Source organism: Columba livia, chromosome 2 (assembly GCF_036013475.1).
Source record: "Columba livia isolate bColLiv1 breed racing homer chromosome 2, bColLiv1.pat.W.v2, whole genome shotgun sequence".
In the NCBI taxonomy this organism is placed as follows: domain Eukaryota; kingdom Metazoa; phylum Chordata; class Aves; order Columbiformes; family Columbidae; genus Columba; species Columba livia.
This window is the reverse complement of record NC_088603.1, coordinates 95954795-96026883: the sequence shown is the minus strand read 5'-3', so window position 1 is coordinate 96026883 and position 72089 is coordinate 95954795. Positions and strand designations below refer to the sequence as shown.

Sequence of the window (72089 nt, the reverse complement as noted above, 5' to 3'; positions counted from 1 at the left end):
AAGTAAACCTCCTCAAACCTTAAATCTTTTCATGCCAAATACTAAATCTCATAGCATAAGGATCCAGAGGCCAAAAGGGTGCCATGGGGCAAACTGCAGACAGAGTCTCTAATTCCATGTGTCCTTCAATTTTATTGCACAATTTCTGTCTCTTTCCAAAAGGGTGCAAAAAGGAAGCCGGGAGGAACATGCTGAGAGTATGACTATTATTATGTCTCTGTATCATGTAGAACCGCTATGCCAAGGAGCTCCGCAGTGGTTGGTAATAGCAGCATAACTTCTGCACATCATAGCTTAGCTTTGGGCTGCAGGGAAACAATTCCTCCCTCCACCCTCCCCTTCAACTTCACATTGTTTTTCTCCCTTGCTAAGTCCATTCAGTCAGACTTTCAGAAAGACGCAGGGGAGCTGGCAACTAATTCCACTCATCCATTACCACAGTGCTTAAGGACTTGTGCCTGAAAGCGATTCAACCTCCAAGGTGTCTTTAGGACCAGGACAAACTTACAGTAGGTTTCTTTAGGCAGGATGACCATGTATGCCGCCTTTGATATTTTATTTTGTTCTGCTTTTTGAGGGGTGACAGGTAGTTTTCCCTCTCTCCTCCTCTCAAGGCCTTTGCCCATTCTCAGTTGTGTGACAAAGCCTGGGAGACAGACACCTTGACCCTTGCACTACGCTTGTAAAAGGTCCACCTCCAGATACATGATCCTCCTGTTAATTATACTCCAGACAAGGAATTACCCCATATCCCAACCTTTTGTTTTTATTTAACAGACCATCCTGGTTTATATGTGTCTTTGCCTCTCCCAGACTCACCTTCGCTACACAGGTGCTGAGCACATATGAAAATTCTGGTGGTGAAGAAAAATCTCTACCCCAAGAGAAAAAACATTAAAAAAAACCCCACTGTTACTGTTTTATCCCATTTGACTCTCAAACAAAATCAAGCCTTTTAAAATGTTCCATCTAAACCTGTGGGGCTTTAAAGAGAGAGAAAGTGGGAGAGATTGTCAGTTTCATCTTTAAAAAACAAAAGGTTGATAGGAAAGGTGTTCCATGCAGATTTCACCCATGTAAGACCCATATGAATGCTCCTGCATGGCAGGACATGGAGCAGGGACTGGCTTCTCCCCTGGTGTGAAGGATCATCCTTAGTGCTGCTATTTCAGAGACATCTCGCTGCCTTGTTTAGGCTTCATAAAGGAGGGGCAGGTGAAAGTCAACAGTCAGCTGTAGATCTGTACTGTACCAAACCATTTACTGTAAGCCCTTCTAGAGAAATTACAGCTACTGCATTTGTTTACAAAAAAAAAAAAAAAAAAAAGCTGCCTGTCTTTTCATGTGCTAAACATGGAATAGAAGAGATTCTACTTAAATTTTTTTTTAAAAAAAAAAAAGAGTATTTTACGTTATAGTCATTACTTATACAAAATAAATGATCAAAACTAAGTAACAAACTCACATCTCTCTTTTGAGATTTCTATACACAAAGAAATTGGGTTATCTACAAACACATTATGGTTTTGAAATGTGTTACTGCATTCTAAATACTTGAATTAAAACAATTTGGTTTGAATTGTACTATTACAGCAGACTCAAAATCCTTTTATCAGAGGTTCTTTTTTTTTTCCTTTCTTTCTTTTTTTGGTATTATTAAAGGATTTCAAGCTTTGTTATTCGAATGAGATAAACACTATGGTAACTAAGAAAGCCAGCATATTTTAGAAGTCTGTGGTTTTGAGTGTTTTGCAAAGAGACAAGGTAGTATCTGTATCCTAATATTTTCTCAATGCATGAAATACAATAGAAGGCAGCTTTTTCAAGAAGATTCCTTAAAAACTATTAGGCATAAAAATCCTGACACAGTGGAGATATTGCTTGAGGCACACCCGCAGGATCAAGGTCAGTCCTTATGCCAAAGCACCACATTGTAGGGGAATCTTGTTTTTGCAGAATATAACATAGCATTTCTTAAGTAAATCCTAAATGCTAAGGAAAAATATTTCACTCTCGGGTATGTGGAAATTTTACTTGATTATGTCAATTTTTGGTGGACAGGTGGCTTAAATGGCAAAGTGAAAAGAATATCATATATCTTTGCTATTCAAGTGAGACATGAAGTCAATATTAAAAAGTTCCTGGTTGAAACTTACTAAGTAAAGATGGCCAAATTTCAAAAGCCTTAAAGTCTCAGTTTACAAGTTCAGATACTAGTCTGAAGTCTTCTAGGCTGTACAAATATTTTGGATGTGAAAAATGGATGGACATCTTGTAAAAATTGCCTATTTCATTTCTGAATCTGTGTCCTTCTGACTTTTCTTATTGCCTTTTTTGAATCAGAACCTTGCACATAAGGACACATGGCATCGTGCACTTGCTAATGGTCATAAATCCTTCAGAAAGTGTGTCATAAAGACAGTAAAAAAAGTCCTAAATATGTAAGAAATTAGAGTTTCTAATATATATTGACATCCCCACTGCATAATACTTTGATGCATACCAAAAAAAAGCTTTTATTTTAGACATTACTTTAAAATATATATATATTTTTTTTTTAATTTGGGGAAGTTATACATCACTGCATTTTTTTTTTGCTCATTTACTAATTAGGCACAGTCTGCAATGAGTACATCATGTTTTCACTTTCAAAAACTCACTACCACAGGACATAAAGGCCAATATCTTTACATTTATAGGATCTATATTTTTATAGGACGATAAATAGAAAAAAAAAATGAGGAATTTAATTTATAAAAACTATCCACTTAAAGTCATAGATCAGCTTCTAGTGATCTGGTGGTGGGAAGAAATTGTACAGAACAAAGCAAAATTTTATATATCTTCTTCTAAAACATCTCTACCACTTGCAGAGACAGACTGCTCAACTAAATGGGTGCCTGGGTTAATTTTTTGCAGTAGCGGAATTTGCTACATGAGGAGTTTTGTTTCACAAATACAGGTTGTGAGAGTTCAGACTTAGAGTGACAAATCCAAAGCTTTTTAACCTTACTCTTATCATCAATCTAGGCAGTTTTTTACAAGCTATCATGTATTTTCATTAAAGGAGGGGGCAAAAACACCTTTTAAGAAATGGTTCTCTTTTGCTAAATTGTTTTTTCTTATTTTTAAAAGTTCAGGGATCTCTTATGTGAATTTATGACAAGAGCTAGTGACTGTTCAGTTAACTGTAGTGCGTGTATAATGTACCTTAGATCCTAAGAAAAACAGATTGTTTAAAAAATTATGAAGGAGTTTGTAACTTAGCAGGACAGCTGCTTTTCACTGTCTTGTTTTGGTCATGTTCTTGATTTTACTTAAATAAATAAATAAGGGAAACTTGCAGCCAAAAATTTTACTCAATGCTTTTGAATGTAACAGTCAAATGAGGTGTTTTTGTTGAAAAGCTGTAGACTTATGCCCATAGAATTTTATGTGTACTAGGAATTTAATATATGCCGCATGTTGTTTTGTAGAAATGACAGATTCTGAGTCTTGATCTGCTGTTGGGTCTGCCAGAGTCTCTAGTTCTTGAACAAACTCCCTTGGTGGTCATGGTGAACAAAAGAGTGAAAAAATAAAGGAATCAGTTTCATGATTAGCAGAATACTTATTTAAATAAACACTTTCTCTTCACTTGTCTGGGGGTTTTTTGGACCACTGTGTGGAAAGGCATTGCTGAAAGATGATCACTTTGATAAGCTGGTAAAAGGTCTCTACATTAATTCTCCAAGTGCCATTACACGATCCAGACTTTTATCCAGTAAAATATATCCTGTTCATAAATCACACTTCATACTGCATGTGCCCACCTAGCAAAAACATTGCTGCTTTCATTTTCTCCTTTTACTGACAGCCAGTTTTGCAACAAGCCAGCAGTATGCAACTCGTAAGCTTTCAACAGCCTGACAGCAAACTCTCTACCTCTAGAGGCAGTAACTACTACCTCTAGTAAATTACTCAAGGTTTCTTTACCTCAGATTCTTTTCCATAATCTAAAATACTATTTGCTATGGACAGGACTCTTTCACCCATAAGCAGCAAAAAGGCTTCTCCAGAAGTGGCAAATAAACTAGTCTGAGTTTGCAAGTTGTTCAATGGGTCTTACAAGCATATGAAATTATTTACTCCATGTCACAGACTAAATATGAGTCAGTAAAAGAATGAGAGTCTACTATTCTGTGAGTCTTTGATCAGCATGTGTTTTAACATTTTTGTGACTTGTTTTATAAATAGTATTTAGGATGAAAAGTTTCCAAACATTTCACATTGGGACTTGATTTCAGTACATACGTAGCACAATGCATCACTTCTAATCTTCAGTTCTAATTTCTGTCTGCTCTTCTGAAGTAAGAGAGCTTAGGATGTCAAGTACAAACCTAAAAGATGAGGAAAAACACAATTAATGGCTACCATTGACACCACTAATTTAAGTGATCTTCCCAGGTTGTCTTTTGACAATGCAGCAATGCAAGGGTGTCTAAACCAAATGCATTTTGTATGATCTCCATCATCCTGTCCAGTTATCAGTTACTACTCCAGATATGTGTGGCTCTTCCACAGCTCTTGTATCATATCTGACATCCCTGTGTAGGACTTCCATATATTCTCTGGACTCTGTGTTTAGGCACTCGAGTCACTTCCAAGACTTCAAGAACAAAGACAGCGTATTCCAGGACAGGATTGAGCTGTCTTTTGTCCACTTGCAGTCTCCAGCTCTGATCACAGCATCATTTCCAGTGTTTGGGGTGATTTTCCCAACAGACAAGATGCTTCTTTGCTATGCTGCCTTGACTCATTCCAGAAGAAGGATTCCCCACCACCTTGCCTCCTTACCCATTTTATTTTTTATCTCTTAATGTTACTTTTCCTTAAATAGGCAAAATCCTGTTCACATGAGTCTTTCAGGAGATAGAAATATTAGCTTTCCTTCTTAGTACTTTGTCACTAGACATAAATGAAAAATGTGATGGCAGACAGTGCACCTGAAGGATTCTTTAAATTGAAGCATAGTCCCATTGTGTTATTAATTGATTGCCAATGAAACAGGATATTTGGAATATTATAGGGAAAAAAAAAAAAAAAAGAAATCCTGAAAAATTGAACTGTCAGAATTGCCAATAATTAATACAAGAAAGCAAAACTGTTCTGTGTTTGGAAGAAAACCAGATTATATAGGTATGCAATGCTATGATGATGAAACACTTTTCACTGGAAAATTTATTACCTGAATATTACACAGCATCTGTTAAAGCTAGTCATTTTTGAATCAGTAACTCTAGAAAATAAGCAGTTTTTTGAAAGAACTAACCAAAGAACTCTCTAGATTATTAAGGGTTTTTTTTCAGTAACTCTAGGAATTTTGGAATGTCCTTCAAAATGGAATAAAGTCATTATTGTGTCCATATTTTAGAAATATAAGCAGGAACATAATCTAGTAGAGGCCTTCTAGCCTGACACTGACCACATATTAATCAAGTACTCAGCATGGTATGTGATTAAAAAGGAATTAAGAAGAGTTATATGACTGATCCTACTGAACATGGACTTACAAAAACTTGCTTTATAGATCTTTCCATCATATATCTTTTACCAAAAAAACAAAAAAGTAAAGCAATATAAGGAGGTTGGGTTTTTTTGTAGTTGACCAGATACCACATATTCCAGTGGCATCAAACTAATCCTGAAGCCTAAGTAATAATCATTAAATGAACAAAAAATCTTTCTAATTGTTCAGTGAAAGTATGAATATTGAAATATTATTTATGTGTACTTGTCCCTTCTTAATGTTTCTATCAAAATAATTACTATTGGTAAAAATAGTGATTGATAAAAGGTAGGACAAGTGTAATCTATAATATAAAGAAGATGGGTCTGTGATTAATGGGCATGTGGATAAACATGAAATATTGGGGAAGAAACTTTTTTTTGAAGGTGGGTCATGCCTCACTAACCTATAGAACTTTTTGAAGGAGTCAGAGCCTATGTGGACAAAGATGTAGCTGATCTAGCCTTCTCAAATATCTGAAAGAAGTTCAGAAAAGTTCCTTTTCAAAGGCTTTTTGAGGGAACGTCAGTGTTTTAACAAATCTGAAGAGTAAATGGTCAATGTTCATAATAAAAAAAAAAGGAAATTACTTGACGAGTCTCACAGGGATCTGTGCTAACCAATCATCTGAGAAGGAATGAATATTTATGCAATAAGTTTGATGTGATGATACTAAGGTATTTAGAATAGTAAAGATAGCTATAGAAAACTACCAAAGGAAAAAATAGCACTGAGAGATTTGATGATAGAAAGGCAAACTCTAGATGCTAAATATGAGTTTGGGCTTAAAAACAAAACAAAACAAAACAAAACAAAACAAAACAAAACAAAACAAAACAAACAAAAGAAAAAAAAAAACTAGAAGACAATTTCATGGAAAAAAAAAAATCCACCAATAACAGTGAACTGTCAGGACATTAGTTCAGCTTGGGAAATTCCCATGTCATGTACTATTGGGAACTGGGAGAATATTCTCATAAAAATTACTGCTACCGGACCCTTTTATGTTCCCTTAAATCTGTATTATTTGCTACTGGGTTTGTTTCAGGCTTCTGTGCTAAGCCAGGGGAGTGCTCAAATGTGGTTCACCAATATCACAAAATATACAGCTGTTTGCTGCATCTGAGGAAATTGCAGGTACAAACACATCTGATGAGCTTTTCCCTGGGAAAATCACCTTCTGGTCACCATGTCATCCCTGCCAAGAAGCTAAGGACTGCTGTCAAAGAAGGGATATTTGGCTAAATGGCATGGTTGTATGCCTGTAACTGAGAAGGTAATATAACTTCCTTGGTAAACTGGTCATCAGCAAAACCTCATTTTCATGTGGTCAAGTAAGAAGTGTAAATGGTTATGTTAAAATGTAAATGCAGAGGAGCAAATAGATAAAACTTCCCTGATAGCAAAGTAGTAGCTTGGAAAAGACCAAGCACCACATAAGCAGCTGAATAAGACCCTCTGCAATGTTTTTGTAGCTGAAGAGAATAATTTCTACATTGCAGTCCTTTTTACCTAATGGTGAAGTACTTCTTAGGTTGTCCTAAATGACTTCCAGTCACCTGACATTTAGGGGAAAAATATTTATTACTGGAGAGGATACAAATTTTCACTGAAGAAAATTGGAACTTACTAAGACCGATCAACAAATGAACTGCACCCAGGTCATTTTATCACTTTGGTTAGATGGTCAGTACCAGAGAGATTATGAGAATGAGGATGTTACCTGTTCACACTGAGAAGAATCTCAAACTTTGCTAGTTTTCCCCAACTGTAGATGTAACTACAAATGCGTGTCCACAGAACTCTGAAAGATATAAGTGACAGCCCTTTAAAAATAGTGTGCATGGTTGGTAAAAGATTTCTGACTACCCTTAGCTTGGCAAAACCTAAAAGCTTATCTAGAACTAGACTCTGCATTACACTTCAGTGAAATATTTCCATATGAAGAAGCACTTTACAACCCCATATATTTCAAAAGCATATTTGTTGACCAAAAAATTGGATGAAAAGTAATTTTCTCTGATCTCTAAAACATATATATCTGAAGAGCTTTCCTCAAACTTTACACAATCTTGTGAAAAATCATATTCAGAATAGGTGCCATAAGCAAGAAATTTCAACTAGAACAGAATGCATAAATAACACTCAGATCATAAGACACATGAAAATGCTTTGTGCCACTGAGTCTGTCACATACTTTCAGTATTCAGTGTTTTTTCCACCAGTTCAAATGGAAGGGTTAAACATAGATTTACATCTTTTTTCTGGTAGAGCTGCCGTGGCAACAGCTAAGCCAGAATTCTGGAGACTTGTGGCGTCTAAATGTTGGTCTTGAACAACAGTTTCTCAGCTGGTCAAATTAGAGAATTCCTCTGAATATTCTGAGTACAGTATTAAGGCTGAAGTTAAATATCATTTAACAGATGTGTAAGGCAAAAAAAAATTCATTGTGGTGGCAACCCCAGTGCTGTTAGTCAAGGTCATATAATGAGAAAAATTATACTTTTCTGTGGCTGGATATTAAAATTCATCCAGACATACACCAGATTAAAACATATCTCAGTATGTTTTAGGAGTGCAAAATATCCTCAAAAACCGAGAGAGGATAATATGTTTTGATGTCAGTGGTTTCCAAATGACAGCAAATGTATTTCTGTACATTTTTTCTTTATTGTCCCCCCTTTACTTTCCTTTCCCTTTTTTCTTTCCATATCTCTAGAGAGAAAAAAAAAATTATTACTTTGTTATAAGGCTAATAGCAGAGTTTATTCAAGAAGATTATGTGATATAGATTTTATTTGGCTTACTCTTCATTTATAAATACTAGGGAGGGATGAAACCTGTTAAAATATGTAACATTATGTTTTGTGAATACAAACCCTTAAGAAGCTAGAATATTACTTGTACTAAGCTATTCCATTCTCATAAAATAGCCAGTGGTCATTTAGAGGCTTACTTTTGTGTACTAGCATTGCAAGAATGTTTACAAAGTAATTTAACTGTGAGCGTTAGGATAATTGGATGATAAAGCAATTCATGTATTAATATATAACTAAAAGGCTTTTCTTTGATTGGATTCTTTATTTAAAAATAATTGAACACATAATAAATATATACAAATTCCTTTTAGGGGTAAATTTATTCAGTATTTTTTCTGCAAGAGGGTATTTGAGCTATCCCCCACTTATGTTGAATAAAGCTGCACAGGAACACATCTAAAGAATTATTTCTTTTTTTTTTTTTTCAGAGAGCATAGTTCAGTGCGTTATTCAAATAGCTTGAGGCACTAACTGGACTTCATTAGGCTTTATCAAGCTTGGTATCCTTTGTTGTAATTGCTACCTAAAAAGATGTGACGATCTTTGTCATGGTACAGAAAGGTGGGTGAGGTACATAGTGAATGAGTGGAGGAAAAAAGTGTTGCAGTAAAGATGCAGGAGACTGCTGGTGTTAATCTTTGTAATTCTGTTTGTCTGTAACCTCTCTCTAGAGGTTATTCTAGTTGCTTTCCCTGAAATACCAATTACAGCAGCTTCTAATCCAAGAGATGTAGTTCATCCATGTTTTTCTGCCAGTAACATCTTCCATGTCCAAAAAAATATCATGGAGTCTTTTTACTCCCCTGTGTATTTCAAGTGAGGTATCCCTTCCTGCTAGCTCTTTCAGTCTTTTGCGGCTTTCTACCACTGCACAGTGTCAGGATGCCCCAAGATGGCATCTGTAGCTGGCCACAATATCTCTAGCAATTTACTCCTGCTGAAAAAGAACCAGAAAGACCAACTAAAGTACCCCTGCCTCTGCTCACCTGTTTGTTCAGGGAAAAGACTTGACCAGGGAACACTTCAACCTCCTTCTCTTGCTGCCAGGGCTCACGCTTGTTTCTCAGCCGTTTGTTTGAGCTGGGTGAGGTCTGGCCACAGCTCAACAAGAGAAGTTGGCTATGTGGGTTCCCTACTCTGCACCACAGGCTGAGAGATTCACTGTAATGAACACATTGTGGCAATGCTGCCCAATTTATTTAGCTGCAACACAATTCTCGTGCAATTTCTGTACTACAGTTTCTATGCAACTGCTTTATTCTCACCCCATTTGTCTCCAGTTCAGAGACAGGCCTCATGGTAAGGTTCTACTGACTCCTGCTTTTGCCATTATAAACCCTTCTGCCCTTACAGCGAGCAGGGCAAACACAGATTATAAAACCCTATTTCCTTTGTAATCGCTCTATTTCCAACAATTTCCTAGCAATTTATTATTTTGACCTTTGCACATATTTTTGTAGACAGAAGGTGGGAGGGGGCCAGCCTGAGACAGGTGTAAGGAGACTGAGTTATAAAGAGTTATGTGCAGAGAGGGAGCAGACTGGGAGACGTAACTGTTATTTCCCAGACATCTGAATTTTTTTAAAAAGTAGAGAAATAGGATTTTTTAAAAAACATGATGTTGACTTTTGGGTGGCAGCTGGATTCTACTTTTAAAGGAAGCTAGCAATCTGGCCCTTAATTCTCCGTTTTGCAAGGAGTTTTTCATATAAATGAATGTAGCTGGTACTATCACAAACCTCCAGACCTTATTTTGGTTAGACAATGAGGTTTTGTAGAAACGAGCATGGAATGAACAGAGGCCTGGTCATAAGGGGAGAAAGACAAAGGATGTGGTGCAGCCCAACTCTAGCACTGCAAGGGGCAGCAAGAATGAAGGAGGATGGGTTTAGTGCCCTCAGCCATCTCTACAAATTCCTTCTTGGAAGCTGTGGTCCAAGAACCGAAGACTGATAACTGAAGAATCAAGCCATGGCTTTGCTTGTACAAATTACATCCAGAGAACTGCTTATACACACATGAGTTTCATAACATGCCTATTAGCAGATCTAGATCTGTTCCAGGTTAAAAACACATGTTAATGTGTTATTCCTCAGAAGTGATTTCCTTAGCTGCCTTAGAGAAATGGGACCTGAAGGGCAGGGCAGAGGGGAGTTCCCCTGCTGGAAAATATGCCCCTTTCCAGGTATGCACATGAACTGGCGGAAGGACAACTTCAACTGATGAATACACTGTGCTTCTGGCATCTGCTGGGGTTACTAGCACTGATTCTTTCAGATCTCCTTCCAATACCCCAGGTAGTACTTAAAGAGTAAAGAGAATATTTCAGTCAGCTGCCACAGGCAGCCACAGACAGTAGTTTTTGCAGCCAAAAGAATTTCAAGACAGATAGTTTTGCCAGCTTAAATTAAAGAAGGTATGCCATCAGTAGAAAACAGCACTTTGTATTGATATGAGATTGATACGATATTATATGAGAATATAATAGAATCATAGAGTAATTTGGGTTGGAAGGGATCTTCAAGGGTCATGTAGTCCAGAACCCCTACCATGAGTAGGGAAATTATATGATATGATATGATTGATATGATATGATATGATATGATATGATATGATATGATATGATTGATATGGCATTATATTACGACATGAACTCCCCACAGCATGATATGGTCAGCTGTAAGCATGGCAAAGTAGGCAGTTCCTGGAGGCAGAAAATAGTCCTGGATCTACTGTCTACTTTTCCCTGCTCTGAGGAGCCTGTATTGCTGAGGACTGATGTTCCATGGGCAAGTAGGACATCCCCTTCCATAAGAGCAGTTTGCCAAAACAAGGAAACCTTTTTGGACTGGAGCAAAAAACCACGTTCAACTCTCCAAGGCTCTCCTCTCAGCTTTTTATTTAGTTCTGACCTTTCCCCCTCTGCCTCCCACTTTTGTTGTAAGAGTTCCCACCCTTGTCTTGGTCCTGGAATCCCATTATTGGGAAGAAAAGTCAGTTTTCTCTACAGGCATTGAGAATTTCTGAAACAGCTTTAGCCAAAGGAGAGTGTTCTATCTTACTGTCATGCTTCCTTTTAACTAAGTGTTACTAATTGAACATTAATGCACTCACTGTTTGGACTTGGAACATGGCGGTGCCATTTTGCCACCCTGCACCATGCCTCAGGGTTGATTTTGCTGTGTAGCCAGGAGTTGACTCTGCTGTCATCAAAGGCTTTAAAGGAATGGTACTGTGAGAAAGGCCAGGGTCCATGGAACATCACCTCCCCCTGTTAAGTTCTTCTGGAAGCAGAAGCTTTTGTGAATATATGCAAGGCTTGATACGAGGCTTGGAAATTACAAGATTGATGTTGTAACTGAAACAGATGTTTTATTACCTCTCTTTGAGCAGTTGTCCTTTATCCTGCACATGTCTGAACAAGGTAAAACACCTAGAACAAAAAGGTTTATAGGTAAATGAAATGGACCTTTCATTTGCCACATTTAGTATAGAAGAGGAATGACTGCACTGTTGGGCATTCACAAATCACATTCATGTGCATTCAATAATCAGGTGGCTTTTGGATATCACAGTCCAAATGGTCACACAGCCCAGCTTGGTCATCGTATTTCCTGGCAAAGACATTCTGGCTGTCACAAATTATGGTATGTTATTGTCTATGTATTGTCTATCTTTTCTGGGATGAAAATATTCCTCCCAGACAAGGCGTAACATATGATATGATAAACTGTGCAGTTATGGAAGTTTACAACCCCTTGCTATTAATAAGCGGGGTGGGCAGCATCTCTTATATCAGAACATCCGCCTTTGAAATACAAAGTAACCACAGCACATGATCTGTCAAAAACTATCATGATGATAAACACTGGGGTGAGCTCCAAAATAAATAAATAAACACTGCCAAAGAAATTATTTGCATATTTTTCTCTCTCCCCAACCAGCGCTTGAAAAATGTCCTCATTCAATGTGCTTGCTCATCCACGCAGCTGCCAGCTGTGCCTCCTTCCTCCAGCGGCAGTCACATGTTACATGGTTTGTAATACCAAGTCCATATTGATGCAGAAACCTAAGCTATGAAATACAACTCTCTCTGGCCTTTTAGAATTTGTATGGAATTGTGATTTCACTGCTGCAGCTAAAATTTGACATTCGGTTGAAGACTGTGGCATGCAGGAAACCAAGACAGACAGAGTACATGCAAAAATGTCCAGACACTGAGAGACATCTCCAGCAACCCTCATGTAATTAACATAAATCTGGGCTGCCAAAAGTACTAACAGCACTTGAAGCAGCTTTGAAATCCCAAATGCACGACTTCTAAATTTAGAGCTCTGTTCTTACTATATTCTGTTATGCACATGTTTAGATTTCTGTTGATTGTTTGCAGAAGAAAAGGAATGTAAAGGTTACTTGTTTAGAGCGAAACCATGGCCTACAACTGCAACTCAGTCTTGGGGGATGAAGAAAAACTACCCTGCCAATGCCGGAATTTAGAGTGGCATCGTGATTCACAACAAGCTCAGAACTGAGACAGCTGTTCTGCTCTGCTCTTAAAGAGGTTTGAGGCTGGTGACAGCGGTGTGTGCGAGCATATGTGGTCTGCCCTTTTCCCTGTGCCCTGCCTTTTGCAGATGCTAGAAGAAATGGTAGGTCCACAAAGCTGTTACACTCACTGAGCACGAGGTCCTGACCATAGCTGTCCCCTGCATGGATGACACAGACATGGGAGATAAAATTAAGAGTGTGGTGTAGAGGAACTGTGGAAGGTTGCAACGAGCACTGAATAAAAACGCAGACCTCAAATATGGAGGAAGAAGGTAAGGACCAACACAGATTTTTTTCTTATTCAGGAGCGTGCCATTCCAATTATGGTACTCAAGAGATACACTGGTCTTTTGCATCCAACTTAATATGTCACAGACAGCTAGATTTGGCTACAATTCAGTTGTTTAGCACCACCTAATTATCCATAAGGTCTGAATTTTTAATCTGTATGTTTGTTACAAGGCTTCTACTTCAGCAGTTCCCCTCGGACATTGCTCCCATGGGCTTTTAAGGCACGTCTGTACCATTACATTGCTGATAAAAGGAACATATCTCCTACTCCCGCTATTTTACCTTTTTCTTTTTTTTATTTCCTCTGTGGAAGGAGATCAATAAAAGATCATGCTTCGTATCTACTTTCTAAAATCTAAACCTTTCTTATTTCCTTTTTCTAGACTTATGTGCACCTTCATGAATCTGAAACTGCTTTAACGTGTGCTTTTACATATGCTTCTATAATGATGAGGCTGTTTTGCTTTGTGATTATACATGCTTTTATGCCATTATGAATCCTGAGATGAATTTTCTCCTTTTTTTTTTTTTCCTACTTAATTATTCCCTTGTAGTTCTGTTAACTTGGTAAAATGTATTTTGATGGAAAAATGCGATTGCAATTATTGGTCAATATCATTAAGTTTCTCCCTTTTCTCTCTTCCTTTGGGGCAATTCTGTAAGAACTGTGTCCTTTTCCCAGCAACCTGAAAATTATATTTCCTGAAGTTTAAGGTCTTTTTATACCAGTATCTCTTCCTTTCCCTTGTAAATAATTTTAGCAGTAGTCCAAAGGAGAAAGAGCATGTACTCAGTGGAGTACACAGATACTACGGAAAAAGGCAGATTGCATGATTCTAATGGAAACCATCACAGTAGCAGCGCAAATCTCTAGGTAAGGTGTTAGGTTGCGGTTAATGTAACCATGAAGGCAGAGGGTGGTAACAGGATAATTCTAGTAGATACACTCAAGTGTTTAAACTAGTTTTTGTTATCCTCAACACAATAAAGCAAAAAAGGTCAGATAAGGAACACAGTTTTAACCATCTTTATATATATATGTGTGTGTGTATCTAGTGAGAGCAGCCTAGATAATAAAAATAATAGCTGGAGATGCTTTTCCCTGAGAAGGAATATTCTGCATTTGCTAGTGGAAATATGATGAGATGGTTGTTATCACTAAAATAGCCTTTCATACTTCCAGCTTCTTCCATAAGGATAAATTGGGGTAAAAAGGCACAGACAGGGACTTCACATCAAAGACACTGTTAGTTGTTTCCGATGGCTCAAAATGGGAGACAAATGTTATGGATGAAACATCTATATAGAAAACCAAAAATCTACAGGCTTTTTGTAGAATCTGCAATAGAAAACCTACTCACAGTAGATTACAGCCAGTACAGTTCTTTAACATCTGCCCATAATGTGTAACAAAGCTAAAAATTTTAAAAGGAGTGACTTCATCCCGGAAGATGCTTGCTCATCATCTCATGCATCACAAAATTTTCCAGAATTTCTAAAAATAATAAATGGAAATATCTTTATGCAGAAACTTCTGAACTCGAAAAAGATAACTTCGTTTTTGATCTTATTTAAATGAACTAAGAATTAATTGCTACCATAAAGCAGATGATTTCCTAGATGTAGACATTATGATTTGATTACATTTATCTTTTGCAGACTATGTACATATAGATAGATAGATAGATAGATAGATAGATAGATAGATAGATAGATAGATATAAAAGTGAACTTCATGATGTCTAGCTTTTGGTATATTGTGAGATGAAACATTCATTGGATTATCGCTCTTTTAAAGTGGTATTGGCAAAATATGGGAAATATCAAAACTAAAATCCCTGATATCTGAAAGTATGATTCACAGGTAAAACAAATAATACTGAGCAAGAAGTTATCTTACTTAAAAGGAGATTGAAAACAAAACAGAATACACAATATTAATACAAAACCTGAGTAAATAACAAATTATTAGAAGCTATAACTTGAAAAATATTCAGCCTGAAGAAAGGGCTATATGTCCCAAAGCTCATCTGTTTTTTTCTAGTTGCTTGTGTTAATTTAGTAAAAATTTTAACTAGATATATCGTCACATAACCATGGCTACAACAATACATAATAACAAAAGGAATTTAAATGTAGAGTACCAAGAAAAGCCCTAGGTTGTGTATGCTTGTTCCAGATTGCAAACTGTAGCTAGCTGTGTACGTTCTATAGACATTTTGGGGTTGTCATTTTAACAAAACACTATACCATTCACATTCAACAAAGTGCCAGGGAATGAGAGTTTGTCACTGTCAAAGGGTGGCACATGAAGAAACATATGCTAAGATGATATAGTTTTAAACTGATATATCTTATGAAAATACTTTATATGCAAAAGCCTCATAGAAACTAATTACAGACTTTTGAACAACCACTGTTACATTTTAGTAAATATAGGAAAATGGGGAATTTTCAAGGTATTGAAAAATTTCCTGTACCAATAAAATTCTGATAGAAAGTTCACTTAACCTGATTTAAATTAAATAATTTAAACTTTGAGTTCTATTTAGAGGTAGGCTTTGATGAAAGAATGTTGCCAAATAACTGTATTTGTCAAGATTAAAGGTTTAATCAATGTGTGCTACTATAATAGCCCTGGATTTCTCCAGAATACAGGACACTTCAAAATTGACAGAAACTACACAGGTCAGGTTAAAACTAGCTCAGAAAAAGTTCTCCAACTAGGTAGTCCTGTTTCTAATTAAGTTTTTTAGAGATTTTTTAAATCAATATCATTTTACATATGCGCCAGGCATCTAAAAATGGTACAAAAATCTTAATAAGTTTTGCAGATAACACAAAGTTTAGTGAGGTAGATAATGAAGAGAATTATCAAGAATGATCCAAATAATCTGCTTTAAATGCCACACGCTAAAAAATGCCATTTAGCGAGATTAATATGTCACCAAGTAATATGTCTGGTAATAAAAAATGAAAGTGCCTACAAGCTGAGAGGTTCTGCTTTAGAAAACTGTGGCAAAAGGATCAGCTTAAAGATAGTGAGGGTTAACCACCTCAACTACCAGTGCAAGTCTGTGGAAAAAAAAAAAAAAAAAAAAGAAAAAAAAAAAAAAAGAAAAAAGAAGACTTGATGGGATCCACAAATATCTAAATCATGGATGTAGAGAGGTAGAGAGGTGGTGTTGTCCCCATAGACTGCCTTAAATGTCAAATCCCAGCTGAGGCTAGTTAAACAGGACTCTAAGCCGAAAACCCGGGCTGCCAGGTCCTTCCACACAGACCACAGGCAGAGGCGGGCTGCGCCAAGGATCACCCACCAGAAGAAGCTGAACTACACTGGTGTGGGTCATCCCACACAAGCCTCTGACCAGGCAGTGATTTAACAGAGTTTTGCCTTCCTCATAACAATAATGTGAGGAGCATTGGTGGACAAATCCCTTCCAGCCAGCAATGTCATGGTCTTCATTTCTCCAGTCAGCTGCAGGTTACTGTCCCTAAATCTGAGATGTTTGAATCTAAATAGTTTGTTTGGTGGAGGGAATTTATTAATGGCAGCAGAGCCACTCATGACAGTGACAGTTTGCGTACTGGAGTCAGCACAGCTCCAGCCAAGAGCTAGCATGCCTGGACTACGTTAGCTGCACCACTTTCAGCACTGCTCGCAGTCTAATGCAACTTTATTGCTTCCTGTAGCTGAGATAATTTGTTCAGAGGTAGCACGGGTATCTCTGTATGGTACTGCACCCTGTCATGTGCATATACCTTTTATGGCCTGTAATGCACGAGATGTCAGGCTAAGATGATCTAATAATCCTTTCTGGCCTTAAACCACATGAAACCATCATCAGTCAGTTCCATTAATCTTCCATGAAGGAAAATAAGACACCTGAACATAGCAACACAGTGAGATACAGCAGTAAAAATGCTGAAAATGTTTCTCAACTTCACTCTGCTCTCTCTCTAATTCTGCCATAAATTACTGTTCCAAGTCATGCACTGTCCATGGAGACACCGAGGCATTCTCAGACTTTATCGGGCTGCTGAAGAGGACTTAGGTTTGGGCTTGCTACCCAGGCAGTAGCAATTAGTATAATTTTGGGGAGGATAAGTAAGAGGCAGTTGCACACAAAGGAGCCCAGTATGGTTATCAAAGCCCCCTGTAAAGTAGCACAAGGATTTTTAGACAGCTCACAGACCCACCATGTTAGGTACTGTTGTCCATGCAGCCCTTGTTATTTTCATGAGCATGAGAGAGAAACAAACAATCTTGGATTTAGTCCCTCTGTTTTCATGTGTCTCGTGTAAAATGCACTGAGCAAGTTGCAATCTGGAAATGGGTAAAAGCTTTGGATCAAAAAATCTGATGGATCTTGGCCAGTTTGTGCAGAAGTTACCAGAACATGGTCTCATTGCTCCATACACAGAGAACAAACAGCTGGAGGGCCTAAGCGTCCACATGACGGGGGTTTGAGAGAACCAAGGCTGGGAGATGTGTTGATTTTCTCTTCTGACATGTGAATAGGTTTGTTTTGGACAGCATCTGTTTTATTTTTTTGTTCTCCGTTGTATGTCATGTTCCTTTAAAAAGAGAGTGACTAGGTCAGATGGACCTCCTGGAGGGAGCAGAGATTCCTTCTTTCCCTGGAGAGCAGATGAGCATGCTTGAGGAACGGGTGGGAGGAGGAGGAGGAGAGGAGGAGCTCCCTGGCTTTGGGGTGTAGCAGAGAGAGGAGAAGAGAATGGGAGCCCTAGCGAGAAGATGGGAGCCTGCTGTTCATGGAGAGGCTCATGAAAGGAGCAGGGAACATGTGCACAGCCAGGCTCCCTTGGTGACAGGAAGAAAACTTCCTAGGGATCAGAGAGGACTGCATGGAGCTTGCTGCAACCCAGAAAGTTACAGAGCTGACTGAAGCCAAACCTGGAAGCAAGTACCCACCTAACACCACACAGGGAGAGAGGGGTGAGAGGGGTGAAGCTGCTTACAATCTTTATTTTTTTTTTCCTGTCCTCACAGAGAGAGAAAATGTTGTGGTTTTTTATTATTATTATTTATTTATGAAGTTAAACATTCTCATTTCTATTCTATACAAATTGTCTTGTTTAAAAGACCCTTTGGTCTCTTCAGGGAGTTTGCAGTAAGGAAAAAGTCCAGGTTGTCATCAAAGACACGTCTGTCCTCTCATGAGCTGTAGAAACAGAAGTGACCTCCGATTTTACTCCACAACACTAGAGATATAGGAATGATAGAAATACTGTGAAGCAGTCAATTGAATTTCATCTGTAGCAGAAAACTGCCTCCAAAAATTGTATGAAGAACTGGGAAAAATATAATAGCTCATATCCCAATAATTCTTCATTTAGTTTCAGTAGGTCGATCAAGGCAAAAGATGGATTTTAGTTCATTGGTAGCTCAGGAAAAAAAAAAAAAAAAAAAGGAGGGGGTTGTTTTGGATCAAATTTAAAATTATTCTCTTTTTTATAGTTTCATGAAACATTGCAAAAGTGGTGCAACCCAACATATTTTATGTGGGTTCAAACCTTTTAAAACTGTTTTTCTCAAAAAACTGAAAGGAAATTTCAAAATGGAATGTCATTTCAAATGAAATAATTGAAATACTTCACTTACAAAAATGTCAAAAGGAAGCATTTGATTCTTTCACAAAAGTACAAGGTTCTTTTCAAAGTAAAACATTCAATAAAATTAACACTTTTTTACAAAATGCCTTTGTATATCTCTGCCTCCACCGCCAAAAAGAAAAATCAGTTGAAAAATTCCCCTCAGCTTCACAAACAAGCAAACATTAAGAGCTAAAAAGCATGTAAGCACTGCACTTTTTCTGGCCATACAGACCAGAAGTGCCCCCAAAGAGTTAGTTTAGTCATAACCAGAATAGCCTACCAGAAACCCAGATCTGTTAAGAAGAAAAATTAAAACCAGATATGCCATGAATGTTTTTGTTGCTCTTTATTATTTTCCATTTTCTTTTACATTCCTTCTCCCCTCCTTTTGCCTAGTCCTTCCTAGATGCCTGTGTACCAGACATTCCAGGACAAAACATCTTGTGATCTCCACACAAATACCTCCCCCAGAACAATTATGGGTCAAAGTCTCTGCTAGCAGAAACTGTCTCCTTATTTGTAAACTGAATTATGCTAACTGTGAATCTCACCTGATAACTACGGATACAGTGATTTTAAAAGATTGTTTTACAGAGAGGCTACACATATAGGCAGTTTCTATTCTGTAGATTTTCATGACAAAAGCTTCCTATTTAGGATTTAGAGAGGTAACAAAGCAAGACCCAGCATAATTGGCAGATTTAGATTATTTGAAACACTAAATTATTTTCAGGACAAGGTGAAAGACATGCAACGCTCCCTTTGCAGGCTAAGGACTCTCCTGAATAAGAAGAAGATCTCAGAGGTTAAGCAGTAAAAGGAAACCTTGCGGCCTTTAGGACAAACTGAGCCTGCGGAACATTTTCACATGTTCACAGACCTCCCAGAAACCTACAAGCACATCAGACTGTGCTGGGGGAAGAGCACCTTGAGCTAATGCTGACCTGAAGTGCTAAGCCATATGGCCTACTGCTGTGCCATACAGATGCCCCATCTCCAGCTGTCAGCTGAGTTTATTAGTTTCAGTATCACACCTCAGGAATAAAGTTACTTTGCTTTCGAATCCACACAGGCTCTCAAAGTACCAAGTATGCATGATTCTAGGTCACAAGGAAATGTGCTGTGTAAATGTGTCACTGCAAGTTAGGTTTATGCTGTCCCTATTTAGGAATGCTGGATGAATGTGGATCACAGCAGGCACCAGGATACTGGAAAATAAACCAGGTAAAATTTGTTTGATACCCTTGAGGTAAAAAGTATCATCTGCTCTGTTCCTAATCAACTGAGTCCCCTGGTGCTGATGAATTTATATTGAGGACTTCTGATTTTTCAGTGTTTCTCTTGAGGACAAATCTTCCTTTTGTTAAATCAATATTATCTTTTTTTTTTTTTTAATCTGAAAAATAGAATTCACTCAAAAGCTTGCTTGCTTGCTTCCTTGCTTCCTTCCTCTCTCTCCTTCTTCCTCTCTCTCTTTCTTTCTCTTGTTCTCTTCTTCTGTCTTCTCTCTCTCTTTCTTTCCTCTTTCTCAGTTTGATATTTTGAAGGCTTTTTAACATTATAGGAATATCAAGTTTGGTCTTTGCCATTTATTTTTTTCCTGGAGCATCTCTGGGAATTCTTGTGTTCTGGGTGTTCTGGCACTGTTGCATAAAGAATGAGGATCTTGAACAAAGACTTTCTTTGCCCAAAATTGTAATTAGTTGCTGAAGTTGCTAACAAAAGCAGAGGCAGATGAACAAAATTATTCTAGACATTAAAAAGCTTGTATGATGACAGACTGAAGAGATAGGGACTGTTTCGGGAAAAAAAAAATAGGCAATTTTTTTCAGAAGAACAAACAGACTTATTAGAACAATGAAAATTAGGTAAAAATAATATTAGCACCATTACTGTGTCATTGTGTAAATCAGTGTTGCATCTTTATGTTGAATACTTTGCTCTATTGGCTAAGGTACCATCACAAAAATGAAGTGGTTTTTGACGTTTCTTAGCTCTTGTTGCCACACTGAGGAGAGCAAGACCCCATGAGTGAATGGAGTTGTTGATAAGAAAGTCCACATCTATTTACTGAACCTAGCTAATTCATGAGATTTACAGAGTGAATTTTGTCATCTTTTGTGAAAGTCCAAATAAATTATGTCTTCCAATCTTCTTGTATTCACTCTTTTGTTATCACACCCAACAATTAAAAGAATGTGAATAGCTTACAGAGGCACAGATTTCTTTTACAGAAGCCATGGTGATCTGTCTCCATCATATTATTTTCAGCTGGGTGTTTTATAATTCTGGTTTTAATTAGCATTTCAACCAACTTTCTTGGTGCTAAAGTAAGAATTCTCAGCCCTGAATTTCCCAAAATATCCTTTACAGTAAAACACCATTTGCAACAGAGCTGTTCTCTGAGAGAACAGCTGTTTAATTTTGATTTCTGCTTGCTTTTTGAACCCTTTTGACTAATATTTTATTTTTCAATTCTTGTTTTCAAACGTCAGCAAGCTATTTTTTTTCTATTCCTTCTCACCTCCCAGAGCTTAGTTTACATCTACTTCCCTTGCAGCACTACATGAAAGACATTGGGTGTTACTGTAAACTCAAAGAAATTCTCCCAAGAAGAGGCCATATACAGAAGGGCATTGCATATGGAGTAAAAAAAGGAGCAACGAAGAGACTGAGAGAGAATTCAACAACCAAGCTATGGAAAGGTACCGGTATGACAGAGAGGGTGTCTTACATTTCCAGTATGCAATGAATCTGTTCTAAGTACCTTGTTTCTGGTTCAGCTCTCCCTATCATGGACATGTAGGACTCTCACTGCTTCAGCAGTGTAGCTGAGTGCAGCAGGACATATGACTTGACCAAGGCCTTTCTTTTCAAGTATTAATTTTTGCCATCCATTTACTCAAAAAATATCAATTCCGGTACAGGTGAGGGACCCGGTTTTTACAGGCTTTCAGGCTCTGTGCTGTTTATAGTTGCAAGCATAGGAGCCAAATTATTAATCAGGGCATTGTCTAGTCAAACATTTTTGAAGAGTTTTCTTTTATCAAATACCAACTGTGGCAGGGGTTTAGAGACTTACTAGCCCAAATCACACCAAGACAAACAAGGTATAGGCTTCTAGTTATGTCACTGTCTTTGAAAATGCCTTTTAGGCCCACAAGTCTTCTTGAAGCAATGCCAAATGCCAAAATGCTCCCTAAATCAAAGCCAAGATGCTGGCACAGCTTCTTCAGACAGATCTTAACCACAGGAATTTACCCCTCTGCAGTATTTTGATCCTGACCTGTCATCAAACCAGGTTCCCCAGCCAGCTTATTCAAATGGAAGTTGTGTGATCTCCTATATATGCCTGTGGGCAGTACACCCACCAGCCAAGTGTCCCTGTCACTACATAATACACAACGGTTGGGTCTGCATACTAAAGAAAGTGCACACCACAGTGTATCCTACAGCCTTGAACCCCTGGTCATCCAGGCTGGCTAGTGATGATCGCAGTTTCCTTCACAGTCCCACAGGAAATTATTTTTCTTAAATGGAAATGAAGGATGTGTGAGCTGATGTGCTTACCTCAAATCCCTTGTGCTGACCCAGAGAGCCCACACAGCTGATTTGTGAAGTGCACTCAATTTGTACATTGTTCTTGAGCTTTACCCTGAAAGTTAATGTGATGTTTACATTTTATATACAGGTCCCAGGATGAAATGGGCTGTGCTCTAATACTTGAAAATAATTTTTGTCATATACGCCTTATTTGGTAGAACTTCTCTATTTGATTCTACTGAAATCTAGAGTTATATATCACATAGAATAATATGCGCAAAAAAAAAAAAAAAAAAAAAATTAACTGGGAAGCTCAAAAAAAACATGTTTAAAAGTACAGAATATTCAAGTACAGTAGCCAAAGTAACAATCTATCTTCTCTTGGTATGTAATCCAACCTTTGGTCCCTCAGCTGAATTTCCTCTAATGTTGTTGTTGACCCCGAGGCATGTATTAAAGAACCAAGAAAGATCAAGTAATCAGCTCAAAAGTACTCTAGAGAACTAATTTAAAAGAGCTTTGCTGTAAATATCAATAATGGAATACAACAAATGAATTAAAATAATGAAATACACATTCTGCACGAAGGAAATAATTCCTGATACAGTTTTAATAAGAGTAGTGGAAAGAACAGTCTCACTGCTGATGCTTTCATATGCTTTAAGATATGAAGAGACAGAAATATAGTCAGTCCATGAAGAGATTGTTCTTGCCCAACTGCAGACACTAAAGTTCAAGGGTCTCATTTTGTCTGTTAAAGAAGGGAAAAACATCACAGAATCCTTCCTTTATTATCTAGTAATGAGTATAAAGCTTCATTATTATAAATATGACAAGCGGACATATCTAATTTGCTCCTTGTCTTGTGGATTGTTTTGTGCAAAGTTCCACTTCATGTGTTTGCTCTATGGTTACCTACACCAGCCTTATCCTGCTGTGCACTTGGTCCTGCCTCTTGATTGGAAAAGTCAATTGCTTCCATGGCCCTTCCCCTAGCAATATTTTCTTTGATACTTCCATGATTGTTATCTTTTTTTTATGACCTAACTTATGCTGAAATTCTTAAGTCAAAAACCATAATATGTGTTCCTAGTCTTACTAGCAGATCTATAAAAGTCTGTTAGCATTACTGCCTGCCCACTAATATTCCTACATACATGTCCTATTTACTGTGTAGGGTAGGAGCAGTCCTTTCAGCTGTGCATTTGTGCTGCACCTGGTATTACGGCGTCTTGATCTCCTACATAATATTTAAGAGTAAACTTGAACACTGATGAAATAATCTTTTTTTAAAACTTGACTGAGATTTCCTATGAATGATATTGCGAGCCTGAAAATTAAACAGTAATCGTGGCCTACATATTCCATTGACAAAATCCTGAGCAGTGACTTTAAGAAAAGTACATCTGGTGGACAGCATGTGGCCAACTAAAGTGGAAAAAGGAGAAAGCAAAAGAATAACAAAAGGCTCATCTCAAGGAAAAGTCGCAGATTAGTTTCTGGTGTTAGTGGACCAATATTTTTTTTAAGCAAACTCTGTTAAACAAAAGTCAATTAAGAGAGCTGAAAAAGACAATTCCATTAATCAGGTGAAAACAGAGCAAACAATTAAAACAAACAAACAAAAAAGCATATTAATTGTACCACTTCATCTTTCAGTTGCATATTTGAAACAAGCCTAGCTAGAGGAGAAAATTTCTTTATAACCATATTTTTTTCAAGGATTAGATTTAATGTTTTATCCCTTCATACTTTTTTTTAATGAAGTTAATGGAAATATTTTTAGTGGAAAGTGTTCACAAATCTGATAAGGTGCATAAATTCAACTGAAACACAAGAGGTGTTAGAAATTAAGTACCTTTTTTTTGGACGGGGAAAGAAAATTATGTACAAGTGCATATGTCATATTAACTGTGTTTGTGCAAAACAAAAAACCTATTCTTACAAGAGTAATGCCGAACAATTTCTTAAATCAGTTTATTTACAGAATTAAGTGTTGTTAGTTTATAAAGAAAACTCACTAAACCCATAGTGAAGGATATCTGATACGTCTAACTGTTGGACTGAAGTTCAAACAACAAGAAACAACTCAAAATTCTTTTGGTGGGATTATTCCCTTCTGAAGGTCACAAAGGCAAATCCACCATTGCCAAGTCATGATGCTTCCAGCACACTATTATGTTCTAGAAAAAACTCAGCTACGTGAAGTGAGTAGCAGCACGCAAGGAAAACAGTGAAAGGGAGAAACTTTTGGTTTACTTTTGTTTCAAGAATCAAACAGCTTTAAAAAACTAAAAGACCAGAACACTATAGAAATTTTGGTGATCCCCGGAAAGAATAATTTGAGACAAAATGTCATAGTTAATTAGTTGTTTTTTCTTCCCTTCCTTATCAGTTCCTATCTTTTATGTACAAGGACTCCACCAAATGGGTCCCAGATGAAAATGTCGGGTGGTGTATTTGCATGAGAAATAAAATTTAAACATTGTGGACCTCTGGTGTTCAAGATAATGACATAATTCTCAAAAACTGTTTCAAAAAAACACGCTCAAAGGAGTCACGATCTTCTAGGACTTCACTAATTAGCAATTGGGGAACATCCAAAAAAAAAGAAAAAAGGGATCATTTCACTACTTTCCTTTTAGAAATGCACTGAAAGGTCATGTGTTTTAAGGTTGAGCTGCATAAAGCAGAATTCATTGTCTGTTGATAAGAATGAAAAGATTTGTTCTTTTAAACTCCTAGAACCTACACTTCAAACATAAAATGTCTTTCTGAAAACTGAAGAAAATCTGTTGAGTAATTTGTGTTGGCATCTTCTTTTAGAAGATCTCTGTCAAGATTTTTTTTTCTCCCAGATGTCTTACTACTAGTAAAAAAAACAAAAACAAAAACAAACAAAAAAAAAAAAAGGCAAAAAAAAAAAAAAAACCAAACAAACAAACAAAAAAAACAAGCTCTCCAAACCTTCCACGGAGCGAAGAGCCAGCCTATACAGTATCCCACTGTTGTGCTGAGCATAGCCAAACACACAAAAAATTCAACAGTTCATGTCATTCTCAAAACCATGTTGATATCAGAAGGAATCGAAGCACAACTCTTCAGCTAGTTTTCATTCTGCATTCCTATTGATAGAAATGAGTCAGTTGTATGAGGAGAAATGTGCATGTCTTTGGACTTCTCAATGGCAAATTGGCGACCTGCCTTTCCCAGATGAAAGCATCTTAAAACCTGCACAGATTCAGGTTGAAAAGCTAATGGCCAGATGGTCTGTATGCCCTTTCTTTAAGTAACATGAGGAAAGGCAGTGAACTTGGTTCCACTGGCAGTCTACTTTAGCATTGCTACAAAACCAGGAAAAGCAGTAAGACCATATGAATAAACTTAGATAGTATTTTTTAAATCAAGTTACACATAGCATTATGGTTTTTTCATTTGTAGTAATATTCAAAGTAATATTTGGGGGGGTTCTTGTTTACCATTTACATATGAAGGACTAGTATTATGAAAAATCTTTCCCCAAAAATTTGAAGATTTGGAGTAAAACTTGAAGGTAGAGAATTAAAAAACAAAACAAACAAACAAAAAATAAAAAGTAGTAATTCCTTAACTAAATGTAAGGAACACTGGATGTTCAACATTGATTTAGAGGAAATATCAATGTAAAGGAAAATACGAAACTAAGAATTTCAATTACCCTTAACTCCACCCATTAATGGGAGAGAACACAAAAATATTATAAAACCACTTGAATGTGTACTATGTAGCATCAATTTTAAATAGATTTTATTAACACTTCCTAGTGTCACTAAACACATGAACATGTAAGACTTTTCCTGGGTATGACTACAGTTTTTCTGGGGTTTTTTTCTGTCTGCATTTGGAAACACACAGACAACCTCACGTGATTCTCTAACACACAATGGGGATAGTTGATTTTTCAGAGAAAGGAAACTACCTGGTTTGAAATGAATACAAAGAAGTCTTATCTGTTCACAAAGGTTATTTACTGGAGAAAGTGAGGCTCTCTGGTTTGGAAGTGGGGCATAGGCTTGATCTAGAAATGTGTTTCTGGGTCTACAAATGATGGATACACACATGTGTATAGACACAGAGGTGAATGAACGTATAAATGAATGAAAGAAAGCACAAAGCAGGTGAGCAGGTGCTCTCTAGTGTTAAAAGTAGTGATCAAACAGATGATGGCAATTACAAGGAGGGTAAAGGGTCTGGCAGAATGGTTTCAAAACTGCCTAAAAGAATTTTAAGTCTGACAGAAGTTTGAGGAACGACCAGTAGAACTCCATTTATACACATCTACTCCAGATGAAGCACTCTCAGGAGCCTGCCTACGAGTGCTCCATGGGCACCAAAGTGCCCAAGCCAACTTGTTGACTATTCGTGCCGGAAGAATCTTTTTTAATGGGAGTCCTTAACAGAAAACAACTTTTCAGTTAAATCGTCCCACTTTTCCTTTAGTTTGTCCATCACCCACTTTGAAAGCGTACCAGGCGCTGAAGGGGTTCAGCCTCCCACTAACTCTGAAGCAGTCTTTCCAAGACATGCTGGCCGAGTACAAAATCCAGAGGCAAAGACGTGGTTATTGACTGCCTGGCTCCAGAGGAGCCGGAGATGGGGGATGGGGAGCAATTCATCCCCCCCGGTAGTGAGGGAGGAGGGGGGAGCTGACCCCCCTAGCCAGCTCTTCCCCTCCCGACGGCCCTGCCCACCGTTCCCCAGGGCAGCCCTCCCCTCCCCGTCGCCGGTGGAAGGGGGTCGCCCCGCCTTAGCCCGACATGGGCTGCTCGGTGTGGTGTCGGGGCGCCGCAAGAAGCCGCCGCAGCTCCGCGCAGGCGGCGGCCGAGAGCGCAGGCCGCTCCGCGGGGAAGCGCGGAGCGCTGCGGGGGGCGGCCAGCGATGGGAGGCGCGAAGGGGAAAGGCGGCCACTCCGAGCCCCTCGGGACGGGAGACGGGGCCTCTGTGCCTCTGCCTCCACCGCACGAATGGCTCGACAGCTCGTTCAAAAACCGGATACACTGTTTTGTTTTTTTTTTTCCTCCCTTTCCCCCTGAAGAAGTAGGAACTATATCCCACCTGTGGATCGTACACTTGTTCTAACCCTGAGAAACACTGTCTGCCTTTCAGGTGAAAATAGCAGGCTCCAGGAAAGCTTTGGACGTCTTTTATGTTACACTTATGGATACATATTTGCTTATATTTCCCTAAGCAAAAAATGAATAAGACTCTTAATAACAGTGTGACATATGGGAATTAACTTTTGTGAGCGTCAGATCTGTATTGTAGAGATCCTCTTTGGGCTTCTTTTTTTTTTTTTTTTTTTTTTCCTCACCCCCGCCCCTTTTTTTCTTTTCAACACTGCCCCAAATAATGTCCCAAAAGGAGGGAGATAAATCCTCGTAAAGACGTGGCCCCCGTTATTAGTGCAAACTGTTAAAGCTACAGAAGCCGGGGAGAGGGGGGCGAGTAGGGGGAGAGGGGGACAAAGAGGGGAAATAAGAAAGAAAAAACAATGAAGCTACAAGCAGGGGGTACATTTCATATGTGTCTATTTGTGCGCGTTTGCATGTTATAGAGAGTCGCCTAAATTCTCAGAAGACGCTTCTTGCAGTGTATTTTGAAAATGAAATACACTGTTCCACTCTTACCAGACTGAAAAAGAAAATAAATAAATAAATAAATAAATAAATAAATAAATAAAAAGAAGGATTAAAAGACATAAGGGGGGGAAGTGACCAGAAGTCATGCGAAAAGTCCACCTTTTAATGCAGGTATAACGGGGCTACAGTTAGATAATATTGTTAATAAAAGTAATGACTGAAATACAAACAGAAACCTCAGGGAAGGAGCTTACATAAACAATTACGCTGCCAGTGCTCGGGAGCGCCGGCGAATTCATTGCCACAGCGCCCCCTCCCACACACAGTCTGAACTAAAGATTTTATCCTGAAGATGGGGAAAGAAAAGTTCTTTTCCTTTTTCCCTTGCTGTTTCCCTCGCTCTTTGCTTTAACCCTGTGAGCAGATCTACGGCAGAACGGCTCGTCCAGCTCACCAGGTCGCTCCTGCGAAGCAACTCTCTCAGAAAGAGCCTCGTAAAGCGGGCTGCTTTTACTAGAAAACTGGACAACTCCTCTTGCTCAGTTCGCTTGTGGCATTTGTTATTTTTAAATACAATAGCCTATTATTTCACGTCGTTGTCTCCGGGAGATGGTGGCAGTCCCCCATTTCATGAAAGAAAGGAGAAAGCATTCCCAGACCATTGTGTGGTTATGTCACAGGAAACTGTTTCTGCTGCGTATTGTGTTATATCTCCAAACCTCACCAAGCTTCACTTCGCTCTGCTTAAAAAGTTGCTGACCGGTGTCATGACAATCGGGCAATGGGCATTGTCCGGGTAATAGGCGTGTGCGTCTCTCCGGGCCACAGCGAGCCCTCCTGAGGCGTGGAGAGATCTCCAACGAGATTTTAATTTCTATTTTTTTTCCTTTTTTGTCTTCTACCTGAGCGGGAGCGGGGTGCTGAGCGAAGGGCCCCCATGCAGACGTCCAAGCGCCGGGCAGAGGCAGCCTCTGCTCGCAGCGAGCTCTCCCACAACGGGGGCACCGATGCCATTCCCACAGACGTGGCTTTCAACTTCACTCGCCCGAAAACTTCAGCGTCTATCACTAGTGCAAGGGGATGTAGCTAATAAATTACAAACGGCAAAAACTGTCTCCCAGGACGGCAATGAGCAATAGCTGAAAAGGGGCAGAGGGTGTTTGGAGTGGGGGGAACTTAACTACCTTCTCAGCTGTGCTGGAGCAAACTGAATTAAAGAAGACAAGCGAAAGCACCGCTTAAATTCTGGGAAGGTAAACGCTGAACTAATGAATAGATTATTCAAATAAAAACGCAGTGTCTGAAGTCTTGATGTCTCTGTGTAGGCACGTTAATTTGCCACAGTTATTGCCAATAAAAAGTGTATGTAATACTGTTCTATTGTTTAACAGCGCAAGTTAGACGACTTTTTATTAGTAACGGGTAGTACTATGGGAAAATTAGATTTCGGCGACGAAGCCAGGAAGATGAAAAACCTCTTCCCTGAGAAAGGCATTCAAATCAAACAGAGATAACTCCGAGAAGAAGTTACATACAGTCAGGTACACTGATCGATATGTAAAAACGTTAGCGACACGGTTTTCTTATTTGGTTATCGCAAAGACTTCCCCAGCTATATATAAGTGACCCTACTAGCTATTCGTTCTCCACATTGTGCAGAGTCAAATTAGTGGTGTACTTACTGTAATAAAATGCATACCGTCTCCTTGCAGTGGGTAAATCCATTCCTTTCTGAAGCCATACAAAAAATATGCAAATCAAATCAATGCAAGAAGTTGCCTTTTGAAATGATAATATTTTACTCCATTAATCTCTGATTGCGAAATTAACCCCGTTTCTGGATATAAAACAGCATTTTTGGACTGCACAAATTAAAACAGAAATATAATCTGTTGCTCTTTGTCTTTGGAGGAAGGGGAGTAATGTTCTGATTTAAACATTCCTCCCACCGAAATCACAAAAATATATTTTCATAGACGAAAGACATGCAGATGGAGGCAAAAACAACACCTACATTTTACACAGACTGGCACGTATACCTAGCGTGTACAACATGTATATGCGTGTAGATATGTATGGAGATTTGTATCTCCCGTGTGTGTGTCTGTGCCTATCTACACACACCCTGAACTGAATTATATCAATTCTCCTGGGATCGCGGTATTTATTTAAGTACTCTTCCCAGGTCATAACTGTAACACTCACTTAATAGCATTAATCCCTTGTTATAATGTAAACACAACGGCCATTGTATTCCCAATCTGTATTGTTCCACTAATTATTAAAGAGGAGGAACTAAAAGCAATCAATTCGCGTAGATAACACTTACTTACACCACTCCTGCTGGAAAAGAGCAGACTTGGTTTCCCAAATAAAAATGCAGAGAGTATAGCACATTTTGCAAGGCATGCAGGTTGACTTAGAAAGATTCATGTATGACTTTACAATGTTGTAATTAATTTTGCATTCTCAGCTCTCCAGCTGCTGCTCTCTTCAGAAGCAGAGCTCATATACTTAGAAATCGGTCTGCGGAACACAGGAATTGACTATTCAGATGTAATCGCATGATATCGATTATTCCGTAGACCTACTGAAATATGAATGTGTTTTATATAAAACTCTTGGTTTTAGAGTTACTATTTTTATTTAATATATGCGCATTAATCACCAAGCAGGGAAGCAAATGTCTTTTCCGTAATCTGTTGCACTGAGTTTACCAGTTGTTTATCACTCTCTTATCAGGAAGTCGGGAGTTAATGACAAGAAATACCTGTTGGTGTTAACCTCCTCCCCCTCACCTTGTTTTTTAAGGATTGTCTCTTCTACAGGCCACTTGATAGATCTGGACAGGAATTAATCCGGTATGTCTGGTGGCCAGATCTCTGTTGCTGCGTGCAGGGGCAGGGGTAAACTAGTATGTGGGTTTCACAGGAGAGGAGTATAGGAGGGGAGACAAAAAAATCAGATAGAAAAAGAAAATGGAAAACTCGTGTTTCTTCAGACAGTATGCAGTATACGCATCCCGATAATTAACTGTAGTTTCAATACGGCATTTTACCCGCTGTGTCCGCAAGGCTATCGTTTCGAAGTGTAGATTTTTATTAGCTGCATGTTTAATTGATTTACAATGGGCTGCCCTGCTACCCGCAATTCTTCAGCTATTTCCCATCTCCTCTTCTGTCACTGACGAGCCGATTTCCCGGTGTACCTCACCAGATGGGTGTTCTCCATCCTACCTAACCGAAAGAGGTATTCCATGAAGAAGTCGGCCGTAAACGTCAAGCGACTTCATTTGGTTAAATACGGGATAACTTCTCATTCCCAGATGTTGAAAAACTAAAACACACTATTTGATTAACACTTTTTTTTCTTTTTTTCATTTTTTTTAATGTGAGCTCCTGAACTCTTTTTTTTTTTTTTTTTTTTAAGCTTATCCCGGGTTTCTAAACCTGCGCAGGCTGGGGGTGAAGGACTTGCGGGAAGCGCGGTGGCTCCCAGCCCTGCAGTCCCGGCGACCCCGTCCCTACCTGCCGGCCTGATCCTGCCCCGCTCGGGCGGCAGTGGCGTTGCGGGGCGCAGGTGCGGGCCGGGAGGCGCGGAGCGGCCTAGCGCTCCTCGACCCCGCCGGCAGCCGCTCGGTGGGGTGGGCAGGGCCCAACGCCGTGCCCCGGGGCTGGGGAGGGGGCGACTGGCGGAGTGCAGAGGGAGAAGGGGGAGAGGCCCAGATCCGCCGCGGGTGGGGGGGACACACGGGACCGCCCGCTGCTGCCGTCCTGCACCGCGCCTCGTCCATGGAGGCAAAGGCCAGAGCTCGAGTGTGGGCAGCTCACCACCAGTTCTTGAAGGGTCCCCCTAGACTAATCATTACAAAAATGCACGCGCACATATATGCATGTATTTATGTTTGCGTCGAGAAGATCGGTGCCTTCGTCTCTTTCTCCCGAAAGAGACAATGGCTAGAAGCTGATGGTGGTCAGGGCCGAAGGGAGGGAGCAGAGGAAGAGATTACGTTATTTGGGAAATTAATTATGTCATGATCGTATTCCAGGAGATTTATCTGACCTGCAAAAGGTCAGATAGGTGGGGAAAGGCAGCTAGCCCCCCGGAAGGAGTCACCCAGGCCACTTCCCCACGCACCAGATGAGGAAGAATATAAATGAAAGAACGATGACGGTTCTTTTTCTTTTCCCTTCCTGTGCAAACGCACTCCATGACTAGATCTTGACTGTTTGTGGCAACTTATAAAACTATAAAGCTCTCGCTGCCAGGAGCAGCGCGACCCTGGATTTGCTGATTTGAGCAGTTGATCTTCTTTCCTACCATATAGGGCAGTACTTCTACAAAGTGCTCTTCCCTTGTACACTGCCCAGCTCCGTCGAGCCTGGCCCTACACATCCACAAGCGTGCAAATGCACACATCTACGATACGTGTGCTTGTATATAGCGCTTCTTCGAGTGCGTACGTGAAGGGATGCATATATTTATAACACATATTCTTTTTTGTTTCCCGCCTGGGTACAGAAAGCAGGAGATGGGGGATGTAATCGAGAGTGTGCGAAAGAGTATTTATGGCTCCGCGAGTCCTGAGAGGAGCTGATGAGCAGCATCATCGTTTGACTTCAGCAGGGTGCTCGCAGTCAGAGAGGCTGGCTTGCATTACAAAGCCTGCCTTCGCTGCTTCCTTGCCTGCCTGCCCGCCGGCCGCGGGAGGAGACGGGGCCGGAGCGGGAGGGGGCGGGCCCGCCGCGCTATGCAGATGAGCGGCGGTGACGGACAGCTCTGTTTTCCAATGTCCCTCAGAAACTCGAGTGCTCCTTCCCTCAACTCTTCACTTCAGACTCTATACTTCCCCCAAAATACAGGCTCGCAGGCGCTGGGGGAGCTGGCTGGGAGAACTCCATATGCAGCAGCCACTTTTCTGATTTCGGGGGCTCGCTTCTCTCTCTCTCCCTCTCTCCCCTTCTGTTTCTCTCCCTTTCTCTCTCTGTCTCTTTTTATTAACCCTCTCCTCTTCCGTCTTTCCCACATGCCCTTTCCCTCCCGGTTAGGTTTCTGACCGCTCGATTTATTTTCCCTTTTTTTGGGGTGTTCTTTTTCTTTTTTTTTTTCCCTCCTGTTTGTTTTTATTCTGACCGGGTGCGCATGGGGGGGAGCATATAACAATTCTGATCCTCTACATAACTGCACAGAGCCAACCGGGGGGAGAGAGAGAGAGAGAGAGGGAGGGAGGGAGGGAGGGAAGGAGGGTGGGAGGGCGGGCGGGAGAGAGGGAGAGCACGAAAGCAGCGCCAGGAGCAGCGGCAGCAGCAGGGCCGGTCACCCTCGCCCCCTCCCTGCTCCTGTGCACGCCAGTGCAAGCCATGTCCTATCCTCAGGGTTACCTCTACCAGCCCCCCGGCTCGCTGGCTCTGTACTCCTGCCCGGCGTACGGGGCGTCGGCGCTGGCGGCCCCCAGGAGCGAGGAGCTGGCCAGGTCTTCGTCGGGATCGGCGTTCAGCCCTTACCCGGGATCGGCAGCTTTCACCGCCCAGGCGGCGGCCACAGGCTTCACCAGCCCGCTCCAGTACTCCACAGACCCCGCCACGGGATTCCCCTCCTACATGGTAACTACCGAAGAGAAACCCTCTCCTTCTTCATTAGCATCCGCATTCTCATCCTCATCATCTTCAGCCTCTCTTCTCACACACTCACCATCAGCCCCGACACCACGTCGCACAGCCAGGCGCTCCACACCGCGGCCGCGCTGCTGGCGCCAGCCGCGCACCGGACTGCGAGCAGTCTCGCAACCCAGCCGGGGCTGGCGGAGACGCGCGGAGCCGAGCGAAGGGGGAGCGTAGTTGGGGCCGGGGCCGGGGTTGGGGTCGGGGAGCCGTTTCGCTCCACGCCCTAGCCGAGCGCGCTGCCGGCGGGCCTGGGACCCGGGCTCACCCCTCGGTTCGCGGAGCCGTACGGGAGCCCTGGTTAAAGAAATACAGATCGTCCCAGTCAGTTGAGCTGGATGCTTCCATTCTCCCCCCACCCCCGCCATCCCCGCTTTCTCTCTTTTTTTTCTTTTCTCTGTGGTATGATAGGGGAGGGCTTTGATTTTTTTTCCCCTTTTTTTCTTTTTTTTTTTTCCCCTCTTGTTTTTAAGTCGGTGTTCAGAGACGCTGCGGGCTTTATCTCCGTGTGGTTTTATTTACTTTCAGTGTGTTTTGTGCTAATGGTTTAACTGGATTTTAGGAATGAAAAGGAGCATCTGTTTGCGATCTGTGAGCTTCGCTTAAGCCCAAGATGGTTGTGGTGGCCGCAGTTTCGGATTTCACTTTCTTCTTATTAGTTAAAAGGAGCATTTGCAATTGCGTGTGTGTGTATTCCGTGCATAAACTATATAAACAAAACCATAAACTATATAAATAAACTGCACGTTTAGATGATTATATAGTTTTATAAGCACACACACAGAGTCAGACACATATCTAGTCCGTACACACAAAGACCTGTGCCCGGAATCTAAGACTGGAGCCGCTGTCGAGATCCTAGAGGGGATGGCAGCGAGGTAGCGCTCTCTCTGTAAAGTGACAGGGAAACTACTTGCTTTCTGACTGTAAAATACGGTGCATAAATTGTCGTAAAGTCTTCATTCGGGATGGTATAAAAGATCCGAGGTTCTCGCTTGGTTGTTTTTCCTGTTGAGAAGCAGTAGGCGAGTAGCTGGAAGTTGCAGTGAGGTTGTGAACTGTGCGGGATATTGGGTGATGTTGCGCCTGTGACTCGCCGATCTGTGGGATTCAGAGACGTGCTGAAAGTTAGCGAGTTCCTTAGCGATATCTTTAACTTTTCTTCCATTATGCAGACTTAAATAAGCGCAATTTAAACGTTAAAAGGCGAATTAAAATGCTAATTACATCGCATTTGAACAATTCGAAACGGTGCATATCTTCTGATTTGCAAATTGGATTTGCAATGCATTAGTGCAGTGAATTGCTAAGTGGCGGCTTTGTTGTATTTTCTATAGCAAAAAAGGAAACATCTTTTGAACCTTTGAGAGAAATGTAGATATCAAGACACTACCTGTAGGGCCTTTAAAATGTCTGCTCGGTTCAAAAATTATATTGGGAAATATTCAATTACAAGGAGTTAAAATTAGTCAGAAAGATTAAAACATCGCCGATTTCAAGCGCGTGTGCCTCTGTCTGTCTGCTGGGCGGAGGAAGCGGGGGGAGGAATCGCAACTTAATGGCCTTTGGGTGCTGCTTTTCCCCCTCATAGAATATGGATACAAGACACCATCCCGGGGAAATACAAATATAACCACCGAACTCGCCTTGACAACTTACTAATGGCTATCAGCAATAACAAATTGCCAACCCCATCGTTTTGTTCTGTCCAGGGCTCCCCTTACGACGCCCATACGACGGGGATGACCGGAGCCATCAGCTACCACCCGTACGGCAGCCCTGCCTACCCCTACCAGCTCAACGACCCCGCGTATAGGAAAAACGCCACCCGCGACGCCACGGCCACGCTGAAGGCCTGGCTGCAGGAGCACCGCAAGAACCCCTACCCCACCAAGGGTGAGAAGATCATGTTGGCCATCATCACCAAGATGACCCTCACCCAGGTCTCCACCTGGTTCGCCAACGCCCGCCGGCGGCTCAAGAAGGAGAACAAGATGACCTGGGCCCCCCGGAACAAGAGCGAGGATGAGGACGACGACGAAGGCGACGGGGCGAGGAGCAAAGATGAGAGTCCCGAGAAGATGCCCGAGAGCAACGAAACCTCTGCAGAGGACGAAGGTGGGCGCTGAGTGACCGCGGCCGCGGTGGGGTGGTCCCATCCTGCCTCTTCGCGTCCTCCCGGGAGCGGGTAGCAGGGAAGGGGGATGGGGGGCTGCGTTTAACAAAAGCTAGCCAAACTGCGTCCTGTCCCCTCGCCTACGGCTTCTCCGGGCGCTTGTCGGCTCGCAGCGCCCGTGGCCGGGGCGGGCGAGGGGTGGCGGATGGAGATGCCGCGGCGGGTGGAGGCGCCTTGCGGGGAGCAGGCGGAGAGGTGCGGAGCGCCGCGGCGGAGCTAGCCCGTGGGAATGGATGCTCCTCGAAACGGGATTGCACAGAACAGGCTGGGACGGCTAGCGTCTCCCTGCCCGCTGCCGTGGTGGTGGTGGTGCTTGTTTCTCACCCGTCTCTCTTTTGCCGCCCCCCCTCCTGACTCTGCCTTTCTGTGCCCGGCGGGGCCTTGCAGGGATCAGCTTGCAAGTCGACTCGCTGACGGACCACTCGTGCTCTGCCGAGTCGGACGGCGAGAAGCTGCCCTGCCGAGCAGGCGACCCCCTTTGCGAGTCGGGCTCGGAGTGCAAGGACAAGTACGAGGACATCGAGGAAGAGGAGGAGGACGAGGAGGAGGAGGAAGACATCGAGGAGGACGACGGCGGCGGCGGGGAGCGCAACCCGCCGGCCAAGCCCGCCACCTCCTCTCCCCTGGCGGCCGTGGAGGCCCCGCTCCTCGGCCATCCGCACACCGACGCCGCCCGCAGCGCCAGCAAGGCGGCGCTGGGCGGCCGCGCCTCTCCCGGCCCCCCGACGCCGGCCAGCAAGCCCAAGCTCTGGTCGCTGGCCGAAATCGCCACCTCGGACCTCAAGAGCCAGAGCCTGGGACAAGGCTGCCAGTCTGCGCCGCTCTCCTCGGCCACCCCCGCCTCCGCCCCGCACAGCGCTGCCTACTCGCCCTCCTCCCTCCTAGGGAGACATATTTATTACACCTCACCTTTTTATAGCAATTATACAAACTATGGGAACTTTAACGCTCTGCAGAGCCAGGGAATCCTGAGATACAACTCCGCAGCAGTGGCTTCAAACGAGGGACTAAGTCAGACTGTCCTAAATGCCAGCTCTGTCCACAAGCAGAGCAGTGACTCTTTGAAAACGATCACTAACCAGCTAGAACAACATTACAGGCCCTCTAGTTATGACTCTAAGAAAGGTAGGTGACTCGTTTCTGCACTTTCTTCCCCCTTCTCCCTCTCTCTCCTTTCCCGACTCGTACAAGTCCATTATAAACTGTAAACACTGAAATCTTCTCTGGAGAAAACTTAGCGTACTGCCAGGACTACCACCGCCGGGTGAAGATGGGCAATAGTATAATCTAGGGATTAAAACCGGCATGTCGCCGTTTTATCGATAACTGCCTCTAGGAACCGAGAGAGGAAATGTAAAAGACAACTTTCAGATCAGTCTTACAGGCTGCAAATGCACCTTTTAAAAGTCGTTTTTAAGTGGAAAACTACGCACGAATATATGCAGAGAGCACTGGTGCCATTCCCCGTATTTTTTTTTTTTCCCCGACAAACTGGTTTTGCTCTCTTTGTTTCCAGTATTCTCACTTCTCTTTTCAGCTTTGGGTTTAGGTAATTGCTGACCTTGGACGTGAAATTACATGGAGCGTGTCATTTTTAACTCTGTGTTATTTTTTTCGAAAAAGTTTTCTACTAATATAATTATCAGCTTGTTCTAACAAAATACTCGGAAAAGGGGCAATTATAAAATAGAGATCAGTCTTTTAAACGACTCAGTTACGAATTCCGGGCGAGTGAGGGTTGGGACCTACACAAACTGTATAATCTAGTTAGCTGGCTGTGTTCTGTGACTAACTGACGGTTATATTTTGACAGATCCCACTGAAGTCTGCACAGTAGGAGTACAACCATACCTATAGAAGTGCAATCACACAGCAATGCAAGTAAGTGAGAACATTTTCTATTACACTGATCATTTGGCATCAGGTCTAAGACACGCTGCACAGTTGTAGACTTGCTTAGCATTATTTTTTTTTGCTTCATTACTTAAGATTCTGATTACGAACTAAGCCACATTTTTCTGCTGGTGGTAGTTTTGTTTGGGTGGTGGGTTTTTTGTTTGTTTGTTTGTTTGTTTTTGTTTGTCTGGTTTTTTGTTTTGTTTTGTTTTGTTGTTGTTGTGTTTTGGGTTTTTTTGTTTGTTTGTTTGGTTGTTTTTTTTAAAGCTCTCATTATGTCACTTCCTTTTCGGATTTGTTTTCAATTTTAAGTCAGGTTAGACAGTTCCCGCACCTTGCATAGTCTTCACTTGTGTAAGACAAGCCGTAAGGACTATTTAAATGTTACGGAAAGAAAGCTTCAGAAAAAAAAATCTTTAAAGTTATTGTTGTTTAAAAACAAAGTGCTTGTGCTCACGTGGCAATGCTAAAATTATACATTCGGAGTGAGGCTTCACACAGTGACCATGTATTTAAATTAAAAAGGGACATTTCCACTGTTAGAGACGGACATGCATCTTAAGCAGGGCATGTTATCTGTGGTTTGCCTCTAGCTAGCAATGCCATTCTTAATACCTCCACTATTTTGGGCTAAATAAACAGCAAAACGTCGCCCTACCGATATTTTTTCAACTAATTATTTTCTTAGAAGTCAAGTAAGAATTTTGCCGTACCTTTTTTTTTTTTTTAGTCCGTTTGATGGTGTTAGTGTGTAATTGAAGGATTTTTGGATGATCTGGTTTTTTCCTTGGTCCACAGGTAGGTGTCACAATTGCTTTGAAAAAAGTCAGCAAGCCATCATCTCTCCCCGAGCTAATATATATAACAAATCTCTAAATCCGGATCACATCTTGTGCCACTGTATAAAAGAAGACCACAGAGCACTATTAAATCTTCAGACTCTAATTATTAAACCAGAATTTTGTTGGACATATGTGAGTTTTCTGGTATAGTATAGTTTCCCCAATGTATGTGTGACTTTTAAAAGCAGATCTGTTTTTCTCAGGATATCTTGAATTGATCACTACATTGCCACGGTATATATTCGATAGGTGTGATAGGATTTATTGTAAAATTTATTTGTAAAAGATGTATACAGTAGAGATAATAAAGACGTGATTGGAGAACTTGAGTCCTTACAAAGTGGAAACAAATTTGATATTTATTTTTGTAACGATATAAAGCTTCTAGTAATTTATGCAAGTTGTATTGCAATGGAATCTGAACTTTTTGTAAATAAATTTTGCCTGGTTTTTATTTGAAACATTGATGGTTATACAATCTTCGGTTGTTTAACGAGAATTCTTTACTAATTTATATCTCTAATTGTAAATAAAAACAGACTAGTCTGCAACAATATGGTGTTTTTCGTTCATTTCCTCCCAAATAATGATCTATTATTTAGAAAATGACGTAAGTTGTAGTTTCACTAGTACATCTTAGACCATAAAATGAGTAAGCAATTTAAATATGTTGCAAAGATATGCTTTGCATAAATGAATTCATTCTGGGTTGTTCCGTTATACTTCAGCTTTAAATACACACATGTGTGCAAATACGCATTTGTATATATACTTGCATATGTGATGTGAATACATGCATGTTTCTTAAAAGCTATTTATGTTGGGTGTGAAGTAGCTCTTTATTTGAGTTAACATTCTTTAAGTCCACCATTAAAAAGGAAAAAAAAAATAACAAGAAATTATAATAATCTATGGCTTATTTCTAATTTCTTTGTTTCTGCTTCTGACTGAATTATGCAAAGGGGGTGGGGGGAAGATGAAAAAGTCCAATTCCTGATTTTTATGATTTTCTGCTTTTTTCTTTATCTCAGTAAACCCTATTTTTACAGCTGCATTGGAAATACGCTTTGATTTGGCTCATAAAATCAGCTAACTAATCATTTTAATTTTTAGTAAAATAATGAGAATCCTCATATAATATAATTTCAGAAAAGAAACGAACAATCATTTATTTTCCCCGAAAGATAAATTGAGTGAATATAACTTACGGTTATAAAACAAGAATAATAGCTTCTTAGATTGCCCTTTAATCAATCATACACTTATTTTTCAAGAGGCTCATCTATTTTATTCCATGATTAATAATGTTCCAGCGTGAGAGCATTATTAGATCCCAGCAGGGGAGATCCTGAATGCTTTTAGCTGCTTTGGAATGGTCAGTTGGGGTTCATTATGGTCTGATATTGAACAATTTATAAAATCTTGTCTAAACATCTGCCAGCTCAGATAGGCCGATGTGTCTGAAGATGGGAAATTGCTGGACCAGTTGATATTGACAAACGGATCTCTCTCCAGTGGCTTTTTGTTCAGTGAAAATTAGTGGCCTCTTGCTCAGGTCTTGTTAGAAAGGGCATTTGAAAGTGATCTTAGATACTTCAGGCATCAGCCTTGGGAATGTTAACTGGATAAAGAGCGTGCTCATCTGGAGTCAGGAAATATGTTGTGATTATATTAAATAGGGAGAAAGGAAGCTGTTTTTCTTAAATACATATACACAATTCCCATGATCCATCTTACCACCCCCAACCCCCCAAACACCGCCCCCGCTCTCGTATATTTTACCCCTATAAAGACGTCTAACTGATTGATAAAATGCATGTGTTTTTCAGCTGATAGGGAAGAAATTATTATTTGAATTCTGGAAAACTCTGGGACCCATCTAGCTAAATATAAAACACTGAAGACCCTTGCAGCTGGAGGCCTACTCATCTTATGTTGTCTGTAGAATGATGTTTCTTTGGTCCTGTAACATTCTGTTTTTCAATGAGGTAGAACACAATTGTATCTGTGTGCGTTGGTGTCGTACAACTAGTCAAACAGCTAACAAGTAATTCAGATTTTTCCCGCCAATTTAGCGCATGAAGTAGACGCTCATATTTGCTATAATCATCCTCGTCAGTCTTTACTATGCACTCTAGGAAGATTTTAGAGAGGCACTATTTATGTTGGGGGAGACGCCTGAACTTTCTTTTGCCCACTCTTGCTCCTGCTCCATCAGCCCCCACCACCCACGTTTTGTGTTCCAAGGCTCTGTGGGACACAACGTGTACATTTCAATTGGTAAAAACCAAAAGCTGTGGCAGAGATTAAAAAAGGCTAACGACATTCCTTTGATGTTTATACGCCCAAAGACTTATAAAAGATTTCCATAATTTACCCACCCTTGCTAGTATTTAGACCTGGATTTCTTTCTGGAAAGAAAAGTAGAAAGACTTGGAAAACTCGCTTTTAAGTATTCACTATGTATGTAAAACCCAATGGACTTCTCTCATCCTCTGAGAAATTCACGAACTGTTAATGGATGCAGATGGGCGACACGCAAATGATCTGGCAAATAAACTTACTTTTAAAACAAGAAATTAATGGGCAAGAACTGCATATTCAACGTCATTTGAGATTTAATAATCAAAATTGAAAGCAGGAGGAAAATGTAGTCTTGCTAGATTGTTGGCACAAACAATGCGATTATTTGAATATAGCAAGAAAGAGGGAAGAACGATAAAATACATCACTTTGTGTACGGCTTATTTCATAACGATGCTAATCAGCCCGCTGGGATTAAAATTTCAACCCCCTTTCTATATTTACGCCCTCTCTCCCAACCCCCTCCCCTCGTTTTTGTGTTCGTTTTGGAGCGGGAAGGACAAACCCTCCCCTCTTCGGGGCCAGAGGTTTCATTAGAGCTGATTTATTGAAATTCAGGCTTTAATCTCAGGTGGGATCCCGGAGGAATTGGCGCTGTCGTCAAATGGGAAGAGGGTCGCTTTCCACTTTGCACTTCCTGGGCTGCTTTTTTCCTCGCTCCCTGCAAATGTCAACATTTGTTCTCAATAAGAGAGTTATTGTTTCAGGAAAGCTGCTCACCAACTGCCTTTGAGAGAGGAAAAAAAAAAAAAAAAAGCGTCGCCCACCTTTGTTTGGCTGGAGACTGGGGGAAGGGATGGGGACGGAGGTAACACGCAGCCCAGGCCAGCAGCGGACAGACAGACAGACGTGGAAATAGCTGCTGCACACCAGCTCGCGGCTGAAGGGGAACGGGCCTGGATAAGGGGAAAGTTAATACAAAGCACAATAAACGTCTGCCTTTCCCTCCTCACTCCGTTTGCATCTTAGCCCCTGTAAGAAACAGACAGCAGAAAAAAAACAAACAAACCCCCAAAATAAAACAAAACCAAACACAAGCCACCAGCAACAAAAACGAGGACTGCCTTCCCAAACGTCCACACGCGGAAGTCTCCAGGTTTTGGGGGAAAGGGTGATTTCCAGGTGAAGAAGCAACTTGCAAGGTGCACCGTTTGCTTTAGCCCTGCCTGGTGGAACCTACCTCCTAATGGACTACCAATTAACTCCCGCCAGGGGGGCCGGCAGCCCCGCTGCGAGGAGCTGGAGAGGCCTGGGGCTGGGCAGCCCGGAGAGGAGCAGCCCAGCCCAGCCCAGCCCAGCCCGCGCCGTCGCGGCCCCTCCGTGCCCAACCTCACGGAAAAACAAACAAACAAACAACAACAAAAACAAACAAACAAAACAAAACAAACCACCACCAAACCTCTCGGCACTGGAAGTTTCTGCGTCCATCACATGTTACATCTCACTTAAAGGCGGTTCAGACTCACCGCGCAGCTAAGAAACCGCGTCAGGGATGTAATCAATACCTGGAGGATTTTATCGCTTATTAGCTCAAAAAAGAAAAAAAAAAAGTGGAATTTACATGCAAGTCGATTCGTTGCCTTCTCCATTCAGACATTTTTTTGGGTGCTTGGGCAACTTCTCACGATCCGATTATTCGAAAAGAGCCTTTCCATCTTAGGAATTAAATAATGAAGGGAAAAAATATTGTTATTAATAGTAATACTGCACATTAAGCAATATGAAGTTCACCCCTTTGGTTTTTAACCCAGTAACTATTAACCCAGGTATGTTCCCGGCTTCTAAAGAAATAAAAGCGGAGCCAAAACAAAGTTAAGAAACAAAAGATCCGCGGTGAATATTCAAAGCACCCACGCATCTAATCCCTGATTATTACTCGGTGGCTCTGAAGCAGAGTCTTTATTAAAACTACAGAGGGAAAACGCGATCGGCGGGGCACAGGCTGGCAGAGGTACCTCGGAGCTGCAGGCAGCGGCGACCTGGAGGCAGGAAGGCTCTGGAGAAGCCTGCTACCTGTAAGCGCCCTGGCCGAGGTGACAGCCGGGCTCCTGCAATCTGGACCCGTTTCCCGCTTCCCCCCCCGCCCCAGCCGTGACTCAAGGGGGAATGTCACCATTTCACATCCAATCCGGGCCAAGCCGGCTGCTCTTTCCCTTAGCAAAAGTAAGGGACGGAGTGACGCGGCCGCTGTGCCTCGGGGGCGGTCATCGTTAACTTTGCTCCTTTAGGGATTTGGGGACTCAAAAGAAAGGAAAGAAAGGGGGCGGGAGTGATCACCCTGTCCTGGCCCCCTCGGAAAGACAGCACAAGCCGACAGCGAAAGTCACTTCTGTTCCACACGGGTTTGTGTCAGCCGTGACGGGGGATTTCAAAGTACTTCTGAATATTTGAGAGGAAAAAAAAAAAAGTCGTACTGCGGCTGTGTGGACGCTCGGGCACTTAAAATTTGCCCAGGAAAAAAAAAATAATAAGTATGTGCATTTTTATAGGGAGATAAATTGACGATTTGTTGTGTATAACTTCTGATCAATTATTAATCGTTAGTGTCAACAACAGGGTTATAATTACCTTCAGTTATTTAAAGGAATATTTATTTTTTTCTCTCTGATCTGGTAATTAGTTAATGCTCTGGAGTAATGAATTCAAAGCTGACTTGATAATGATTGAGACAGGTTTTTCCCTTCTCTTTTGGCAGCACCCTAGCGGGGCGGGGGGAGGGCGGGGTGGGGAAGGTGTATCCCCCCGTTTGGAGAATTGTCCATGTAAAGGCAAATCATGGCGCATTTCACTTTTCAGACCATAAATAACGATTCTGGGAAGAAAAGGGCAAAATGACAAACAAATAGAGCGCAGCTGGGATGAATAAGGCCGATCAAAGTTAGCAGCGGCCGACGTTTCTCGCAGCCGCAGCAGGTCTGAGTCCCATAAAGGTGCCAGCAACTCTTACCTCTCTCCTCGAGATCAAGGGCGAGGGTGAGCAGGACATTTTAACCCTCTGACATTTTTTCGCGAGCGGAGGAGGTAAAAAAAAAAAAAAAAAAAAAACCTAAAAAAAAAAGGGGGGGGGGGAAGGAGGGAGGAGCGTTTTTCTTTTTTGAGGTAGACCTCAATGCCTTCATGAAGGAAGCGGGGGGGTATTTTACCTGGAGCCCGCGAAGCCCCCCCGCCTAGCCCGCGTAGGATGCGCGGGGGGGGAGCGGCGCAGCGCCATGCAGTGCTGGGCTCCGCTCCTCGAAGCGGGAGAGGATCAGCCTTGCACGTTTAAACGATCCCGAACCTGGCTCAGCCCTGGCAATGGGAATCAAGAAATTATTTTTACTTTTCTTTTCTTTTTTTTTTTTTTTTTTTTTTAAATTCCCCTCCTTGAGGGCGCTCGGCAGAGCTTCCTCATGAAGAAGAGCAGCAAGAAAGGCAGCCCGCAGGACGGTGGCCGCTGCCTTGCTCCCGGCTCTTGGAGCGTGGGTAACCCCTCCCCCCCAGGCCTGGGACCTGGCAGCCAAAAAGCAAGGTAACTGCTGAAAAGCCTCCCCCTCCACCCCCCCCATACTGGCGTGTGGCATTCAGCTGAGGTAGAAAGTCCACCGTTGCCCCCTTCCTGCTTTCCTCCAAACCTCCACCTAATTTTGCATCAGGCGAGGTCTCGGAGCCAAAACGACTTTTCGTTTTCAGCGCGACGGGGCTGATTTTACGGCAGATCTATGTGAGATGGAATACGTGTATATAATATTATATATAGCAGTCACATGTCTTATATATAAAACGTTTCCCCCGTGCAACGAAACTGCAGTGGGAATTGCAGTGCAAAATGCAAGTTTTAAAATTAATTCGTCCTGACAGGTTTGACATCACCCAGCTCCCTTTTTCCTGCAACTCCGTCCGCAAATGAATGCCCTTTCCAGAGTGTATGTTTTAATTTGTCACATCAAGGCAATAAAAGGCAGCAATATATACTTAAGCCAGTTAACATTGTAATAACAGGTTTAAAGGAGCAATTAAATGGTAGTGAGTCGCATGTCTGACTTTCTATAGGCATTACCACATCAATGGTACCTTTTAGACTGACTATAACTTAGCGTGATTGTCTCAATTAGTTTAGCTACACGATAGTTATTGTGAACTCTTTGTGAGTAATCAATGTTACGCAAGCCTATGGGAAGGAGTCTTTAATAGGGGTGAGCAGCAGCTAGGTAACATGAACCTCCTATTTCCAAAAAAACACCTTTTTTTTTTTTTTTTTTTTTTTTTTCCTTTACTCTCATTTCTTTCCCCCAACACGAAAGAAACGATAACTTATAGTCTTATAAAACTGTTTCCGAGATCGGTGTAGTCGAACGCAGATTTACAGGCAAATAACGACTTCTGCCACGGCTGATAAACGGAACAGCCGCTTCACTTCGGCGCGGTTGGCGAGTCACCACTGCTACTCTTCTTTTTTTATTTTATTTTATTTTTTTCTAGTGTTGTGTGTCGCGGCTGTTCATTGTCACGACTCAGCCTCGAGCCACAAATAACCTTCAGGGATGTTCACATCAAATGACATGTACGTATCACTTACGGGCGCCTAAGTTTCCCCTCGCTAACAGCGGGGCCAGTCCGAGTGGGAGAGCTGCGGAGAGATACCAGTGTGTGTGTGTGAATCAGAACCTGGTGTGTGGGTGTGCGTGTCAGAGCGAGGGATGACTGTAAAGCGGGGTTATAAATACGATATAATGCAGAGAGAAAGGTCTTACCAGAGCAACCGGCCGTTTAGTAACTTGTTAATTCTTCTCCACCTACAGACTCATTAAACACCGAGCCACGGGCGGCTAATGCAAAATACAGAGGACTGCGAAATTGGTGGGAGTTGCGTGAACTGCTTCAAAACACTAACAAGTTTGTAATATTTTCTGTCACGGGGAAAAAAAAAGAGCATGTACCGTTAAAATTTAAGATAAACAAGACACATGGATATTTCTATTGGTGAAGTTATTCTCGTTAGTCCTAACAATGTCTCACCATTAGACAAGGCTGGAGTCAGTCTGAGTCTCAGATCTGCAAGCTTTTTTTTTTTTCCTTTTTTTTTTGCATGCGCATTACATTTCTGTCATGCTTTGCAGCAGAACACGATATCCCCAAAGAACCCACAGAAGAAAAAAAATATCCTGACAGCAACCATTAGTTAAGAGCGCAATGAATAAACCCCTTGCACAAGAGTATCAGGACTAATTAAGATTCTGTTTAGCAGCCCTGGATGGAATGTTAATGTAGCTTTGACTAACTGGGAATAAGCAGGGGGAAAAACTGCATTTTAAGAGGAATGCTGAGGTGATAACATCTCTCACTTCTTCTGTCCAAGGTCTGCCCAAGCCTGTTACAAAGTCATTATCTCAAATTACTCCTGTACTTCATTTTTAGAGGGTTTGGGCAAGATCCCCTGGCGTTGAAGCGCTGCCTAGAGCCTCACAAAGCCAATACTCTCTAAGGGGATAAAGGCTGAATCAACCCACTATCTCTACCTTCGAGAGTCTGCTGGTACCAGTTCCTTGGACAAATACAGCCAGGATTCTGGAGGTAGATTAGGATCTATTGCTGGCGTCTCCTCGCAAATCCCTAAAGGGTTTTTGACCCTTTGAAGTTTCGTCTATTTTGCTTACACAGAAGTTTACATGATTAAGTCAGGATTTTACAAGGCTCAACAAGGCAAATTTAGTCACCTCGGAACACTCAACACCAAAAAGAAAAAAAAAAAAGTAAAATATCCAGTTGTCCCGCTACTCGTTTAGCTCCTGAAATACTAGCATAGGGTGATATTCGTAGTGATTAGTTTAATAAAGGAGAAAATTATCTGCAAGATGGCTTCAGCATGGGAGGATAAAAAAATATCCCTTTCCCTCACGGAGTTGTTGTTGCTGTTGTTGTTATTATTATTATTATTATTATTGTTATTGTTATTTTCAGCCTTTGACGTAGTCTTTCCCCTCCTCTTCCATTTCCAATGATCGTAAAAGCAACTACATTTCTCAGAGTGGATAAAACTTCCCGAATTCCCCTCCAGTCTTTTTAACGTTTCCAGCATGCCTTTACTCCTGATCCGTGCAGTTGTGTTTTTTCACCATCGAGGAACAAGCACGCCTAATCCTTCTCTCTGAAGTAAACTTTTGCAAACACTTTACTTCTTAAAAGCAGCCTCGCATAATGCAAATCTTTGCTAGGAAGGCGAGGGCTGGGAATAGACAGCATAAACAGGAGAGGAGGAGCAGAGCTCTTTCTCGGGGAATAGCTACCTATTTAAAGAAGTCCCCTGCAATCAGAGAGGGAGGGCTGTAGCTGGGGGCTGAGGCTGCATCCGGCCCACCATACTCACATTGCCTTTTGTGGAATACTAAAAAATCTCTTTTTCTCTCTTTTTCTCCCTTTGTCTCTTCCTCTCTCCTATCAGAGGGAAGATCTCTCTGCTAATGGATTACTGCTGCAGAGTTATTTTCTGTAAAGGAAGGAACAATCTGTTCAGGTGCTGAATAATTACTTTTATTATTAATAATAATAATATGATAAATAAATAAACAGACCTGGCATGCTGGAAAGTTTCTGGAGCTGGATCAGTGAGTTGCAGGGACAACAAGGGCAATCAAGCGAGCTGCAGATTTCTCTTCCTCAATTGATTTATAAATGATGAATGGATTTTCTTGTGCAGCTGCAGTGTGGTTAAAAACTATTGAAGAGGTAGGTGTCCTGGGAGGTGTTATTTTGTAAGGAAGACAGTTAGGAGTAACTGGGTGCATTTATCAGCAGGAGATCTGAGCAAGCAACATGATTACATGAGCTGTTAGTGGCTAGGATTCAACTTTCCATAGGCCTTCAGCACCTGCAGTCTTGTAGGTGACTCACATGGAAATGGGTTCATGTTGGCTGCCAGCCGCCGTAAGGCATTGATCTGGCACAGAGTTCCCCAATGATTTTGGCTCAGCCCATCTAAATGGCACGCTGTTGGCTGCTGCCTTTCTGGCAGAAATCGGTCAGGTCTGCTTTTGCAAGACAAGGAGAAGCAATATCTTGCGGCACTTCTCTCTCTTGCACATTTTGAGGAAGTGGAAGGGATTTTCATGTCCTTTATGATGTCCTTTATTTCCTATTTCTGCTATGACCTTTCCCCCTCCCTATAGGGATGTACCTGGTAGTTAAAGCATTTGCAGTGTGAAATAGAGAGAAGTGTTAAAATGGGTTTCAAGAGATATGCAAAGCTGTTATTGTGTCTCTGGATCATGGGTGTTTACCACAGCTCTGAAAGAACTTTAGGACCAGGTACGTGGATCTGCACCCTTTGTAAAGGGGCTTAGAACTATATTCAAGAAGGGGACAAGATGTAAATGGAAGTCCATTTCAGCTTCTTACCCTTGAGATCACTTCAGGATGGTGCCTTTTTTTTTTTTTTTTATTTTTTAATTTTTTTAATATATATACATATAGATATAATATTCTTTAAACTCACCCAAGAAATCACATGCTGTCTCTCCTTATATCTAGAAAAGCCTTCCCAGAGGTGAGGAGATTATGCCTAACCACGTTTGAGATGCTGACCCCAGCATGGTCCCACCCCAGATCTTTGAAGGGCTCAGGCTGGTACGCCCTCCCCAAACAGACCTGAAACCCCAGCTGCTCACAGGACGTGGTCACTCTTGCCTTCTCCAATGCACCTGAGATGGACTTGTTCCTGCTGGTGACAGCACAGCACAAACCCAATGTGAAACATTTGGAACAGCAGCAGAAACCTATTCCCAGCAGAGTGACCTAAATGCAAGGCAACGCAGCCACATCCACATGCTCTCCTCTTGCTCTTGGGCACCACGTCCCTCACCTCTTTTTTCTTCACAGGTCCATCAGGGGAAGGGGAGCAAGACCTCCCCTTTCTCCTTCTTTGTGAGAGGGAGTGCAGGGACCTTCCCATAGAGGCAGGTTCCAGCATACGGACATTATCTTCTCTGAGCTTTGAGCTGTGTATGTTTGTGTGTGTGGAGAGCGAGCAGATTTAAGACACATTTTGTCAGTTTTTATATTTCCTATCGGATAGCTGCACACAGACAGGGTGGCTTCATGCTCAGGGAGAGGGCTGTTACAGATGCATCCCCCCAGGGGCAGGGAGCTGGGGGGCAGCTGTCGATATGCAGGTGATGGTGACAGGGAGCACCAGGGGGAAGATACAGGATTTATTTCCTTTCTTTCTCTTCCTGCTTGCTCTTCCACTGGGTGGGAAAAATCTTACTCTCAGCACATGTTTCTTCTGGAAAAAACAAACAAACGAACAAATGAAAACACACACACACAAAACCTCCAGTTTTTGCTCAGCTCTATAAGTTTTTTTCAGATCATGAGATTTCCTTCCTTCCTTCCTTCCTTCCTCCCTTCCTCCCTACCTCCCTTCCTCCCTTCCTTCCTCCCTCCCTCCCTCCCTCCATTTCTCTCTCTCTCCCTTTCTCTCTCTCTCTCCCTTTCTCTCTCTCTCTCTCCCTTTCTCTCTCTCTCTCCCTTTCTCTCTCTCTCCCTCTTTCTCTCTCTCTCCCTCTTTCTCTCTCTCTCCCTCTTTCTCTCTCTCCCTCTCTCTTCCCTCCTTTCTTTAGGTTTTTATTTGTCTTTTTAATTTTGAACTTCTTGTATGCCAAAATTTATGCTGTAAATCTGTGAGAGAAGGATTCATTTATAAAATAAATGTGGAATACTTACCTCATTACTCAGTTCCAGGATCTGGGGCTTTGAAGTTAAAACTTCCCAACCAAACAAGCATGAGATTTCCTGTAAAACTCAAATCTCGTTTGACTTAAAAATATTATTATCGTCAGCAAAGTGACTGCATAATTACATTTCTATTTCTCCATGTTTAGTTTGTGTTAATGTCTGTAAGCGGGATCTTCCCTCTTCATTGACTCACATACATTTTTTTTTAATTCTTGTTAGAGCTGCAAAATGTGGTTACAGAGGAATAAAAATCTGCCTCCTTTGGATTTCTTCATAGTAAATCATTTGAATTGGAGAATATTATTGGTGAACATGTAAGAACATATAATTTAGTTTTCTTATGCAGAATTTGGAAAGTTGGCCATTAGAAATAAGTTGATTATATTTTTTACAACAGTTAAAAAAAACTGTATGACATAACCCCCTAAACCACCTTTGTGCAAAGCCCCTTCTGAATTACAAACGCACATTATTCTACTTCAGCTGACTTCAGTGGGGTTTAAATATTTGAGAAGTCACATTCAAATGAACTTTTTTATCTATAACAGCAAGAATGAAATTATAGTCCTGCAACTGACATAACAGAAAAAATGTTTACCCAAATTAATAAAGAGAAGAAACTTCTCAGTTAAAAGCACAACTTTTCAGATGTTTTAGAAGACTAGAAACAATAAAAATGTCTGTGGAAATATGGTCCATAATATCCTTGAAAAACCCATACAGCTGAGTCCAATTTCTGTTATTGAATCCAGTCCTAAAAAAAGTGGTAAAGTTGAACTATTCATCCTTAAGTTATTTTTAAGTAGTGTGCACATAATCTTATTTCTATTAATGGAATAGGTTTGTGATTCTGGAGGTAATAAGTCACAGTGTAAATCCATAATAAACTTGTTTCTGAGCTAATGAAAGGATTGGATAGCAGAGAAATCTGTACATTTTGTCTCTGTATTTTTTTTTTTTCCATTTTACCATATTCTAATCCCTTCTACAATGCCTGATAATATTGAGCAAGAATGTGTTAGGTGTCTGTGTGAGTCAGTGGGAAATATGGCTTCAGTAATAATTTTCCATGTGCTTCTATGTCATTAGAATATTATAATGAAAAAATATATAATGAATATGCAGTAAAAAAACAGTTGTGGGAAACAGCCTCTTTTAGTCAGTATATCACTCATTCATATGAGTATATCAAATCACTCATCAATACTGAGAAAACAGTTTCTAACATTTTCCTATTGTGAATAAGCAATTTTTGCATTTAAAGAGAACAAAATAATATGCCAGTTCTAAAATCCCCAAACTAAAATGCACAGATTGAGTGCAAGCCTATTTAAATGGAGGAACTGTTACTTGGGAAATGCCATATTTTGACTTGAAGATCACTACCACGGATATCTACTTTTCTATAGAGTGAAGTCCAGTTTAAAAAAAAAAAACAAACAAAAAACCAAACCAAAACCAATGATCATATAATTTATTGTTTTATTGTAAAACATATGCATGAGAGGACAGAATTAAGATCCCACAGCCAAGATTTATGTAATAGTCATACTTCCAACTACTTCAATTTGAACGTTAATTAAGTTAAATGCATTTTTTTTTTTTAAGCCCCTGTTTTTTAATATTGCAACACACAAGATTCCCTGAATCTGGTCATGTAGTGGAGGACCAAACTCCAGGTACCTTTGGAATCAAAACTGTGATGATCATGCCTCCAAGGCACAACGAAGGCTGAGCTGAAGCTGGGGGGGGGGTTGGGGATTTTCTTGCAGAAATCTGCTGTGAGGCACTCCTCCATCTCCAGCTCGGTGCCATAGCTTCTCTTCCAGTCTGTGATTCCAGATGCAGCTGGTTAGTAGATCATAGATCAGGTCAGGCAATTGCATTTGATGTGTGGGGGTCATATGTAAGACCCATATGCAAGCGAGAAGGCAGAGGAGAGAGAGAGAAAAATAGCACTGCCTTGCAAATGTGTGAGGCTCAAGCACAGTAAAAGTAATATGTGTTGGGAATTAAATGATATGAAAAGTGTGAGATCTGATATTTCCTTATGTGTCTTATTTCCACATAAAAAAAAAAAAAGATAAAAATAAATTGTGCTGTAACTACCTCTTACCATCTATCATCCTCAGTAAGAATCCAGTATTTTTTGTATACACCTAATGAATGGAATTGAATGACAAATATATTAGGTGGTGTCAGGCTGGGAGGAGCTGGGAGTGTGCTGACTGCTAGGACCATAGCTTTACCTACGTACCTACGTACCTACGTACCTACGTACCTACCTACCTTCTTTTCACCTCAGTTGCCAAAACCATCAGTTATTTCTGGAATAGCATATACTAGTGGTAGAGAAAACTTTTTTTCTCTTGTCTGACAGACAGCTGTCACAGCAACTAGCTGATGAAGGGAATAAACAAGGGCAGCGATTGTGAAGTTAAATTGAAGCTGGGAAAGTAAGTACCTAATATTTAGAATGCTCAAGAGAAATGTCGTGCATTTATGCACAGGAAAGAGGACAAGGAAACTACATTTCTACCAAAATCAGAGTTCTATAGTGTTCAGCCAGGATTTGTCTATATCCTGAGACACAGCTATCAACTTGTAATATTAGTATAACATTGGCAGTGCCTGAGTCAAAGGAAAACTATATATTTGTAAAAAATATTTTACCTTGAAAGTGAGACATCACATTACTGTAGCTCTACAGAATTGCATGTTAAACATATTAATCTCTTCAGATATGTTAATAATCCTCGAATCAATACATAAGAATCTATGAGCTGACTTTAAGGGAAGACAGTTGCCTTTATCTAAGAATGTAAAGGCATTTAGAGGCATAATAGATAAACCATGATGAGGTTATATATATACTTTCCATCAATTAATTTAGGATTTATGCATGCAACTGCTGTTATATTAATTTAAAGGAAACCAGAATCTTAAGATAAACCAGTATATTCTTTATCTAACTATTTGGAGTTTATTGCCATATATTAAGAGAATAGGACAGACTTCATAGTAACTTGAGAAAAAGTCCTTCTAAATAAGGTTTTGCAGGTTTTTTTTTGTGCCTAAATTGTGAAAACTGAGGCTTTGCAGTGGTAAATAGCTATGTATGGTGGGATTTCAACAAGTGCATTCAAGAGACGACCTTGAAGAGGAACCAGGAGAACTGTAAGGTGTTCAAGTCATTTTCACCTCTGCGCTTTAAGTGCATTTACATTTTTACATCAGTATGAAGTGTATTTTGGGTGAAAATAATCACTGTTATCACTCAAGGTGAATTCACTGGGATGAGTTTGGCCTGGTGAGTTTAATGGGAATTTAACATGCAAAAGAGATCATGTGTTTGATGTGACTACATACAAATGCAGGTAAACAGAAAACCTTTGAAATGCATAAGAAATAATGATAGCAGATGGTTAAAAATACATAATAACACTAAAAAATGAAGACTTATAAGTATATATATACTGCAGACGGAGCTGGAAATGAGATCCCTATTTAAAGATGGATAACGTTTTCTTATGTAAGATTCTGGTGTGTTTCTTATTGTTAGATGTAATCGTTCAGACAAGAATTTTTATGACTGATGTCTGCCTCACACTGCGTGTCTTGCTTTTATATAAAAAGAAAGCTTCAGCAAAACAGTTTAACTGTTTCCAGGAATTACAATTGGGAGAAATGATTCGGTTTGCTAATGTTAAAAATCTGTGTGACCTTATTGAATAAACCATTTACAGTAAAGGATGCAAATTTAGGAAGGAAGGTGTCTTGAGGCCAGAAAGAGAAGCATTTTTTTTGTTTTCTTTATAAAAATATATACTCATTTGGCAGTGTTGTCATTGAATATACTTGATATAATAATTTGTGGTTTAATTCTTTGTAGATTTCATCTGTAGTGTGCATGTTCAAGGCTGGCAATCTCCGAATACAGCTAAGCATCTCATTCTCTATAATGGTTCCTCTTATGTGGCTCTAACTCCAGAAGAGGTGGCAAGAAGACTGTCTTGTTTCTTCTCTCATTCCTTCTCCATTGCTGTTCACATCACTTCAGGGCAGTCTGAAGAAGGACAGATTAATCAGCCGTGAATAAGAGTCCGGGTTGGAAGCAGAGCTGGGACAGGTATCTGCAGGATTTAGGATTTGAAGGAGGTGGGAACAGGCTCTGGAAGAGAAAATAGGAAGAGAGGTGAAAACAGCTTGTGCAGAGGAAATGATTGGAGTAGAATATGACAGGTTAGAAAAGGCCGTAAAAAGTCCACAGCCACTAAAACACCTCATCTTCCAGAACCCGGAGTAAGACCCAGGATTTCTGTTTTTCAGGGTTCCTGTGCTACTTATCTACGATGTCACTGGCAGCATAAATCTCTTATTCACCATAGCAGTGGGTCCACAATCACAATTATTCCTTTGTCTCAGGTGATAAACTTATGCTGGAATTCAGATTCCACCACCATTGTCCACAATGTGAAAATTGGAAAGATTTCATATGATCAACATTTTTGTTAGGCTAAGAAACAAAGAAGTGATTATCTGTTTTTCTTCCCTAGGCCCTGAATCGTCCCGCTTGTCTGCCGGATAGACAGATCTCTGGGAACAAGGCACTGTTTCAAAAACTAACCTTTTCTTGTGGATTTTCTAACTTTTCAACGTTTGGCCTTGCAGTCCCTAATGTTTTGTTTAAATTTGGTTCTTGAATGCAGCAAGTGGTATAAGAAAATGAAACATCTAGGTTTTCTGTCATTCATCAACCACATTATGAGTGTCTACATATATAGCGGTGTGTGAATGTATGCCTGTATGTATCTTATATATGCACAGATATATATTTATGTTCTCTCTTCGTATGTCTTTTTGTGGGCTGAAGATGGAATACAGAGTAGCAGAGACTTACATAATCCTATAAACAGTTACTCTGGTGAAGTATTTACCGTATTTGAGTGAGGACTGTCAAATCCAGCATGAGAATTTGTGACATTGATGTTACTCAGATGTGAAAGTTTCTAGGATTGCAGCTATTGGCTACAGCTATTTAGAGGCTTTCTGTTTCTTCCAGCAGTGTTAGGACTGCAATATGCTGTAACTAACTGATTGCAGCAAGACTCCATGCTAAATTTATATATACAGAGCTTCCATATCTATAAAAAAATGTATGCAGATAGCTAGTGTCAATGCAGGCACCGAGCCATCTGTGAGTTTAGAGTTACTGGTTTACATTAAATTTGCAAGATTTGAGCCCTGGTTATTTTGTTGTCTTCCTAAACGGGAAAGGGATATGGACAAATCAAGGCTAAACTGCCAGATGTGTTAGTCCTGCCAAGGCATTTGTAGTGTATCTAATGCTTTCCTAGAGCCAGTTGGTCAGTCAGTCAGTGATTCTCCCCTCAAAAATTACTCCTAGGACAGAAAACAAACCTAAGAATTTAGCAGGAGAAGGGGCATGTAAGAGAGAAGAATATACTTTTCTCTTGTTTCCTTTCAGCTACTCCAGAGAAATAAGACATAACACTTATGAAGTAACAAACTTCTAACCCTTGATGCCATCCAAGAAGTAGCAAAATGAAAAAAATAGGAAATGACATGAAGGAAAATTTTAAGGATCTCTCAGTTCCCAGCTATGCAGATTAATAATCACACCAGCAAGAATTCAGATCTCTGGTTTCCATATATGTGTACATATATCTCTGTTTCTCCTGGTATTTTACACACATATCTGTGCTTATATGTGCACACACGTCTCTCTTCTATAATGGAGATTGCTACTTATGCATGTCTGCAGGAAAGTTTGGCCTCAGATGTTTCATTTCAGAATGTTTGGTAATCTTTTATTAGCATTTATGATACCAAAAGAGTTATTTCAAAGCATTTTTGTAATGATCAAGCAACAGTACTAAAAAAGATATATTAAACCATATGAAACCTGTCAATCTAGGATCATGTAGGTATCAGATTATGAGAGAATCATTACCTAAAAATAATGCCATTTTTGTGAAAGCAATTCAAACTTACATGAACAGGCCTGAGCCTGGTACTTTCTGTGGCTTTACAGTAACAAATTTCTCACTTTAATGTGCTCCTGTCTTGCCAGTAGCCATGTGTTGTACTTTTTTGGCCCTGTATAATGAGGTTTCATATGTTTTTAAAAATGATAAAATGTTGTCTGGATATGGGAAAGATTAAGAAAATAAGCAAGACAAATTTAGGGATAATTCCTCTGCCTTATCGACTGACTCACCATGCTGCACAGGACAGTGACCTCAGCTGCTTATGCCCTCTACAGCTTTGTCTTAGACAGGGACAGAGGCACTGCAGTATGCTGAAGGACCTCTGTTCTCCTACAACCCGCTGTTTGCCGCCACATTACATCAGGGGATGTCACACCCAAGGGTGACGCTGGCTACTGCTGGCTGGAGTGTCTGTCTGTCCACTGAAATTACAGGGAAAGAGCAGTCTTAGGCTGAGAAAATCCCATGCTTGTGAAATAATTGTACTAAGGTTTGACTCTAGGTAGGCAGTATTTTGTTTTGTAGCATTAAAAACGAATGAAAAAGGGCACAGAGAGCCAAAGTGCATAGGACTTCACACTAGACGTTTGGAGGATTTCTTCAGGATGCCTCAGGACACCCTCTTGGTTTGACAGAGGTCCAAGGGGAATTAAGTTTTGTCTTCCCAAGACTAAGGAGCTCGTGTCTAACATGGAGAACTGGGGGCTAGTTTGGGGAGCCAGGTGTCTGATCCTGCTCCATCTGGAGGGATGGGGTGGTTGTGAGTGCATCATTCATTTGCAGCAGTGTTGTGCTTGGTTTCACTTTCACCCTCCCAAATGCATTTCTCTAGCAACCCCCTGCCCCAGGCAGCTGTTTATTTTGCCTTTGCCTATAAGCCAGCTTTTTTTTTTTTTTTTTTAAAAAAAGAGGGAAATTATTAAAATGATAGATAATATCTCACAAGTGTCCACTCTAATTTTTACTTAAATAGCTCTAGATTTTAGAGGTTTCTCTTTATAGACATCAACAGCCTTTTACACAAGAGGTTTTCAAAGGTCAGTGTGAGTATTGTGGATGTTTAGGTTACATAGTTGTGATATCCTCCTATAGACAAAAATGAAAATTAACAGGAGTTGAACAATGCATAAAAATCCCCCAAACATAATACTGTTAGAAAGTGTCATAAATATCACCAAAATCCTGGAAGCCTTGGGAATTACAAAAGGGGAAAAAAATAGGGTCAATTAGATACAGTATTTTGTGTTTTTTCTCTGGAATTTGTTGACATTAATACTTTTCAGTTACATTTTACAGTCTGCCCTGTTACTGATAGAAACACGTTACACTGTTACAGGTTAGGCAAGAAACCTCTACCAAACCCAGGGGCATAACATGCAGTAGCTAAATGTAACTGCTCTTTAGACTTCTGTCAATTGATTAAAGTCAAGTAGGTTATGCTCGTTTGCAGACCTTACCAAAAGTTCACTGAAATTGTCAGAAAATCTCCCTTTTATTTAATTAAGATGTGGTGAAGTTGTAAGTAGAGGCATTTTTTCATGTTTAAAAATGTTTGATAAGAATTTATGTTGTGACTTCAAACCCTTTCCTGGCTCTGGAAGGTTACATGGCTAATGCCTTGAACACTTCAGCTATTCAGGATGGACAATACTCAATCAAACAAACCTGTTTCTTGTCAAAATAGCTAAAGATATTTATGCATGCTATTTATTTTCTTTAGGTTTCTTGTTAAACACTTTTATGAATGCCTTTAAGCAATAACCTGAACACAAATGTGATTATTCACTATATCGTTTAATAGAATTAAATTCTTATCAGAACTGTGTGACTGGATATCAAAGTTATCAAAGTGACTTGACAGCACTCTTGGTGTTTTAATTGAACTCAGTTTACCTGTTTTTTTGAGTGTTTTTTTTTTTTTTTACCCTAATTGTTGCTCTTTTTTTTTTTTTTTTCATGCAAAAGAATGACAAGTCTACTTTGATCATTTAGCCAAAAATATTTACTTCATGGATTACATTATGAATTGATTATAACTGTAGCTAAGAGGGAGAATGAATTCCCAGAAAGTTAATATTTCTTGTTAAGCAAATCTGGAATATAGATCAACTGCAAGTACCAAACATGATGAAAGTGAATATGGAATTTCTTATGTCTCCTCTAGTAAAACATAAACAGATGCAAAATGTCCAACATCATATTTTTGATCACTTTTTGATGCCTATTGTTATATCTAAACTTCCAACATCAGGTTGAGTTTCTTATATACTAAATATTCTACATTGTACAGCTTTAAGATTTTATTTTGAAGAACTTTATTTAACCTACAGTTACTCTGTAATAACCCTTTAAGCTTTATATTCAATACAGTAGAACATTAAGAAGGTTCTGAAAACAGAATAAATTCGCTTAGCTTATTTATTTAGCTTTGCCATTTGTATATATTTTGTTGAGGTGAGACATAGAAAATAAATCAGTTAATTTGTGCCTTGATTTACTGTCATTAAGGAGTCTTGTAATAATAATAACAACAATAAAAAATGGAACTCCCTAAGAATTTTCTCCATAAACTGAACTTTTGAATAAGTTTACTGCCTAGTTTAATTTCACTTAGAAAGTTGCCTTCCTTTCAGGACAATCATCTTCCAGCAAATCCACACAGGAATATTAGTATTATTTTGTTTAATCACCAAATACTAACAACTAAGTATTCACTTCATTAAAGGCACTCAAAAATTCTGGCCAGCTGTTTCCTGCCACTTTGCTGAGGACAAGGTGGAGAAAGACAAGCAATTCAATCCTTGGTAACTCTCAGTTGTGTTCAGCATAATTCTGCCACATACTTTCATCACTTTATTTCTAAACTAGAATCTGAATCCAAGGTGGGTTCTGTGACTTATGGGTTTAAATTCTGACATGTTTAAATTCATGTGGTACACATGAAAATTTCCAGAGGTTTTAGTAATTATCTCAGACTAATTCTTTGTTTTGTCAACTGTGCTCTCTCTTCCTTTTTTTTTTTCTTTTAAATGATTTTAAATTACTGTAGTCAAATGCATTGAAGAGGGAAGCATAATTAACACAGCAGTTTAATATACAAATGATGGATTTGTTACTTGCTCTGTTCCTGCAAAACTGTTTCCTGTTCTGGTTCAAATACAAAATTCTGGAAAATTAAGAACTCTTTGTCAAAGATCAAGGTGACTACAGTAACATGTTTTTAAAGCTGGGAGTAATTTTTATGCACTGAAGGTAAAAAGAAATACTGATTGCAACTGAAGAGTGACTTAAAAAAATATCCATTTGATTGTATGAACTACCAGGCCTATTGCCCGTGAAAGTAAGTGTTAAGGTATCAAATCATAAATCAATATTCCAAGGCCAGAATCTAAGCAGACATAAATCAGTGAAGTTACACAGACTTCAGCTAAGCTGTACTTATTTATACAGCTGGGTCTGGCTATTGGGTGCTACAAAAATGGCAAAGTTCTCCATTTTGGTCATAATTCAAGAGAACTCTTGAAGAAAGATGTTTTTGTCCCTGTAAACAGAATTTAGCATTCTCTACAGCCCATGGGGGAGATTAGGTCTGTCAGGATGGGATTGAAACTCATCCACCAGCCCAGGAAACACTGCACAGGGCTGTGTGAAATCCTGCCTCTCCCTGGGGTGCAAGCAGCCCAGCTCAGGCATCTGCACCCACTTGTGCACTACGGATTTGTGACCTCTCTCTAGCAGTATAAGGCTGCTGCTGGTTTTCTTTGGAAGAATAAGCAGGACATAGTCTTTTCCATAAAGGAAATTGCCTGCCCTACAGCCTAACAGCTGCAAAGCCCACAAACTTCGCGAATTTTGTTCTGTTCTCTGTGTAGCTCCTGTCCCGGTTCAGTGTCCTAACCCTTGAGGCAAGGGACTGGAATGTACTGAGCTGTATTGCCACTATTCCCACTATATAGACCAATTGATGGGATAAAGTGCATTCATTTTCCCTTGCCCTGGGTTTTTAAAGTTGAGGTGTAGCTTTTCACGATGCTGTCAGCAGCTTGATTTTATTAGTGCTTCTCAGGCATACTGTGTGGGTTGCGAGCTGAGTCAGGTAGCTCAGGCAGTCAGGTAGCTCATTCAAGAGGTGAGAAATACCAAACACTTACTAGACAGAGTGTCTCAGGGGAGGCAGGCTTAGTTTGGGATTCCCACCAGGTTGGTAAGCAAGGTGCCCAGACACTCAGTCCAGCTCAAACGAGGGCAAACCTGAGCACTGTAAGGTTCATGTCGTCTTCAGGGCTCGGCAGCCGCCAAGGAAAAGGTTTTGGATACTAATTTTAGACTTAAATTTGGCATAAACTTCACTTCAGGTGCTGTGTTCTTGATTGGTTTCCTCCTCTAAACACTTGCCCTTGCTCAAGAGGTCTTCAGCATGTGCCTATATGTCAGGCATAAAGCTTAGATGATGTCTTTGAACAATGGCGCTTTACTCAGCTTGATGAGTGTGACTAGTTAGGGATATAGGTAAGGATCTTAGAAAGTAATGTGCTGATTTCCTTCTGATTCCTTTTATGAACTATGTGGTCTCATCTGCTTTTTAGCTTTCTGTATATAATATTGGGTGTTGCTTTGCTTTTGATTATACAGTTTTTGAGAAAGGTTTTGTATTATTCAGATAATATTCAAATTCTGTTTGTTTTTCTCCGTTATATGGTGGAGACAGAAATTGTAGCACACTGCCTTCATGGAAATTTGTAAGAATAAAAAGAAGAGGAAAAGTAGGTAGATGGTAGTCCGACACTATTGCATAGACATTTGTTTCTTTGTTGCAGTGACTGAGCTTATGTTTACTCATTTGCAGTAAAGATGAGGATCATGGGGAAGTGAAATGGTATTTGCTCAATGTTTCTTTTCTCCTTGGAATCCCATTGTAATGCTGTAGTATTTTTCCTGTTGGTGTTGTTCATTTAATCGGTAACTTCATCTCAATGGGCTTTTGTGCCCTGAAGAGATAAATGGGCTTGCAAGGATCAGATAGTGTAGGAATATAAAACTGGGAGACTTGTTGACTGCATGGATGAGCTAGAAAACTGCAAAACTGTCACCTGCAGTTTGCTAAAGACTAGCTATTGTCACAACTGAACATTCCCTTTTTTTCCAAACAAGAAAGATAAAAATGCAGAAGTTTTGGACCTGTCTTTCCTTTTTGGATCCTTCAGCTTCTCTGAGGGGAACTTCTTATCTGATATGAATCCTAATGATTGTTAAAAAAAAGCTAGCTTTTCTTCTAGATCCCTGAAGGAATTGAAGGAGGTTTAAGAGCCTTCAGTCAGGTGTTGAATTTTTCTGTACAATGTGAGAGGGGGGATAGTTAGACACCTCAGGCTGGCCCTCACTGCAGCCAGTGTGCAGATCCAAAATATGACCTAGAACACATAAAAAAGCAAAGAGTCTTACCCTGTGCAAGTAAATGCCCTCCTGAGCACTGTGTCAGGCAAATGCAGAGTACAGGTTGACATTGTCAACTAAGCCATCCCTTCCAAAAAGAGATATAGAGAGATGCCACTCCTTGCTTTCTAAAATGGAGACTGAGAAGGTAAGCGGTAATTGCACAATTTCCAGTAACTCTTGGCTAATTATATGACCTCTGTCCTGCCAAGGAGGAGACAGCTTTTGGTAAGCACAGTGGGTCTGTGGAAGTCTAGGAAGCTTCACTTTAAAAAATTTGGATACCCACAGATGTTTTGTCCTACGTTTGATATCTTACTGGCAGACATCAAAGTCTAAAATAATCACCTGAGCTCCTTCTACAGTCAGTAGTGGGACAAATTGGGTCCCCAGAGCCTTAGCCATGGGTCTGAGGACTTAGGTGCATGCTGTTACCTAGATACATGAGAAAACGCTTAAGGCACATACATTGTTTTACAGAGGTGGGTCCTAGTCATGTCCTCCAAAGTTGCAAGCATGGAAAAAGCTATGTGACCCTCTCCAGGCTACTTCTGTCCTGAACTGCAGGGAACTCTGAAGTAGGTCAGCTTCCCTTCTCATTTGGCCCCTGACTTCTGATAAGACTTCCACATGGAACAAAGACAAGAGGTACGGGTGTTTTTAAAATCAGCAAATAGTTGCTGTACCCAGGCTGCTTAAAAGCTGCCAGATGTCAGATTTTATGATGGGAAGGCTAGCAGAAAAACAGAGAGAGATAAGAGTTCATGACAAAATTAGGAAAATGAAAGAAATACAGGATTTATTAAGATAAAATGCTCGCATTTTCATGATTAATTTAGTAGAATAAAGTTTTGTTTTACTGAGTTGATTTCGTTTTATTATTCCTTTGAATTTGTCTTCAATAGCAAAGTGAAAGAAAAAAAAAAAAAAACACTCCAAAACAGTGTGCCCTAAATATTTTTTATATGTGTGAAAGTGTTGAATCATTCACAGTTTGTCTTTCTAAGTGAAGGAAGGCGGTCCTGTTCAGCTGACGGGTGAGTCAAACTCAGTGGGTGCAAAGAAAGCTTGTAGAAGCCTGTGCAGGATAACAACTTTTTCCACACTTGTCACCATGCCACACTCGCTATCGGCACGGAATCATCTATTGCTGCTGCTGACACAATCTATTTTATTTATTTTTTTTTTCCCCACATGCTTTTCCTGCCCAACGGCATCTGTTTTTGTTCAAAGAGGCCTATGCCTTCCCTCACCTTGATGCTTCATTGCTGTCTCTTTCTGGCAAAGAACTCAAAAGATTTGGCCGGAAGGTTGCACTCAATCAATCCTGCCTTTAGGGTGTCCTAGAAGTGCTTTCTTGGATCACCATTGCTTCCTCTTTCCACACTCCAGTTCCCTGCATAGGAGGTACTTGAACATATGTGCATCATTGATCCAAGCCATATGTCCAGCCCATTACACCTGGGCCTTCCATGTGGATACACTGCAGGAATTCATCACTGGTCAGCTCAGTGTAGCATCTGACTTAGAGTAAGACACATAGGTGCCTCTGGTGGAACTTGTCCAGCTGGCAGATGTGCTTTCTACACTACGTCAAAATCTTATGTCTGTTCAGCACAAGAGCCTTATGCAATTTTAGTCTGTGTTGTAGTTTGATCTGACACCAATTCCCTATTTGCTCAGTAAATCTAGCAGAAAACTCCCCTAATTCTGTGAATGCAGGAAGCTACCACTCCATCAACACTGGCATAGTCATTACAAATAATTTGAACGTAAGTGAACCCATGTGCAACAGACACCTCAGTCTCACTGTGTTTAGTGGATGGGACAGTATGTTCTTCTCCATGTTGACTGGTACACCATCTTGGTCTGTCTTACATTTATGATTAGTATGATATTTTGTTTGTTGTGGAAGTAGCATATTTGTCTGTTAAGAAGATCTGAAGATCCTGAGTAATGTGAGTCACCATTGTGTAATGATGAGCATACCAGTGTTCTTATGTGCTCTGCTTGATAACATTAGGCTTGGTGTACAGTCCTCTTGCAGCTCAAAAGTGAGTCCTGATGTTTAGGCTAATGTTGCATTTGTTTTACATGATATATTGCAATAAAATATCATTTTCTCCATTAAATACATCAAGTACAACAGAAAACAATACTCTATTTCATAAGCAGTGATTTACAAAAACAAAGTAGGAGACAATCAGAGAGAGTCTAAATGGCATACAGTCTAAATAGAAAAGTAAAGGCAGAAGGAAAAGGAAAGAAAAGAGAATAAAGGGTAAGAAGAGGTGTTTGTGGGTGGTATAAATGGACAATGAACACAAGAGGGAGGATATTGAGATTAAAGAAAGAAGCCTGTCATCATAGCCCTTAGCAAAGGAGTGAATGAAACTACTTCATAAGAGCCAAAGCACTGTGTAATCAAGAAGTTGCACTCAAGACACACTTAAGAGAAATTCTGGAGATACTGGTGGTTAACAGCCTCTCAGAAATATTCTCCCAAAGGAAATGTTTAAGTATTTGTGCATTTATTTATTTATTTATTTATTTTGTGAAAAGGTGAATTAAATCATTTTCTGGTATAACAGTGGAGCAAAAGGTGACAGAGACCAGTTTGACTTTTTTGTAGGAGCTCAGTTCCGTATGTTCACTTGAACACCAAAGACTCAGCAGTGCTAAGCCTCTGTCATTATAATAATCTCTATGATGCCAAATCTTCATGATACTAACTGAATACCCAGTTCATCGCTATGTTAATTCAGCTTCACATCTGTGTATCTAGTAGATTTGGATCAATTAATCTGGAGGACGAAATGGACTGGTGGATTGTGGTTGATATCCTTAAATGTCTGGGTTTTTATTTCCACAATTGCACAAGTTTCAAGAACCAAAAGTAGTTCTGCAGAGTTCAGACTACGACTATGTCAAAGAACAGCTGATATAACAACTCTTTACATGTATTGCCTTATCAGCAAAATGTTCAATGGTGCCTTAGTGACAAATAAACACAAAGCATTTGGCTTGTTCTCGTTGGTTTTGAATGATTGACAAGATAACACTGTCTTATGAAGAATCTAATTGAAGATTTGGAATAAGTAATTATAATCTCCCAACAGGAGTTCCAGGGTCTTTTTTGAAGCAACAATGTTCTTGGATTACAAAACACTGACAGAAGTCTTAGTGCTGTAAGCCATGTGAAGAAATCTCAAATTAAGAATGATAATTTCAAATGAGTCATCTCTTCTGTGTCTTTTTTTCTTTAAAAAATGACAACTTGGACTTTTAAAAGACATGAAACAATGCTATCAGTATTTTTTCCCATGTGAAATGTTTGCACAGGAGATACAGATACTGACAGTGTGCAAATACAATGTTGTAGCGTGCAACACCATATCACAACCTAATTTAAGGAACCAGATGACCACTTCCTACAGCAGTCTGACTTCAGAATTGTCTAATTCTGCAATAATTCTTTTATTACTAAAGAAAGGAAAAAAAAATAAAATATTTTCCATTTTCTCTTATAATTTTTAAGCATTCTTTACAGATGTTCAAGTACTCAAAGAATGATTTGAAACTGTTATGTAAATCTATGGGAAGAAGTTTAAAATATGTTAACCAAACTGTTCCACATTGCAGAAATCATATTCTTGTGATTAAGAAGGATCGATCAAAAATAATAATCCAAAGTGATCAAGTCATGCCTCCTACAGAAAGAGTTCAAAATCCATACATAGGCACATGGATAAGATAAAAAAGTTTGCAAACAAGAAAGTGAGATTACATTGATTACAGTGTGATTTGCAGGCATAGCTACAAAGCAGTAGGTTCCTTATTGTGTTAAGGCATCTGAGTTTACAAGGGGCTACTACCTTGTAATAGGAATCTGTCGTATGTGCTTATAGGTATCTGTAAGGACACATGTTTGAAGGGATGGCATTCTTGTTTTGATTAGTAGAAAACTTAATAACCATGTCAAAATATTCTCAGACTGAATGCCATAAACTCTAAATTAGGTATGGAGATATAAGGCCAGCTACTACATCCATTTGCATATGGGGGAAAACCATAGGGTTGTTGGTAAGTTGATTTGATTGAGTTTTTCAGATACCAGAGTTTATTATTTTGGAATTAGAATCTTGTGGTCTTAGCTGCACCCTTTTTTAAATTTTTAATACAAAGGAGATAATGAATTACTCTAAAGTATTCATTTTTTCAGTTCCAATTTTCTGTATATTAAGTAACAAAAAGTTCAATTATAATGATTTGAGTAGTACAGTAGCAAGGTATGAATAGCAGAAAAACAATTTAAGTTATATACAAATGAATTTCCAAGATTTCCTTAATACTTTTGAAAATATGAAGTGAACTGTGTATAACCTAAAACCTTTCCATGAAAATTGTACAAATGTAAGATATCTGTGCAACATACAAAAAAGTCCACATCACTTGCACAGTAGGAAAAGAAAATTATTGTTACTCTTTAAACAAAACTATTAATCATATACTGCTTCCTTCATCTTTGTTTGATGGGATTTAAATGGAGTTTGATACAAATTTAAGTACACCTATGATAAGTGCAATGAATAGGTTATCATCACCTCTAGTTATTTCAGTTTGATTTCTTTTGATGTAAGCTAATACTGATTCTGATTTTGAACAGTCCTGACAGATACACAGGCAGGCTTTTAAGATCTACATTATTTCAAAAATATTTCTTCTAAATTCTAAAACCACATTGAAATTCTAGATTAATCTTTCATCTTTATTGACCTGTACATGAAAGTTTGATGTTGTTATCCTGTCTGATTAAGAGGAACCATACTTTCTAAAATTAAGAGGCAGAAAAGCATGGGTGTTTATGCCTTTAACAACTGGCATGGCCAAAGGACCTCTTTTCAGAAAAAACATGGCATCTCACTTTTTTTTTTAATATATGTATATATTTATCGCAGTTACTTGAGTAGTTTGTTTTAGCTAAGAATGGGTTTGCTGTACTTCAGATGGGCTGGCTATCTTTTTTTGGCAAAGTGGGAGGCCAATTTCAAACTCAGCCAAAACACAGGGATCTAAATTAAGTAACCCGTGTTTCTTACCATATGGGAAACCTGCCAGCCTACCAGAAGTGGGTAGTTTTGTTTTTTGTTTTGTTTTGTTTTGTTTTGTTTTGTTTTGTTTTGTTTTGTTTGTTTGTTTGTTTGTTTTTTATGATTTTGGTTTTGTTTTGTTTGTTTTTTTCTTTCACTAGGACTGATGGTATTTGCTTTACTTGTGGATGCTAACACAACATGTTTCCTTCAGAAGGAGCTGACTGGGGCTGGGGGCTGCCCTTTCCCTGGAGAGCCAGGAGTGGGACAGCCTTGCTGGCCAAGCGTTTCAAGCACAGCAAGGAGTTTGTCCACTGTTGAGAAGAGGAGGGAACACGCAGAGAGCAGGGCCTTGCAGAAGACATTAAGAAAGGCTGCTGAGCGTTTCTGCATATTTACAAAGGCAGCATACTGGAGCCAAGTCTGGAGGGCAGCACTGGTGTGCACGTAGGTAGAAGTTTATAAGGTTCTTTAATTCTGTCTTGTCTTACCTTGACATTTTGAATTTTATGTTTTCTAAAAAGGTGACTGTCATTTGTCCAAATGCAATTGCCATTTATGTTTAAATACAACAAATACAAAATATATGTAAATACAACTCCAGAATTTATAAGGCCTTTTGGTCTTATACAGGTCCTTGCAGTTTTACCACAAATCTTCTAAAGCTTCTGGATGTTAAGGTAATTTTAGAGTCCTGGTAAGAGCTTGCAAACTGATGGACAGCTCAAGGTACAATATTAAAGTATAAATGAAGATCCAAAGCTGTATTCTCAGAGAGAAAGTGTGCTTAACATTAGTTTCAGTATTAAGCTTTAGCATTAAAAAATTGTATAATCTGCAGTTTGTAAAGCAATGCAAGAAACCCCCTGGTTTCTGGCCTCAGTATTTGTTTTTTTGTTCTCACACACATAAAATATTTGGTGTGTGAATAAAATTTTTAATTTTCACTATTACACTTAGAGTCTTTCACAGTTAGGATCTAGTTAATGTATGACTTTCAACTTAATCTTTTTGTTTTCTTTTAGTCTTAGTTCTTAGTATTTTTCTTCAAAATCAGTTAAAGTATAAGTCAACTGACATCATTCATAGGTACAAGATAAAATAACAATATGAATCTGAGTTTGACAGAGATTTTCTTCTTGGATTATTTTCTGGTATTTTGTTTTTACAAGTAACTGAACTGTACATGCCCATCGAATACGAAGGTCAAAGAAAAACACAACATTTTAAACAGGAATTTTGTTGGTGCACACAAGCATAAAATGTGACTTTAATACATTACTCCGCGTTTTCTAAAAAAAATGATGGATAAAATAGTCATTCTTTCTGTTCCAACTAATCCTTCTTGCTGGTGATTTGTTGCACATCGTACTTGTGAGTAATCAGGCTACTGGAATAAAGGCTACTGTACCCTTTGTACAGGATTTCATCTACAGGAGAACTGTAGTATTTTAACTATGTGCCACTATGCGCTGTTTTGTAATCTACACAAAAATATTTAAATGATTTAACAGCAGAGTGTTATGACAGATATTCTGTAATAATATAACCTTGTTACTTTTATGGTATATTCTGTAGAAAATTAGCAAATAGCATAACAAAAATAATACATTTCCCTATAAATTAGATTTTTTTTTTTTTTTTTTTCATGTAGTAAAGGCCCATGCCTCCACAGGTCAAATAAACAGGCTGACTTGATTGCCACAGATTTCTTTTGGTCCTGTGTGTTTTCTTGGAAGACTCTGCCTCTCTTAGATACGGACCCTGCTACAATAATCCACCCTTTTGTCACACTGAGATAAAATCTTCATAGGATTTTCTGCGATGCTTTGTGTATATGGCTTTGAATCATGTATAAAATATGGTCTGAGAGACTGGTGTTCCACCATCAACTCAGCTGTGGTTGTGGTGCAACGTTCAATGGAAGGCTGCAGGTTTGACCTACCTAGTCTAAAGGATGTGATGTGGAAGTGCAGTTTCTGTCCATGGCTTTTTACATAGGATTTGTTTTTTAGCATGGCCTATCTGTACGTATTAGTCTTTGAATCGTGCTAAAGAGCTTAGCTTTCCCCATGAGATTTTTCTGCAAGATGGTGTGAGATTTGACTGTAGCTCAGTGTTGATCATTACTACACTTCTGTACCAAGTGAGGATCTCTAATGTGCATATTCCTTGGAGTAGTTCATTAGTGTTTGCTTATACGTTAGAAGAGAAGCATGATATTTGAATTGGCATAACTAAGTTGTGGAAGTACAAATGGATCTAGTTTACACTGTTGACATGTAACATAGAAGTCTGCCATCACCTTTTCTTATTTTTCCAAGCTTTTCTCTCAAATAACTCATAGCTATGTCAAATGAGGAAATGTATTATGTATATTTGAAAACTCTGATAGAGAGGGGAAAATTTTTTGCAGACAATTTGATTTCAGAGAAGCCCAGACAACTGTATCTGAACCCCCTAGCAGCTCCAAGTGATTATCCTTAGAGAAAAAACAAGAGTCCACTACCTGAACATTGGTTTTGTAAGGGATCTTTGTCCTGGGATACTTGCACCTATCTGGGGAACATGTTTCTAAGCCATCAGTCAAGAACCAGTAACCACCTTGATATCCACTGAGTTTTACTCTGTAGTTTTCAAACACACACTACAGATTGTTGAGGATTCAGACTTCAACCACAGGTACACCAAATGACAAATAATTTTACCTTAATTCACATATTTCCTTAAGAAGAGAGTCCCACCTAGTCTGAATAACCTGCTTCCCAGGGGTCCTGGAGCTTAAGTACATTTGTTGTCGCAAGATCAGTTTTGTAAAAGCTTGATTAAATGTCTTCTGAATACCTCTTCCATCCACATGGTTCAGGCTAGTCTATTACTTATTGATGGCAATCATCTGTGCTGGTATTGACTAACAATTTAAGAAAAAATATTCACATGTATTTTTCAAAAATTTCAAATGGCAGTTTGAATTTGATGCACTTGCATCTTATATATTTGTGATGCATAAACACCACTGAGCTAAGTTTTATTCCTGTAAGTTTTCACTGTAATTAGAGAAGTGCAGTTATTCACTTTTCACTATTCATAAAGGTAGAAAGAATCTGGGAAGATTAGACGAACCAATCAGGGTACAGAAACAAGACCATGCGGTGTGGATGACCTGTCACTAACCTTCAATAACAAACAGAAAAATGGTTGCTATGAGTACCCCATCAAATAGTCAATCTCAGCATTACTCATAGATCAAATATATCAATATGACTGTTGACTGAAAAGTGCCAGATAGAAATCCAGTCAGTCATGATGATCTCCTTGCAGATGGTTCACTCTTAGAGAATACTCTGAAAGTGGCAAGGTGCATGTGCCTTTCACCATGGAGAACTGTTCGGAGTAGTTTCTCATGTGGTCTTCATTGTCTACTTGGTCTTATTCAGCACTAAATTAAACTATCTGACGATAATGTGAGATGGTCAGGTCTTAAATGTTAACAGTAGGTTTTACAATACTCAGCTAAACATATCAACCTCATTTGAAATAAAATATGCTGCTTACTAGCTTCCTTAGAAGAAATAAATACCTGGATGAAAACCAGGCAGTTTTAGTTTAGCCTGAGCTCATTAGAGCTGATGATCAAAGGAATAAGTACAACTCCATAATGCAAAAAGTCAGAATGAGTTAAAGTTTTGCCTTTGTAGTAAGCTTGCTTACGTTTTGAGCACAGTTCTTGGAAAGCAATGCAGTCATCAAACTATTTCCCGCACTGTTCCCCCTTTATGTCTCCATGGTTCAACAGATCCTCACTAACATTTGTGTATGATGTCAGTTTTAAATGACTGCAGGATTTCCTGGTTTTCTTATGTTTCAAAAACAATGGAGCAAAAATGGAATTATTTTGAATATCATTATGAATTTATCATATTTTCAAAATATATTTATTTGTAGAAGATATGCATATAAAGCTATATAAACTTCAAAAATAATAGTAGATCAAATTGTCTCAGTGCTAAAAAATTAGGTAAAAAAAGGTAAGAATGTGTGAACTATATGTAAAAACTATGTAGCAAGAGGGCAAAATGCTCAGTTTTCCTGAGATTTTTTTTTAATTTAACTATTAACACATCAAATGCAAGTATATCCTGCTAGCAAATTAATCTTCATTTAGCAATATCTTTTGTGAGAAAACATTACAATTATTACACTTGAACATTATAATGGGAATTTTGAAATTAACGCATTATTCCTTTGTTTAGATTTTCCGTTTTTATCATGTTCCTTTGGAAAATCATACTGCTGAAAAGTCACATTTTTATTTCTCCTTCATTATTCTTCTTTTTGATAACAACTATAAATAATGCAAAGCGTGGAAATATTACTTTTCAATCTTTTTTTTTTTCTTCTTTTTTTCACTGTGGAACTTTCTAGACCTTTTTCAAGACCAGAACAAAAGCTGATAGGCAAAGTAACAACGAAAACATAAAATATAAAATCTTCTCTGTATCTTCATGAAATTTGAAGGAAAAAGAGAAAAACCACAAATTATAAAAATGAAAGGAAAATTACCTCAGAGGAGGGTTTTTTAAAATCATACCTTGCTATAGTTTTTTGTTTTCCAAACTGAATGATCTGAAGTGCTTCCTTAGCAATCCACACTCTTGGTTGCCCTTCTCTGAACATTTCCCAATTCAATGATGTCCTGGAGATGGGGGGAACCAGAACCGGTGCCATTCAAGATGTGGGTCAGCCATCTTTTTACTGAGTGACATAATAATATACTATTTTTTCCTTCTGATTTCTTATGGTTAATTTTCCTTTTTGACTGCTAGTGTGCCTCAAGCTGATGTTTTAATGGAATTTTTGCATCATAACCCCTAGATCTAATACTTCAGTGGCAGTGCTCAGCTCAGGGACCTTCCCTTTATATGGAGAAGTATGACTTGCTTTACCACAGTCATCAGTGCAGGTTTATCAAAACTAAATTTCATTTTTATTGTCTAGACCCTGAATCACATGGGATTTTTTTTATGTTCTTAAGAGCTGACTGTTGGTTTTTTGTCTTAATGGTGTCATCAGAAAATTTTTTGCCTGGTTATCCTTCCAGGGATATTAACAGCATGAACCCTAGTGCAGATCACTCTATTAAAAAAACCTCCTTCTGTCACAAGAATTGACCATCTTTTCCTGCACTTTTCCCAGCACAGTAGTACAGTATTTATCTGTGCTATATTCCCTTTTATCCCATGGCTACATTGTTCCCTTGAAAATTTTTGAATGTTCATGGAAAATATGTTTATCTTCCTATATCTACATTCTATTGTTGGACTCTTCAATGAAGTGTCACATGACTAATTTTAAAATACTAACAAGATAAGTGAATTGCCAGAAGAAAAGTCAATACTTTTCCAATAAGATTCAATATGATTACTGAAAAAAATTATACAGTGTTTAAAATGCTTTTCATCATGCTTATGTAAGTAGTGTTTTAAATTTATTTTTGATAGTCAATTATACTAATAAACTGTTTCCCATCCTGTTTGAAAATCCTGTTCATTCCACTTAAATGCTCTATTTCTGATCAATTATTATCCCATGAAGAATAGAATTCTGAATAGAATGATTCAATATTATTTATCTGTCTAACCATTAAAGAAAGGAAATATGGATTTGTACTGCACACAGTTCTTTAGGAAGAACAAATAAAAGAAACTTCATCATAAAAATGGAAGTGTCATAAAGAGAACAGAAAAATGCCAGCTGAAATCTCTAAGTATTGGAGACAGCTGCACACAAGTAGTGAGGAGAAGACTTATGTTAAATAGAAGTGAAGCAAATGCAGCCAAGTAAATTTAAAATTATAACTGGAGACAGTTAAAGGATTTTCTGTAGGTCATCACTCATTGACCATTTCTAGAGAAAATC

At 39.8% G+C, this 72089-nt stretch overlaps 1 protein-coding gene and 2 long non-coding RNA genes across 12 annotated transcripts; 2 read left to right on the top strand and 1 right to left on the bottom strand.

Moving 5' to 3' along the window:
* Positions 1–32775: 32775 nt before the first annotated feature.
* IRX2 (iroquois homeobox 2) lies at positions 32776–39117 on the top strand. Of its 2 annotated transcripts, none has more exons than XM_065052911.1 (5): positions 32776–33592; positions 35362–35767; positions 36213–36950; positions 37639–37706; positions 38520–39117. In XM_065052911.1, the coding sequence occupies exons 1-4, from the start codon at positions 33350–33352 to the stop codon at positions 37680–37682; spliced, it is 1431 nt and encodes a 476-aa protein (XP_064908983.1). In that variant the 5' UTR covers positions 32776–33349; the 3' UTR covers positions 37683–37706; positions 38520–39117. The 2 variants fall into 2 exon arrangements, with proteins under 2 accessions (XP_064908983.1, XP_064908984.1); XM_065052912.1 differs by lacking the exon at positions 32776–33592 and adding an exon at positions 33670–33973.
* A 2046-nt stretch (positions 39118–41163) lies between these two features.
* LOC110364320 (uncharacterized) lies at positions 41164–47711 on the bottom strand. Of its 5 annotated transcripts, XR_010470377.1 has the most exons (8): positions 47476–47709; positions 47271–47390; positions 45658–45813; positions 45483–45533; positions 44071–44215; positions 42489–42582; positions 41695–41823; positions 41164–41588 (listed from the first exon to the last, which is right to left on the bottom strand). It is a non-coding gene; the product is annotated as an uncharacterized LOC110364320 (long non-coding RNA). The 5 variants fall into 5 exon arrangements; XR_010470376.1 differs by having other exon boundaries at positions 45483–45813; positions 47476–47711; XR_010470374.1 differs by lacking the exon at positions 45483–45533 and having other exon boundaries at positions 47476–47704.
* Positions 42573–56542, top strand: LOC110364317 (uncharacterized). Of its 5 annotated transcripts, none has more exons than XR_010470380.1 (4): positions 42573–42942; positions 44296–44435; positions 45386–45467; positions 45706–46801. It is a non-coding gene; the product is annotated as an uncharacterized LOC110364317 (long non-coding RNA). The 5 variants fall into 5 exon arrangements; XR_010470379.1 differs by lacking the exon at positions 42573–42942 and adding an exon at positions 43524–43900; XR_010470378.1 differs by lacking the exon at positions 42573–42942 and adding an exon at positions 43527–43948.
* Positions 56543–72089: the final 15547 nt, after the last annotated feature.

What these genes read in the sequence shown, in the direction of transcription:
- IRX2 (XM_065052911.1), top strand. Translation starts at nt 33,350, where the DNA reads ATGTCCTATCCTCAGGGTTACCTCTACCAGCCCCCCGGCTCGCTGGCT. An exon ending in AACCTCTGCAGAGGACGAAG is followed by an intron (nt 35,768 to 36,212) that starts GTGGGCGCTGAG and finishes GGGGCCTTGCAG; the next exon opens with GGATCAGCTTGCAAGTCGAC. An exon ending in TAGTTATGACTCTAAGAAAG is followed by an intron (nt 36,951 to 37,638) that starts GTAGGTGACTCG and finishes ATATTTTGACAG; the next exon opens with ATCCCACTGAAGTCTGCACA.